Source organism: Pituophis catenifer, unplaced genomic scaffold, assembly GCF_029215685.1.
Source record: "Pituophis catenifer annectens isolate HBS135680 unplaced genomic scaffold, rPitCat1.0.hap2 SCAF_8, whole genome shotgun sequence".
Lineage (NCBI taxonomy): Eukaryota > Metazoa > Chordata > Lepidosauria > Squamata > Colubridae > Pituophis > Pituophis catenifer.
Window position 1 is genome coordinate 28841350 of NW_027256888.1, and position 61828 is coordinate 28903177.

A 61828-nucleotide genomic window follows, 5' to 3' on the forward strand; every position below is an offset into this window, starting at 1 on the left:
CCAGGCAACGGGACATCACAGAAAGGGCATCATTGGGGTGGTCTGGGGTGGAAATGTATAGCTGTGTGTCATCAGCATACTGATGAACACTCACCCCAAAACCACGGGTGATCTCGCCTAGCGGTTTTACATAAATGTTGAACAGAAGGGGTGAGAGGACTGACCCTTGCGGCACCCCACAAATAAGGTGCCTCGAGGTCGACCTCTGCCCCCCTGCCAACACAAACTGCGAACGGTTAGAGAGGAAGGAGGAGAACCACCGAAGCACGGTGCCCCCTATTCCTAACCCCTCCAGCCGGTGCAGTAAGATACCATGGTCGATGGTATCAAAAGCCGCTGAGAGATCTAATAGGACCAGGATAGAGGAGCAACCTCTGTCCCGAGCCCTCCAGAGATCATCCACCAATGCGATCAATGCCGTTTCCGTGCTGTATCATGACCACATTTTAAATGTGCCTTGCTTTCTTTCCAAATTATTTCACTAGAGAACAATGGTGCCTTCTGTAGAATGTTTGCACACAAACTGAAATATTTGCTTGGGAGACCAGAATTGAGAAAACTCTTGTTTTGAGGTGAAGTTGTTGTGGTTTTAATAAGACAAACACAACTTTTGGATTAATCAGAGACAATTTGTATATTGCGCAATAAGTTCAAAGCTCTGTACATGAAGCGTTGAACAAAGACAGAAATTAGGTACAATGGTTTTATACCCTTCTAGACAAAGGATTCTGTTAACTCAGCAATCCATATGGTCATATACATTTGTCATTTTTAATTGACATTTCCTAATTACTGAGTTTCTTTGCAAAACAGTTATAATTCTTTTTGTAGATTACTGAAGCATAGACTCAAATCATCTTCTGACGATAGACAACTTTTAACTCATGTGGATCCCCTTGACCTAACCAACCTTTAAGCTGTATGTCATTAGAATTTTCCTTTCTTCTGACAACTTAGAGGCCTCCTAGAAGTACCAAAAGGATTTTGGCTGAGTTTGTACTTTTTCCAACCGGATGCATTGCTTTTTAGAATAGAGTGAATAGAAAGTTATCCAGTGGTCATCTATCAGAGCCCGCTTCATTTACATTAAAGTAAACTATTAATCCAGAAATTTCAGAAATACAGCAATTGAGAGATGCATGGGAAGCTGTTAAGGGAACAATTTTGTTGTATGTTGGAAATGTTGCAGAAGTGGTGTATAACTTTTTACTTTATTAGTTAAGCAGGACATGATATAATGACAAAAAAGAAACCTTGTTTTGTTAACGGTGTTCATTATTTATTTATTTATTTACTTTTTTGCAGCATCCTCGATAGCAAAGCCGCTGGACATAGATTGTCTCGTACTTTTTCAAATTTGAAGTGAATAAAACTCAGTTCAATCCATCCGACAATGGAGTCCTCCGTGCTGAATGCCGAAATATCCGCTTTGAGGCATTTTCTGCCATAAAATAATGCATAATAGCCGCCGAAGCCTTTCTTGACGAAGTTTTACAAACTTTGAAAATGTACGAATTAGGACACTTTAACTGGAGTCACACTTCATGGCAACATAATTGGTTTGGCTCAATAGTTCAGTTCACAGCCCGGTCACCAGATTCCCGCCCACAGCCCCTGGCCTTTGCCATAACAGAGGAAGAATGATTTTAACCATGCAAAAATAACATTTTCAACCACGCATCTCTGCGCCCGTCCTTCCTCAACAACCGCGGCCGCGCCACGCGGGCGCGCTGTTGCAAAATCCAAAGGACCTCCGCCAACGGCAGCAGTTATTCCGCCCGGAACCTCCAGCCTCTCGCGAGACTCTCAGCTACAGTTGGGAACGCGCAAGATTTGAAGGCAGCCCGAGGGCGCGAGGAAGCTGGCGCGAGTGGCGGAAACAGAGATCCGTTGGCGCAGGTGAGACGGTTGGCTTTGTGGCGCTGCGCCTCCGCCGGGATCCAGCCTGCGCTGCGGTCTCTGGGCCTGAGGGTAGCAGGGGATCCTCTCCAGCCTTTCGTGGGAGCGCAGCAGGGTTCGGAGGGCGGGCGTATCCGCGGGCCTGCGGGGTTTTGGAAAGAGGCCAGAAGCGTCTCAGCAGTCCCCCCCCTCCAAACTGTCCATTAGGGGCCTCTCAGCTTAAGTAAAGGAAATACATTTCGATGCCCCTTCCATTAGTTTGTTGATGTTTCTCTGCTGCCATATTAGGATCTGGACCATTTTTAGACCCAAAACTACTGCTTTGGGTTTGGTTTCATGAAGGTCCTTTAAATTAGCTGCAACTGTTCCTGGGATCATGTGACTATCATTGGAAAGCAGTTCTGCGGCTTTGGCAGAACATGCCTATAGCCATGCCTTCTAAAACACTACCTTGGAATTAAATTTAAAGTAGTTTATAGCCTATAACAGAATTAAATCATTACTGAAGGTATTTTTCTGCCTGGGAGACTACAGATGGCCTTTGTTTTGATTTTAAGGAGTTTGACATAAGGTTAGACGTGGACCTTCTGCGATGCTTTTCTGAAAACTAGTCTCCATTATGGATTAATTTTGCTACGACTAAGCTGTCAAGATGAACTATTGTTTATTAGATAAACCAGCCATAATGGGATGAACTGTCTTCATGAAGGAAAGAATTGGAAGTAATGTCTTCCATATTTGTGTCACCTTTGGTCATTGTGTTTTCCAAATATTCACATCAAGGAAATGCACTGAACAAAGAAAACTTGCAAAAGGTGAAACACCACCAAGGCTGGGCACTGCAGAAGCAAGGAACTAGTTGATGGAATTGATACAATAGGTGTTCTTTGTTTTCCACATTTTTCCTTCTCGTTGCAGCTATGAAAGGGGAAAAGTTGTTTGATATTAGGAAGGCCTTTGAGGAAGCTCAAAAACTTCACCAAAATCAGGCCAAATTGGTGGCATCTTTAAAGCATACCTATAATGAGGTAAGTATTGTTTATCATTCCTTCTTGTGGGAGTTCCCACATTGGTTTGCAAAAGTCACTATACAATCATTCTGTTACTTATAATAAGACTTCAGATGTGAAAAACATGAAGCCTTTAAGAAAGCATGGAAAAACAAGGTGGCAAAAATGGGGAAAAATAATGAGGAAAATAGTAGTACTTGAGAACAAGAAGGTCAAAATCCTATGGGATTTTCATTTAGCCCATAATAAGTCAGACATATTTGCAATTCCAAAGAAACAGTATGGATATTTGACATTGCAGTAGCTAGAGAAAGATACCCATCAATAAGAAAGAACTAGAAAAAAAATATTGTTCAATCATGAAATTGTGTACAACTGTTTGCAATCCCATGGACCGTAGTACACCAGCCCCCCTGCCCTCCACTCTGTCCCAGAGTTTGCTCAAATTCATGTTCATTGCATCAATGACACTAACCATCTCATCTGCAATCAAGATAGCAAATGTGGAAAAACAAAGTGCTGGAATGTCTCCTAAAATTGTAGGATTATTTTGTGCTCCTCCAGTAATTGTGGAAGTAACTTCCCAGCATTCCTCATGCTGATCTATACTTCCTGGATTAGCAGAGTTATGTTGACATGTAGAAATGTCTGTTTAAAAGCCAGTTTAAGGAGAAATACTGTTGAGAAGAATATTTTGAATGGGATGTATCATTAAGAAGGTCTGCAAATGTCTTGACTGAATTCTTTGGAGTTTGACATTTGTTTGATGTATCTAGCCTTTTCTCCAAGAACTTATAATTTAATTCTTGCTCCTAGTTACAAGACAAGGACTATTTTCATGAAAAGTTTGTTCATTACCTGAAGTATGCCATGGTAATCTACAAACGAGAACCTGCAGTGGAACAAGTGATAAATTTTGTGGCCAAGTTTCTGGCTTCATTGTATAATTCGGAGAAAGAGGATGCTGAAGAGGAAGAAATGGAAAATCCCTTTCTAAATTACCTGTTCACCTTTCTCCTTGAGGTACTATATCTGCAAAGTAATAAGAAATAATTGGTACTACATAGATAAAAACTTTCATTAAAATGTGTATCCAACACCATCTGAAACTTTGAAAATAATGGCCCAATACATCTATGTGTATTAATATGATATTGTGTGTGGGGGGGAGAGCTTTATCTTTTTCTGCCTTTGTTAAGGAAAGCAGTACAAAGCAATTGATTAGTTTTTCTTAAGTTAGAGTTTCTGAAATTCATTTATACAGGAGATTCATTTGTATTCAATGTCTCTATGTTACGCTTAAATCTGTGGCTTCCACATATTTGTTCCATAAATGAAAATTGCTGTCTTTGCACAATAACCTTTGCTAAAATTGCTATCTTTAATGAAAGATTATTGTGCAGAGCATTTCTGGACAGGGGCAGATTTTCTGTGCTTAAGAAAGGGGACATAAATTAATATACATAAGGATCTGAGCATAAGGGTTGGATTTTTTGTCACTGTAAACAAAATAGTACAATTTGTACCTCAGTTACTATTGTGTGACCAGAGCTATATAAAAGCTGAAGCACAAATTTTAAAATCTATAATTGTGTATAATCATAGTAACACTGAATGCTTAAAAATATCTCTTTGTCTTTAAGTCCCACCCCGCTAACAGCAATGCAGTTAGATTTCGTGTGTGCCAACTTATTAATAAACTTTTGGGAAGTCTGCCAGAGAACGCCCAGATCGAAGATGAACTGTTTGATCAGATTAATACTGCTATGCAGCTCAGAGCAAGAGACAAAGTACCAAATGTGAGAATCCAAGCTGTGTTGGCTTTGTCTAGGCTTCAGGATCCCAAGGACGACCAGTGTCCAGTTGTTAATGGTACATTCCTTGCCAATTCGTGTGGTTTATTAAATTTATTTCTGCTGTTCTTTAAAAGAAAAAGCTGCAATATTTTAATTTTAGTATTTAATATGGCAGAAACTCATCAAACTCAGATTGTTTTTGATTTTTATTATTTTATTATATTTTGAAATTATTAATCATAGTTAACTCGGGAGGAAGGCTTTGTGGACTGGCAGTGTGAATTTATTTGTTAGATTTGTGTGCTGCCCATCTTATCTATATTCTATATGAATTAAGTGTTAAAATAGTTTCCTTAAATTTTGTTTTGTTCTCTTCATGTTGAAAGAGATGCCTAGTAGAACAAAATTGCTACCAAAAATCCTATGAATGTTGTGAATAAGTTTAAAAGGTTTTTAAAAATCTGGGGGTAAAATGTATGTTAAGATTCTCTTAACTTTTGTTATTATTTTTCTAGAAAAAGGACTTTTGTTTGTAAAGAAGGAGCTTAACTAGTAGCAAATCGGGCTCCAACAGTAGTTGGTAGTGAGCATTTCCTGTGGGAATCATCCAGCTTTACACAACGGTCAGAAGCTTTTGGCTGCAAAGAATTTATTAATAGCAATCCTATGAAGTGTGGAGCTCAAGACTGTCGTCCTGAGTTACTTAGATAGCTCCTGCTGAGCTTTAGCTAACCAAGCTTGTAAGGCTGAATGTTTTGGAGAATTTCTGCATTTCAGCTTCTCTGCACTCTGTTTTATTTATGTTGTCATAATACTTTTTTCTTCTCAGTTTACAACAGTTTAATTGAGACTGACTCCAACTCAGAAGTAAGGCGTGCTGTGTTGTCCTGCATTAGTCCATCAGTTAAAACTCTACCCAAAATTATTGGTCGTACCATGGATGTAAAAGAGACAGTCAGGAAATTAGCATATCAGGTGAATAAATATCTGGTAATGTCACTTGCTATTTATTCTCTGTGTTAAAATTATATAAACTGTTGGAGAATTTAGCTGGTAGAAGAATATGTCTTTATGTATGGATCACACTCTGTAAGAAAATACTTTAAATTTAAGAGAAATGTTTGTTTTTATCTATCAGTATCTGCAGAAAGAACTGTTCAGGTGAGCTGTGCTGAAGTGCTGAAAATCTCCTTTGGTTTTATTTGGAGATCTTTCTTTGAAATGGCCCCAAATAGATGGGGGCCAACCCCATTTTTGTACTGTTTTCTGTGGATGTAAACACATTAATATTATCATTGACTATTAAGTTAATTTCATATTGCTGAGAACTTACGAGTTGAAGTTGAGTACTGGCTATGTCACATAAATAGCCATGCTTCATCCACTGTGATTTTATATGACATTCTGGATTCTAGGTTCATCAGAAACATAAATGTTGGAATGTTATTTTATTACCTGTTTAATACGATTGCCAACCATCATACCATTCAGGTATGATATAGGTAGGAACTAGCAGAACACTCACATCAAAATATATGCCCAGTCTGTTTAAAAGAACAATCCTATCAGCCAAATCGGCTGAAGTGGTACAGCTAACAAATCTTCATTCCTGGGCTTGGATTTATGCACTGGTTAAAAAGATTCTCTATTAATAGCAACTTTTGAGCATCAACTTTTGAAGATCTTAGGGGTTCATTTTGAGGGCACAAAGTCACCATAAGAATACATGATTTATTTTTAAATGGCAGGATACAATAAAACAGCTATGGTCTTAAGTTGCATTTTAGTCAGTGTATTGGGATGTAGTTGTTTTTTTTTTTTCTCAAAAAAAGGCAGTTTTGCAGAATGTCTTATTCTACAGTTGTGTTAGCTTTGTGACTTGTCTGTTTACAGTTTCAGAGGCAATTGCCAGTTGTGTTGAGTATCCTTCAGTGTATTTGTCTTTATATGTTATTAATCCATATTATTCAAAGGAAAAATTATGTGAAAATATTTTTTTAAAGGTACTGGCAGAAAAAGTTCATGTCAAAGCTTTGACAATAGCCCAGAGAGTAAAACTTTTGCAGCAAGGACTTAATGATAGATCAGGTAAAATGTTTTCATTTTAATTTAAATGTTTTAAAGCAGTTTTCTTTTTTCCAATACATGCTTAATATATGTCTAGATACTGATGGGAGACAGGATTCCAATTTAAAACAACTTGGGATGTTCGTACCATGTTTCCCTGAAAATAAGATCCTGTCTTATATTTTATTTGGCCTTATTGCCATGCGCTCAAAAGCCTGATTGGGCTTATTATCAGGGGATGTGTTATTTTGGGGGAAACAGGGTAGGATTAATAATACTGTGTGTCCCTGAAAATAAGACCCGGTATTATATTTGCCACCAAAAAAGGCACCAGGTCTTATTTTGGGGGAATGTCTTCCACTGACTCACTTCATGGCAGTGGCACCGACAGCCCAGGCCAGCAGTAGCCTGCTGCCAGCTCACTTCTTCTGCTGCCGCTTGCCGCCAGTTGCAGAAGTTGCCCCCAACCTCCATTTTGCCTTCAGGAAAGGCCTCTGCACCTGAGAAACGGGCTCCGGATTGATGCACTCGGGTTTGTTTCACCATCAGAAGCCTTCAAGGAAAGGCCTCTGGAACAGATAAAAGAGCTCTGGATCAATCGGTTCACCTCTGACAGCGAAATGAGGCCGGGAGGACACTGCGCGTGTCAATCCGGAGCCTGTTTTGCCTGCAGAAACCTTTCCTGAAGGCCTTTGATGGCGAAACAAGGACGGGGGGGGGGGGGACACCACATGTGTCAATCCGGAGCCCCTTTCTCGGCTGCAGAGGCCTTTCTTGAAAGCCTCTGATGGCAAAAAAGAGGCTGGGGGCAACACATGCGAGCGATGGTAAGCGGCCGCAGAAGAAGTGGGCCGGCAAGGCGAGGCAGGTGTTGGGGTATGCGAGGCCTGGCTGCAACTGTCTGAAGGTAAGCAGCTCAACCCTCCCCTCCCCATCCTTGCTTGATTTTTACTTGTGCGCCTTGCCCCACCCCGTGCAACCAGGTGCAGGAGAGTGGGTGGGGTCTTAACTTTGGCTTATTTTGGGGGTATGACTTATATTGGGCGCACATGTAAAAATCAAGCTAGGGCTTATTTTTGAGATAGGGCTTATTTTCAGAGAAACACAGTAGTCAATTCAGAACTTACCATGTTTTCCCTGCAAATAAGACATCCTGAAAATAAACCCTAGCCTGATTTGTAAGTATGCCCCAATATAAGCCCTACCCCCAAAATAAGCCCTAGTGAAGATCGTCATCAGTTGGGTGTGTGTGTGTGTGTGTTGGGCATGGCCAGCACAGGAGGTGGTGAGTGTACGGGGGCCGACGGTGTCTGGCAGCAGCCATGGGCAAGCAGAGAGACAGTGGGAGAGAGTGGGCGGGTATGACAGATGTATGAACTTCCCAAACACTTAGACCTACGGGCAGAAAATAAAACAATGGGAAAAAAAGTAAGTAATGGGAGGATATTCTTGCTTCTGAGTATACCAATTCAGAAGCTCACATATATTGAACGCCTGAGTCAAACTGTAAACCCCCATCGGCTGAGAAGGGGCAATGAAGCTAGAGGAGAAAACCTATCCTCCTCCCTCCCCCACACGCCCTAAGGCCTGGGAACAGCCAACGACCACCTGCCCAACCACTTGTCATCTCACAAACAAGGGCAGCGATCCATGAGATGTTTAGCACGGCGGCTCCTTCCCTTCTCCGGTCACCTTATGGAGGCTTGGACCCTTCCCTCCCCACCAATATGACTCCAGTGGCCAGGTCTTGGTGCCTGTGCGTGAGAGGGTGCAGGATAGTGGCACTTAGTGGCAGCGTAGTGGCGGGATCAACAATGTGGGTAAAGTGCCACCCTGAGCTCAGCCTGGAGCTGACTCAGCCTCTTAATCACTGCCTTTTGTTCCATCTCTCTGGGTACCTGGAGGTGTTTCTGGCACACTCTCCCCAGTCCCGACCCTCCTGTGGCACCAAGCAACCTCACCACCAAGGCCCCTCTCCCCAGCCCATCCTGGGCTGCCTGGTGGGCTGCTCCTGCTCTCAGCTGCCCTGTTGGGCTGCTCCTGCCTGGCGCGGGGCCAGTCACCCAGATCTATGGCCTCCGGAGTGCCTTCCCCTGCTGCTGGCCTGCCAGGGTCCATTCACCAGTGGTGGCCAGTGGAGCCATGCCATTGATTGATTGATTGATTGATTGATTGATTGATTGATTGGTTCGATTTATATGCCGCCCTTCTCCGGAGACTCAGGGTGGCTTACAATGCATTAAGCAATAGCCTTCATACTTTTGTATATTCATGCTTAGTAGGGCTTTAGGCCCCCCCCTACGTGGTATTCTTTTTTATACAAAGTCAGCTTATTGCCCCCACAATCCGGGTCCTCATTTTACCTACCTCAAAAGGATGGAAGGCTGAGTCAACCTTGAGCCTGGTGAGATTTGAACTTGCAGTAATTGCAGGCAGTGGTGCTACTTAACAGCATGCCGCTTCGCCCACCATCACCTTCGGGCTGCACCCTTCCGCTGCCCTGCATTGATTCGGTGGGTGTCTGGCAGACGGAGGGAGGCAATTCCATCCCCCCCCCCAGCCTGGCCTCATCTCGTGGTGGCACTGCCCCTCCAGCCAGGCTGGGCTGGGTGAAAGACAAGGCAGTGGCAGCAGAGCAGCTGCAGGTGAGGTACAGGCTGAAGGGAGCCATGGGCAACCCTATGCACAACCAGCACAAGAGCATGGCTGTGGGCTGGACAGAGACAGCCAAAGGGCTAGATAGTACCTATTTCTGGTGTAGATGAATATAGGAGCCTTTAAGGCAGGAGAAACATGAATTTAGCCTTGGAAGAGAAAAAGACATAAGACTCAAAAGGACCCCACCTTGATTCTGTTGGGTATAAAAGGGGACAAAGAGAAACATATTCAGGCTTTAAAGATTCATTAACATCATCAAATGAACCACCATAGTCATTAAGAGAATCACATGGTGGTTAAGTTTATGTGGGCTCCCTCCCCATTAATTTTGTTGGAAGCTCTCTGGGAATGCTGCAAATCGTGATCATGTGACCACAGGACACTAACTGCTGTAAATTTGAGCCAGTTGCCAAGCACCCAAATTGCAATCATGTGGGAGTGGTGTGACAGTCGTAACCTCCAGGATGGTCTGTAAGTCACTTTTTAGCACCATCATAACTCTCTTTCTCTCCCTCCCTCCCCCCTCTCTCCCTCCTTCCCTCCTCTCTCTCTCTCCCTCCCTCTCTCTCTCTCATTTATGTATGTATGTGCATCTGATGTGGAATTCATTACTGTCTCTAATAGAAAGCGTGAAAGAAATGGTACAGAAACAACTTCTCCAAGCTTGGTTACATCTAGTTGAAGGAAATGTCTTAGAATTGCTCCATCATCTGGATGTGGAGAGTTGCCCTGAAGTGGGTGTTCTAGCTCTTAATGCTATGTTCCTGCTGTCTCCCCACCAGGATCTGATTAAAAATTTTTCCGAACTTGATGACAGGTAGGAATAATACAGCTGTGGCTGTCTTTTTACCTGGGTCAGAGTAATATATACTCTCTAGTAGGAACATAAGGTAGTCTTCTACTCTAAAATTGTATCCCATGATGCTTCAGTTGGATTTAGTAGCTGTTTGTTTTTAATGCACCCATAATTTCCTGCCCATATTCTTCATGAAATTTGTGCAACCATGTGTTTTGAGCATTCCTATGCCAAAGTTTCTGAACCTTAGCAACTGTAATATGTGTAGATTTCAACTCCCAGAATTCCCAGCCAGCAATGCTGATATTTGTCTTTTAAAAATGTATACAAAATTAATTCTCCCAACATGTTACCAAAATACTATTAGGTCTTCTTGTAGTGGTAGGTTCAGAACGCCCTCGAATAATCAACCATAACTTAAGGTTTAAACGTGTTGCATGAATCAACCAATTGTGATATGTTTATTTTTTAAAAAAGGTTAAGCTCATGAAACATGCATATAAAGGAAATGGACTGGGAAATGAGTTATAATTGGAGAATATGTTTCTAAATCTATACAGTGTCATATTTTACTTTTATTTGTTTTTATTAGTTCTTAGTTCAGCTCTTGTAGTGGGACTAAGTTTGTTTATTTATATAGCAATCAAACATAGGTTTATAGGCTCATTTTGTTGATTTTTTAATTTTGCTATATTATAGATTATATAAATCACCAAATCTTGCTAGTTTATAGTGGATATAAAAGAAACACAAAAATAAATAAACAGGCAAATATTAGAGAACAAAAACTTTTTTCTTTAATTTTTCATCAACAGTATACTCACATGACATTATTTCTTAAAGATAAATATCAAAACGTATTATGTTTCAGAAACTTATTTTAATGTAAATGTTTGGTTTTCATAGGTATATTAGCTTGCGGTAATTGCTTTCTGAAATTTCCTGGTTTATATAATTAACACAAGAAAAGAATTGGGGTTTTCTTTTTATGGAAACTTGATAGCGCTCAATGTGCTTCATTTGAAGGAAAACCATTCCAATAGAAAAACTGACTGCAGAGAGTGCCTTATATTGGAAAGCTCTTTGTGAGCACTTGAAATCCAAAGGAGAAGAATTCTTAGAAGAATTCTTGCCAGAGCCTGCTATCTATGCGGATTATCTGTTGAGGTAAATTAACATAATTAATTCAAAAATTGCAATGTCAGTTCAATATGCTTTAATCTTACAGTTATCATTCTTACTAGTATTGGTGTTAAGGTTCTCTGATGACATTTTAGAATAAGCATTTTGGAATAACTGATTTTTAGAAGATATGTTAATAATGAAGGTATCTGATGGGCAGGAGATGCTGCAGAAATAATAAGGGAATTAAAGCAGATTGGTTGAGTTGTGTAATCAGATTCACAGTACCATGCTGTGTAAAGGAGAAATTTTTTCAGATGTCTTGTGATTTTGCGTTGTCCATCTAAAAATTTCTAAATATTCAGCCATTGACAAAATTCAGGAGAAAATCCAACACCACATTGCTGTCTGTGGGAAGTGTGTTGAGCTGTAGTTTGAAAGGGCTGTGAATTAATACAACAGTCTGGGATTGGCAAGTAGATAAATCTTAGTCCCTTTTGACCAGTGGTGAAATCTAAAATTTGTTATTACTGGTTCTATGGGCGTGGCTTGGTGGTGGTGGGGTAATGTGACTGGGTGGGCGTGGCCAATTTTTTTTTCTTTTAAAACCATTTTTTCTGCAATCTCTTCGGCCAAAGAGGTTGTAGGAAAAAAAATGCCTTTAAAAGCCTCTGATGATCCCAGCTGAGTTGCCTGATCGGCAGAGGCTTTTTTTCTTTTAAAAGCCTTTGCTGATTAGGCAACTCAGCTTGGATCGTCAGAGGCATTTAAAAGAAAAAAAACCTCTGCCGATCAGGCAACTCAGCTTGGATTGTCAGAGGTTTTTAAAAGAAAAAAAGCCTCTGCCGATCACGCAACTCAGCTTGGATGGTCAGAGGCTTTAAAAAAAAAAGCCTCTGCCGATCAGGCAACTCAGCTGGGATCATCAGCTGACGATCCTTTTGATGATCCCAGCTGAGCTGCACAATCATCAGAGGCTGCTTTTTTTACTTTTAAAAGCATTTTTTCCGCCGAAGAGGTTGTAGAAAAAATGCTTTTAAAAATTAAAAGAAAAAGCCTCTGATGATTGTGCGGCTCAGCTGGGCATGGGGGGGGGCAGGGATTTTTGCTACCAGTTCTCCTAATCACCCACCTCCATCGCTACCGGATCAGGCAATCCGGTCCGAACCGGGAGCATTTCACCCTTGCTTTTGACAGAATAATCATTTTCTTATCCTTAAGCTACTTTCAAAGCATTCCAGTACTCAATCAGGAAGAAAAGGAAGATCTGGCCTGCATTGAGCAATTGATGACCAAGGAATTTATAGGTCAGCAGTTAATTCTAATAATCGGTTGCATGGATATCACCGAAGAAGGAGGCAGGTAAGACTCTGTAAAAAAACAACAACCCATGCAATTGTTCTATGCAATTGTGAGGGATAATTTTTTTTTTTACAAGATATATTTTAAAATGCGTATAGAAAGGAACAGGTTGACTTGGAGGGATATAATCTGATGATATCCATTTGAGCAAACCAAGTTAACATATTAACATGAATTCAAGTGGTTTGTAAATTTTCCACTCATAGTTGTTTTGAGCCAAAGGGGTAGAGTACTTCTTGCAATCACATGATATAAATGTTTTATAGTAAAAAATAAAGTAATGGTTGCATTAATTTTAAAAATGGGGGAGAATCTGGGAGACAGCAGGAATGAGTAGCATCTGGTCTGAGATGTCTATAGGTCAGTGGTGGGTTGCTCCCGTTTCGCACCAGATTGGGCGAACCGGTAGCGGCTGTGGCGGGTGGCTCCGCACACCTGCCCAGACGCTTCTGTGCATGTGCAGAAGCACGTGCACAAGCAAACCGGTAGCGATGGGATTTGGAATCCGCCCCTGCTATAGGTGGTCTAAAAACAGGTCTTCAGAACCTCAGTTGCATACCTCATCTACAGTGAAGAGGGTGATGTTGCTTTTTCCATGTAGAGAAAACATGCCTTAGGTTGTCAACAATACAATCTCCCAATACTTCTCTGCTTGTGTTCCTTGTCAGGACCCAGGGGTTCATATAATGACATTAACAATTCATGCTTGACATTTTTTTTCATTGGGATTTATATTTTTGAGGCCCATTCCCTAGTGTTATCCAGTCCTTTGGAAGGACAACAGGGAAAATTGCTGTTCAATTTAGATCCTCCTCTCTCAGAGAATCATCAGATGTTGAGGGAAAGGATCATCCAGAAAAAATGGATTCAAAAATATAAATGGAGCAGAGAGTAGGCGAACATCAAGAGAAATAGTTGAGATTTAAGAATAACCAGTTGACCATCTAGTCTGGGCATTTGTAGTCCAGCCGCAGAATATTTTGATTCTAAAATGTTTCCCTTTTCCCAGAATTTCAGGGAGTGAGAGCTGGAGTGTGTAGTAGAAGCAGATAGCATTGTAGCCAAATACTGTAAGCTTTCTTCTCTGTTTCAGTCTGAGCTTGTCTCTTAAGTCTTGCAGGGGAAGGGTTTTTCCATGTTTTACAATATTCCTAAACAGAGAAGAAACCACAATTGTAACATTTGGGATTTGAAAGTTTGTTCATTAGCAGGAAATAGTGATGTCCATATATCAGGAATACACGCACCAACCCACCCCCAATAATGATTCCTTGGATTTTAAACTCAAAAAAAGTATATATTTTTTAAAGGAAGAAAATGCTGAGTGTCCTACAAAAAATTCTTTTGATTCCAACTACGTCAGCATCTCTTGTATCCCATCTTATGGAAAAGTTGCTCTGCCTTTTGAAGGATGATGAGCGAAGAATCCAGATGGTATGTTCTTGTGGTATATATGCAACCGTACAAAAGTTCTTTCGTATGGTATTCAACTTTGAAAGTTTAATCCTTTAAGGAAGTCTTCAGAGCAATTGTGTTAACCGAAGTACCTGTTTTGAATCCATTTCTCCTTTGTAAATAGTTTACTTTCTTTGGATGTTAAAAAAAGTCAGTTGAATAGAATTGTCCCTGACAAGTTTTGAATGTAAATATTCATACATTTAGAAAAATTACAGAATACAGAATAACAGAGTTGGAAGGGACCTTGGATGTCTTCTAGACCAGCGGTCACCAACTGGTGGTCCGTGGACCACTGGTGATCCGTGAGAAAATTTTGGTATTCCACAGAAAAATTATTTGCATTTTTTTATATTGTACTAAATCAGAGGTCCTCAAACTACGGCCCCTGGGACAGATATGTGCAATGAACGTTTGTGTTGCTGCAGAGAGCCTCCCCCTTCTTGTGTGAGTCGGAGGGGGGCAGAAATTCCGACTTGGGGTCTGCTTCAGCCTCCTGATGAGGGTCTTTGGGTGAAGGCTGGAGGGAAGAGCTGCTGATGGCAAAGAACGGAGGGCCTTGTTCCAGTGGGACTGCATCATGGTCTGGAACTGGCTGACCATCTCAGCCTGCTGAGCCTCCAGGTGCTCAGCCTTGCATTCCTGCAGGTCTTCCCTCTGCTTGGAAAGCCTATGCTCCTAATCCTCAGTGAGGTGCTTCTGCTGAGCCTCCTTCTTGGTCAGATTCACTTTGAACTGAGCCAGCTGTTTTGCCAACTCTTTCCCGTGGTGGCTGCTTAGCTCCAAGAACTGTTTCCTGTTGGGGCCCTAAGGAGCCCGGGTAGGCAGGCAAGGCATGGCTTGGAGGGAAGGGGCGAGTAGAGGCCGGCGAGGCGCCCCTTGACGTGAGTGACATCAAGTTGGCCACACCCATCCAGTCACATGACTACCTAGCACACCCACTCAGCCAGTCATTAGGCCGATCATATTAGTGGTCCGCGGGATTTAAAATTATGAATTTAGTGGTCCCTGAGGTCTGAAAGGTTGAGGACCCCTGTTCTAGACCAACCGCTCGTTCAAGCAGGTGACTCTATACCCTGGGCCACGGATTGGCACTGGTCCACGGCTTGCTAGGAATTAGGCTGTGCAAGTAAGCAAAGTCCCATCTGTGCACGCATGGGACCTAGTCAACATGAAACCCCCAGCTCCACCCTAGTCCACAGAAAAACCGCCCTCCACAGAACCAGACCCTAGCACCCAAAAGGTTTGGAGCCGCTGTCTTATACCATTCCGGACAAGTGGTTGTCTAATTTTTTGAAAACCTCCAACAATTGCTTAACGGATTGTAAGCCGCCCTGAGTCTCCGGAGAAGGGCGGCATATAAATCAAATTAAAAAAAAAATAAATGGAGCACCCATGATTTCCGGTGACAAGCTGTTCTCACTGTCAGGAAATTTGTCTTTATTTCTATTTTGGTTCTCTCTTTGATTAGTTTCCATCCATTGCTTCTTGTTCTGCCTTTAGTTGCTTTGAAGAATAGGTTGATCCCTTCTTTTCTGTGACAACCCCTCAGATATTGGAAAATTGCTATCATGTCACCCCTTTTGAAAAGCTTGGCTAGTTTGCAAGTATGAGTGATCAACTAGATTTTTCTACACATAATCTCACCATATCATATTTGTTTGCCCCCTCAACAGATGAGAGACACTACTAGTTTTCCTCCCAGTACTAAAGGTTTATATTCCTGATTTGGAAATCAAACTAGATAGGCTCAAGACCACCATGCTTGTTCTTCCTCATTGAAAAGTCAACATGGGAGAGAATTTGGGGGCACAGAGGTCCAACATGGTTTTAGGATGCTCAAAATAAGTTTTACTAAACTTTTACTGATCCTTCTAAGGATCAAGGAATGCTATTTTCCTCAAAAGCACCAGCAATGAGAAGGCTTCACATGAACTTTTGTGGCTGTGTAAATATTAGGGAGATTTCTTTTAATTATATAAGTTTCTCCCAAAGGACCTCCAGAAATGAGTATTGTTTGTTTAGCTTTATGACAGGAATAAAATAAGTTTGCCAGACTTGTTTCAATTTCAAGTTGGTGCTTATTTACATTTTCAGGTTGCTGAAATAATTTCAGAGGCACGGGAAACCATTATGACAGTAGACAAGCAGCAAGATGCAAGTGAGATAAGAAAACAAGAGCTTAAGGTATGGAGAGATTGTGCCACTTCTTTAGTAATTTATTTTTTTTAAAAAAATGAAAGAACTATAACTGAATTATTGCATTTTTTCCTGCAGCTTCTGAAAAATCTGAATGTTATTTCTCAGAAATGCAGAGAATTAAATTAATAGGATTGGAGAGGGCAAATTTTCAAATTCTTTTTTATAAATCTTGATAAAGATGGCAGTTGATTTTGATTTCCTCTGGTGTATGTAAGTACAAGTTGAAATAGAAGAAAATAAAATAGAAAGATGGAGAGGGTGTTCAGGAGGCCTCCTTCGTTGAGGACACCTTCTAGCACATTGGGTTCATCTCCCAGCTGCAAGGAGAGCCTTGGCTATTGTTGTGTACATCCTGTTAACCTCAGTGTTAGTTTGAGTTCCCTTCACCAAGCCACCCTTGCACTCGCTTTGAAAAGGGCAGTTGATCCAGATCATGGTGACCAAGTTGTAGGGTGGATCACCTGGCCATGGACATGTGCCCTCCATTGAATCAATATTTGGCTGCTCATTAGCTGAGCCAAATTGAGATTTGCTTTTGCACAGGGAGTGCTCTAAAACTATATTAAATAAGATGTTACCATTAGTTTTCTTAGTCTTTTCAAAATGGTAAGCTCAACTGTTGTATTGTCCACTGAAATGGTTACTCTCTGAAATGGTTTTTTTTTTTTTTTATTACTTGAAGACTTCCTCATCCAGGTCTTTGCTGAGAAACCGGTGAACAGTTTTTGTATCTACTTTAGTTTCTTTTCCTCCCTTTTTTATATTGTTTTAAAACACCTTTATTATATACTTTACTGTGTTTTATTTTATTTGTATCCTACTTTATATATGCTATTGTATGCTACTTTATATCTTACAAAGTATTTCAAAGGACTATTTTCACTGAGAGAAGCACGAAGTCATATGAAATGATGGTATTTTTAATATTCATGTTGCATAGATTTCATACCAGTAGAGGTTCCTGATTCAGATTCTGATGAGGTAACAGTATTTATCCAATCTTAGTTGATTTCAGGAGCTGAGAAGCATTTAGTTCTTTTGATATGAGCATGGGAGACCAGAAAATTCCAAGCTTATGGACTAGATTGGAAAGACAAAAAATACTTTTTGCAAGTAGGCAGTGATAGAATTAATTAATTAATTAATTAATTAATTAATTAATTAATTAATAATTAATTTTTCAATTTATATACCGCCCTTCTCCCTAAGGACTCAGGGCGGTGCACAGCCAGAATTAAGAACATGAACTACAAATATTAAGAACAATTAAAATATATATAAATTTGGCCCAAAAATTTTAAAATCACAAACCAATTAAAACATTTAAAAAATTTAAACATTTCTTCTTAAGCCAGCCCGGCTTGCTGGAAAAAGTGGGTTTTAAGGGCACGGTGGAAGGCATTGAGGTCTTGGATTCTCCTTATCTCTGGGGGCAACTGATTCCAGAGGGTAGGTGCCCCCACAGAGAAGGCTCTCCCCCTGGGGGTCACCAGCCTACATTGTTTGGCTGATGGCACCCTGAGGAGGCCCTCTCTGTGGGAGCGCACGGGTCGATGGGAGGTCATTGGTAGCAGCAGGCGGTCTCGAAGATAGGCCCTATGCCATGGAGCGCTTTAAAGGTGATAACCAACACCAATTCATTGCCACTGTCAAGAAAATGGGATGCATGCAGGAATCAGCAGTCAGGGTGATTGAGATGTCTGCTTTTTGTAAAAGCCATAATATAATACCCAGTATCTCCAGGGCATAATTTCTGTTTTCTTTCCAGCTGGCAGAAATAAAAGTGAAACTCATGGAAGCAAAGGATATTCTGGAGAAGTGCATAGCCATGCAAGACTTCAGCCATGCTTCTGTGTTAAAGGAGAAGATTATAGAGCTGGAAGGTATAAAGAGTGGCTTGTTGAAAGAGGCGGAAGAATCCGAAACTAAAGAGATATGCATGGAAAAGGTTCTGTATTTTACACTTCTAGTCTTTTCAGTGTTTTCACATTTACATGTTAAGAACTGTGTATGTGATGAAATGTCTTTTTTCAAACTGTGTTTGAAATGGCTTTTTAGAAGAGGAAGAGAATATTTGTAGTTTGGACTTGAACTGTGAAGTCCTTGATGTGGAGTACTTCAGCACTGAAGATATTATTTAGTTAGGTAATGAAATGTCTTGAAGAAAACAATCAAGCTCAGAAAACAGCAAGGATTCCACAGGAAGAGAAACCTGAAAATCCTACTATGACCTCTGATGCTAATGATCCCTATTAAAAAAGAAATGACCCAGCATATTTCTGTATCTACCTATGTACAATACCTAGTTTTCTACACATGGGTTATTTCTCATGTACAAGGGCTAGGAAAAAAATCCAAACTCTGTATCATTGCAGAACAAAACTAGATGTGAAATATGGGAATTAGAGTAATTGTTGCTGGAAGGAGGCTCTTGCTTTGGAACAATCTGCAACTAGAAAGGATCTTAAGATGGCCCATAGATTGAGCAGACCATTTTCTTCAGTTGGAGTCAATGATAAATATAGGGTCAAATTTTGCTTGATTTCCTGTAGAAACAAATTGTTAATTCTGCTAAATGCTGCTCACTTTTGTTCTTGGTTACTAGAAAGCATCATAGATATTTGGACAGACCGAAATCCTGAACTAAACTATGATACTTTTATTTTAAAAGAGTGATCCAGAAACACTTCTGAAGTGTTTGATGATGTGCAACCAACTTCTGAAGCAGATCTCACTTTCCAAAGGGTTAGGACCTACACTGGATGGAATAATTGAATCCCTGGTATGTGGCAACCTTATGATATATATCACAATATAGAAGATCTGTGCTGAGCAGGAACAGGTATATGTGGTCTCGAGTACTTTTTTCTATCTCAGGTAGCTATTCTTGTTCTGCATTTTATTGTGCATGTATATCCACAAGAGACAGCTAAGGACCAAAAATGAATTAGCTTGAACTGGATAGAATTTCACCTTGCAGGCACTTCACACAGCTTTTCTACTTCAGCCCTCCATTGGATTACACATGGAATCAGTTTTAGTTTCTGAGCAGTTCCAGGTTTTATATCAGTTAGAGATTCACTATTTTTCCATTTATGAAGTTAGATCGTGTCCTTTTCTTATATAGTTCTTTCAAACAAATCTGAGCAAACCATCTGTCTACTTGACCACCAGTGTGAGCGTTTGTTAAAATCAGTTCATGCTTTTTTGTTTGCAAAAGCATCCTCAAGAGGAGGTTAAAGAAGTTTGCCCCTCCATCCTGGCTTTTTAAACATCCCCTGTGGTTATCCTGATCTCTTCAGTTACCAATATATCTTAGCTAGCAAGCAGCTCTCTTTTGATCAATATGTCTTACTATGTTTGTTCTTCTAGATAATCCCAGGAATTACTAATATCCATCCTGCTGTGCGAAACATGGCGGTGCTGTGCTTGGGCTGCTGTGGCCTGCAGAGCAAGGAGTTTGCAAGTCAGCGCCTCACTTTGCTGTTGCAAGTAAGTAGGTTTCAGTTCTCATGAAATGTCTGATAGACATTGGGAACCCTGAGGAAAAAGAGTTCCTGTTGCCACAGGTATTCTTGAGTCCAAAAGAGTAGTAAAATGTGTGAAGGGGGCCCAGAGAAACTCCACTTTGCTTTCAGTAGGCATAAATTGATTTGGTTGGCTTTCAAGTTCAGTGTCAGGTCCTGCAATGCTGGCGAACTAAGCAAAACATTAGTACCTTGGAAAGATCTTTGTTGCTAGGAGAGTCTGATGTACCAGACTCTTTAAAACCTATCAAGTAACACTCCAAATAACCTATTGTAATTAAAGGGAAGTTACTTAGAGTCTCTTTCTCACACTTCTTCCCTCCTGGGATTGAGAGATCTGTCTCGTGAGTAGATGGGAGCCACTACGTTGGCATCCTGGAATTTTAAAGAAGGACCAGTGTTGCTTTATACAGAGGCAAGTGGATGGGTGGGCTGCAGAAGAATAGTCAGCTTGTAGAAAACATTTGCCATTTACAATTGGCCACAAGTTCTATGTAATGATCTTGCTGGGAATTATAACTGGGAAGTGGAACTTCTAACTAAAAAGAAGGCAAACCTGGACCACCAAAATGCTGCAAACAGCTGTGGTCTTCATTTCCTACCTTCTCACTTTCACATTCTGTTTAAAATAAATCCTATGTAGGAAAACTCATACTTTTCAATTGTAGCATCAGCATCTATTCAAGGCCTGATGTTCTGAATGTTGGAATTGAAACATTGGAAACATTTCTTTCAATTGCCCTACATCAGGAGTCTCCAAATTTGGCAACTTTAAGACTTGTGGACTTCAACTCCCAGAATTGAATTTTGGGAGCTGAAGTCCACAAGTCTTAAAAGTTGTCAAGTTTGGAGATACCTGTCCTATATCCATGGTAGAACATATTCTGGAGGGTGTAATACAGGGTAGAGTAGTTTCCTAGGGTTGGGGCTGTGACTTGTTCCCTCAACCCAGGGGTGGGCAAATGTGGCTCTTTTACAACCTGTGGTCTTCAACTCCAGAATTCCTGAGCCAGTTTGGCTGTGTCAGGTTGAAGTCCACAGGTTGTAAAAGAGCCACATTTGCCCACCCCTGCCTCAACCAGTTTGAGGCTGCAGAGGCATTAGCAAAAGGGGTTGATTGGGAAACAACTGAAAAAGATTTGTGTGGGGGGCGGGCGCTAAGGATGGGAATAGAAGAAAAAAGATAAAACTCCAATTTCTATTCTGAAATAACTTTCCAGATAGCCAAACTGCTGGCAACATTTCTTGGCAGTATGACCAAATGCTGACTGCCCAGTTCTAGGCTACTTTGAGGGTCTGTGGTTGGAGTATTGAAACACATGGAAGCTCCTTGTGTATTGGAAGTCCCCTGCTTCAGTTTCTATCTTCAATTTTTACATTTCACTAGAAATTGGCTATTTTGCTTCTGTCTTGATTGCATGCTTGAAGGAACATGCAGGTTTTGAAAAGGCCATTCGTCAACTTCAGATTTATAGCCTAATTTGGAACTGCTTTAAAGAGTCTGAGAAGCGGGTCAAAGTGGCTTTTTTTTAATGGCTCAACCAATGAATTATAGTTTAAATTATATGAATTCATAGGTCCTGTTTGGTCTTTCTAATCCTATTCAGGTATTGCAAATTGATGAAATGAAGGTAAAATTGAGTGCTTTAAAGGCACTGTTTGACCAGGTAATGATATTTGGAATAGAACCATTCAAAGACAGAAAAGTTCAAACTGGAAATGAAGAAAATGAGGGTGAGAAAACTAAGGAAACAGAAGAAGAAACAGCTACCACTCACAACCTTCTTCAGCTTCTTTCTGGGTTTCTAGATAGTGAGGTATGATTGAAACTAGCAAATACGGATGTAAATTTTAATTTCATGTGTGGAAGAATATAAAGAGAAAATTTGAGCAAAGTATTTCCCTGACTGGTACTAGCAACATAAAAAATGCATGAAAAAACTAAGAATGCTAACAATGTCAGTTATACATCACTCATCTGATGAGAGACATGTTGAAATAATCATGAGAGCTTTTTTAATTGCTTCAGCTTAACAACTTCTAGTGACTGTTCAGAGGTATAACTGCACTGAAAAAAGTGACTTATAACTGATTTTCATACTTAAATTGCAACATCCCCATGGTCACATGATCAGAATTCGAGCACTTGGCAATTGGCATGTATTTATGACCATTGCAATGTCCTGGGGGCATGTGATTGCCATTTGTGACCTTCCCATCCAGCTTCCAACAAGCATTGTCAATGGGGAAAGCCAGATTTGCCTAATGACCACATGATTCACTTAACAACTGCAGTGATTTGCTTAATAACTGTGGCAAAAAAGGGTTGTAAAATGGAGCAAAACTCACTTAACAATTGCCTTGCTTAGCAATGGAAATTTTGGGCTCAGTTGTGATTGTAAATTGAGGACTATCTTTAAATGCAGTCTTGCAGAAAGAAACTTAGGGTAGGTGTTGCAGCTCCAATTTCCTGTGGAATAATTACTGGAATACACTTGTGTAAATCTCTTCTCCAGTTTTCAGAACTTAGAACTGAGGCTGCTGAGGGACTGGTGAAGCTCATATTTTCTGGCCGGCTAATCAGTGCTAAGCTTCTTTCTCGACTGGTTTTGTTGTGGTATAATCCAATGACAGAAGAGGATACACGTCTCCGACATGCCTTGGGAGTTTTTTTCCCTTTATTTGCATATTCAAATAGGTATAGTCTGTGTATTTGTATATATCTGTGTGTAGTTTCTTTTTCTATACAGGTAGTCCTCCACTTACAACAGTTCATTTAGTGACTGTTCGAAGTTACCATGGCACTAAAAAAAAATAACATGACCATTTTTCACACTTATGACCATTGCAGCATCCCCATAGTCATGTGATCAAAATTCAGACACTTGGTAACTGACTCATATTTATGACAGTTGCAGTGTCCTGGGGTCATGTGATCACCTTTTGCCACCTGACAAGCAAAGTCAATGGGAAAACCAGATTCACTTAACAATTGTGTTACTAACAACAACTGCAGTGATCTACTTAACTGTGGCAAGAAAGGTCGTAAAAGGAGCCTTGGTGGTGCAGCGGACTAAAGTGCTGTTAAGTAGCACTTAATTGCCAGCTGCTGCAATTACTGAGAGTTCAAATCTCACCAGGCTCAAGGTTGACTCAGCCTTCCATCCTTCCGAGGTAGGTAAAATGAGGACCCGGATTGTGGGGGCAATAAGCTGACTTTGTATAAAAAAGAACACCGCTGGGGGGGGGGGCAAAAGCCCTACTAAGCAGGTATATACAAAAGTATGACGGCTATTGCTTAACGCATTCTAAGCCGCCCTGAGTCTCCGGAGAAGGGCGGCATATAAATCGAACCAATAAATAAAATGGGCAAAATTCATTTAACTTGTCTGGGTTAGCAGCAAAAGTTTTGGGTTCAGTTGTGGTTGTAAGCAGAGATGGTATTCAGCAGGTTCTGATCAGTTCTGTAGCAGAAATTTTGAGTAGTTCGGAGAACCAGTAAATACCACCTCTGACTGGCCCCGCCCCCATCTATTCTCTGCCTCCTGAGTCCCAACTGATCGGGAGGAAATGGGGATTTTGCAGTAACCTTCCCCTTCCACGCCCACCAAGCCATGCCACGCCCACAGAACCAGTAGTAAAAAATTTCAAATCCCACCATTGGTTGTAAGGTGAGGACTACCTGTATTTTAAATAGCTCAAAGTGAATTTAATTGAAAAAAAAATACAATGAGGTTTTTTAATTTGAATAATAACAACTGCTTAACCATGTGATTTGCTATATGTTTTCTTAAAAACAATCTGTTGAATTTTTTACTGGGTGTACATCAATCTTATCGTCCAGATACTTCTAAATATTTTTTTACATGAGCAGCTTACTGTGGTTTAGTTTGTAAGGCTGTTGGGTATCTGTATACCATATGCTATATAAAAGCAGAAGGACCCACAGTAAGATTTATATTAATTACTGTTTTTAGAATATTAGACTATCTTTTTGCTGTTTGCTGTCATTTGCATCTGATGCCACTTTCACAAGAGACCTTATTCTTTCATCTGGACATAGAATTGGTTTCTCTTATGTTAGTTGGAAAATTGATGCAGTTGGGTGCATTTGATGTTGTGTTGTGTTGTGTTAAAGCCTCACCTGTTACATTTTAAAAATGCAGAACCAATCAGGAATGCTTTGAAGAAACTTTTCTTCCAACGTTGCAAATATTATTTAATGCTCCAGCTTCATCACCATTGTCAGAGGTTGATGTAGCTAACGTTGCTGAACTTCTGGTGGATCTAACAAGGCCTAGTGGATTGAATCAACACTTTCAGAACTGTCAGGTAGGGTAAATTGTATGTGAGGAGGCTGTTTTGTTTGATCTGAGATTAGAAAGCCCTCAAAATCTGGGTTAAAGCCTCCTACTCCTTGCAGTAATGCTTTTGTTGAAATTGTGGACAATTTATACTTGGACAATAACCATATTGTACTGGCTTTTTCAGGGTTTGACAGTTCATGATAATTTAGCGCTGAAAATATGCAATGAAATTTTGACGGATCCAAGTGCGCCAGATGTCCGGATATATGCAAAAGCTCTCTGTTCCTTAGAATTCAGTAAGGATTTCACAAATGATCTCATGGATTTATTTGAGGATATTCTTGTGGTAAGCCATAGCCTAATGATCCACAAACACAGATTTAGTGGGTTTCTTGTAAAATTTCTGAGACATGTCTTAGAGTGAGTGTGTGAGAAGAAACAATATTTGCCCTCTAAAATTTAATGTCTCCATTCTCCAAAAACTTTGGAGTTTGCAAAAACTAAGAATTAAAAATTATCCTTCTTTGGCCACCAGGTTTTCTTATCTTCTAACTTTCTCTGAGGAAAAACCCTGAAGCCAAAGTTTATCAAACATTCTGGTGCCATGATCCTGTAAAATAATAAATTTGTTTGAAATTCATTTATCAATATGCTAGACGTCACACTGGAAGTCACCAGCACACCCTGGGAAATTTAAAATTATCTCTCCCTCCCCTTAAAAATATGTTGATTTTTAAAAAAATCCAAAACAAATATCTTGTTCTCATTCCACATTTTATCAGCCTAGATTGCTGGTTTCCCAAAACTGTGCGGGTGTCACACTTAGAGAATCCATAGCACACTCTAGAAAAAAAATGAAAGTTCTCCCTGCCCTCAGAAACTTGAATAAGTGACAAAATGGAAAGTTTCACAAACTGGAAGGAAGTCAGCTTCGTGGTTCATGAAACAAGAGCAGGGAGGAAGCAAGTAGTCAGCAGGAAATGTACATAAGTGTTTCCTCAGATACAAAAATGCACAATACTTTTATCCAGAGCAAGCTGGGAGATACAGATATAATGCTAGCAGCCACAGAAATAAGAGGAAGACAAGTATAAAGTCAAATAATGTATCAATGTGAATAAATGATAAAATGGGAATGATAGGGGAAGAAAAAGTGCAGATTAATTTAGTCATTTTCTATAGGATGCATCCTCAATCTTTATGCAGCCTTAGGTAGACATTACCCTCCCCTCTTCCATGGTTCTAAATGAAGAAATAGGGGCACTCACTCCAGTGTCAGATCTCAGATTCTTTTGGCCTGATTCTTAAGAGCTGGGTGTTTTGCAGCAGGGTCTACCTTGACTCTTTTTGAGCCCTTCCCCAATCCGTATGGACCCTGGTGTAGTCTTGTTAGCCTTCTATGTTATCTTCTCATCCTCTTCCTCATCCTACTATCTCTTGGGGAATTTGTCAGAATGAGCGGAGGAGAACTTGAGTGAGCCTAAGTGCCAGGCACTCTGTTGAAAATTTCTCCGGTGCCTATCCTTTGGAGGCAATGGGGAGTGGTCCTTGGACTTAATAGTGTTGAGATCCCTGTCAAACTTTTGTGGGGCAAAGTTGAGAAAGAAACAGAAGTCATAGTTGCTGGATTCTTGACTCCATCTCTATGGGCCGAAGGGGTTGCTGTTGGCCAAGAGCCACTTCAACCCATTCCATTCAAATTTGCTTGCAACCCTCCCCTCCACAGTTCCTACTCTCAGTTTGAGAAGGCCATAAGTCAGGGAATCACATGAAAAAACTAAAAATCTTCAATGGGGAATCATATTTATTTCTTAACAGCCTCTGAGTGTATTTCACAGATTCAGTTTCCAAATATTAATAAAATTATCCCATGTTATTTGCAGTAATATACTATTCATAGAGAGAGATAATTTGCGTTTCTATTTGTTAATGAACTTCTTAGCCCAACATTCAATTCCAGCACCAACACATGTATAGGATCAACAAATGCTCATTATGTATACTTCTAAATAAGCTGTTCTTGACTTCTCTATTACAGACAGTAAAAGATAAAATGTCTTTAAAAATGGTTGAAAAAGTGAAGAACAACTTAAACAAAGGAAACCCTGTTGATGGACATGTTTCAAAAGAAAAGGACACTGCAGAAGTAACTGAAAACAATTTGGACTGCAATAAATCATGTATGTCCACTGATCAAAATAAGGAAGGTAACACAAAGAACATACTGTACTATATTTTTTGAATTCTTTAGAGGATAATCTCTAGATAGGGTGGGAAATGGGATATGGGAGAATTGTGTGCTATGGTTGTATTACAGGGGTGGAGGAATTGCTCAGTTTTTACATAATACCCTAATCATGTGAATTCATGGATGACTTTTATGTTGGCATTAATATGTTGCCCTGAATATTGGGACTGGAAGCCCTGGTCCAGGTATGTTTCACTTCTGTCCCTTCTTTAGTGGTTGTCCTGAAGCCCTGCCTTCCAGGATTGCTGAACACAGCACTGTTTATGGTCCTTTTAAGTGTGTGTGGGGAGGAGGGGAGGAAAAATGAGTCTGTCAGATCCCTATCGTGATACTGCCATTCAAGTAGGGAGGGAACCCCGGATTCTTTTACTCACTTATTCCTGTAATTCCCTAGTTTATAACTTTTACCCTGTCACATATTCTGCCCTGTGCTTTGATTTACCTTGGGGGATGTACAAGGGGGGAGGACCATCTGTTTTCTCTCAATTTGGAAGCCTCAAGAAGAAACGCATGGGAATCCACAATATCTTTGCACCTGTGGATTAGCTCATTCAACATCAAACTGAGAGGAGGGGTTTCTAACCACTTTATCCTAACAGAATTGCCTGGGGGGAACTCAGACCCTGCTTTGCATTGTCTTGCATTCATTTCCTTTTACAAAAAGTTTCTTTTGAAATGCTAAAGTTTTCAGAGTCCATGCTTTCTTGAACAGGAGGGAGAGGCAGGACCTTACAGAGTCATTGACTCATATGTTGCTTGGGAAATAGGTTGTTTAGATAGAATAGAATAGAATAGAATAGAATAGAATAGAATAGAATAGAATAGAATAGAATAGAATAGAATAGAATAGAATTTTTTATTGGCCAAATGTGATTGGACACATATGGAATTTGTCTTGGTGCATATGCTCTCAGTGTACATAAAGGAAAAGATACGTTCATCAAGAATCATGGTACAACACTTAATGATAGTCATAGGGTACAAATTAGCAATTGGGAAACAATATCAATATAAATTGTAAGGATACAAGCAACAAAATTACAGTCATACAGTCATAAATGGAAGGAGATGGGTGGTGGGAACAATGAGAAGATTAATAGTAGTGCAGACTTAGTAAATAGTTTGACAGTGTTGAGGGAATTATTTGTTTAGCAGAGTGATGGCATTTGGGAAAAAACTGTTCTTGTGTCTAGTTGTTCTGGTGTGCAGTGCTCTATAGCGTCATTTTGAGGGTAGGAGTTGAAACAGTTTATGTCCAGGATGTGAGGGGTCTGTAAATATTTTCACAGCCCTCTTTTTGACTTGTGCAGTATACAGGTCCTCAATGGAAGGCAGGTTGGTAGCAATTGTTTTTTCTGCAGTTCTAATCCTAAGAAATCGGTGTCTATCTTGTTGGGTTGCAGAGCCAAACCAGACAGTTATAGAGGTGCAGATGAGAGACTCAATAGTTCCTCTGTAAAACTGTATCAGCAGCTCCTTGAGCAGTTTGAGCTTTCTGAGTTGGTGCAGAAAGAACATTCTTTTTTTTTTAAGTTTTTTTTATTTTTTAGACAAACACACATACAAACATACAATGTATTTTCTTGGAACAGAGTATTTGGCTAGTTCACAAATTTAGACAGCATTTAATCATTTCAATTAAATTTACAATTTCTATATTTCCTTTTTGTCATATTTATTCCTCATCTATTTTTTTTAAAAAACAATATTACCCTTCATCCTCATCTCTAATCTTAATCAAATTCAATTTTTCCCTTCTATTCTATATTATATCCCTTCCCATTGTCATCTATTTTTATATCCATCCTCACATTGGTTAATTATGTAATATTACAATTTTTAATACAAATTCAACATTTTAATATAAATCAGTTAGTTATATAACTATCTTTTTTGTATATTAATCAATATGAACATGAATATTCCAATTATTTCCATGCAATCCAATTTCTTACAAATCAATTAACTATATTTACCAATAATAATAAATCAAATAATTTTCCCCATATTTTCCTCCAAACCACAACTTAATCATTTCTACTTTCATCACAATATACAATTAAAAATATTTCAATCGTTACTATTTCCCTAATTAAATTTAAAAATGTTCTAGCTGTTGGCTTCCGGTTTGGCTTCCGTCGTCGCCAGATGGTCTTTTGGGACCGCCAGCCTCGTCGCCCGTAAGAGCCGCCTCTACAGCTGAGAGACGGCTCGAAAAACTCCGTCTCATTGAGGAGACGTGAGAGAGAGCCGGCGAGAGCAGGTAGAGCCCTCTGCGAACTCCCCAGAGTTTTTTTTTTACTCTTGGGGAGGAAGCAGAATGTGGCTCCCTATCCAGCTCGCCGCTGCTCCGGGCTTCGGGGGAACTCTGCACTTTGCAGAGCCAGACGATGGAACCAATCCAATCAGCGAAAACTAACAGACTGTCTGAACAAGCAGGATGAAATCTGGATTTGGGACTCTAAATTGCAAGTATTTCTAACAACCCTATGATTGATTTTAAAAGTGAAGAAAGAGTGAAAGGGGGAAAAAAAAGAAAGTTTAAAATGGCGACTGGCTGAGGCTTGAGAAGAAAGCTGAAAGCGAAAGTCCTTCCGTTTGAACACTTTAATTTGTTACAAAGTATCTGAAACAATAGCGCTGGCTAGAAGTGAAGAGAAAAATTCCTATTTCATGCTTCTTCCTTCTTAGAGACTTGATATTGATATTGTCTGGAGAGAAGTCTTTTTCTTTAAAAAGAAAGAGCCTTGATAGTACAAGGGTTTAGTGCACCCTGTTATTAACACAGCTGCCTGCAATTTCTGCTGGTTCGAATCTCTCCAAGGCTCAAGGTTGACTCAGCCTTCCATCCTTTCTAAGGTAGGTGAAATGAGGACCCAGTTTGTGGGGGCAATAAGCTGACTTTGTATAAAATATACAAAAGAATGAAGGCTATTGCTTAAAGCATTGTAAGCCGCCCTGAGTCTCCGGAGAAGGGCGGCATATAAATCAAATTAAAAAAAAAAAAAAAAAGAGTCTGTTTGTGTGGCAGGATGGCGTTAAAACTGACAAAGCCAGACAACCAAGCTGGGGGGGGGCTCCCCCATTTATAAATCACATGAACAAGTTTTGAGCTTGCAGATGCAGAAGAATGGCTTTAAAGACCTAAAGGAATTTGTTTTGGAGGAGATGGCAAGACATGATGAGATTGTGAACCAGAATCTTGAAAAATTTAGACAGGAAATTAAAGAGTTGGTACAACAAAAGTATGATAACCTGAAACGATATATTGTAACAGCTTTGAAAAGCTTTTCAGAAATAATTATAAAGATGGATAAAGATATCAACTTAGAAATAGAGTCTAAAATGAAGGAAGCTGGTTATAAGATTCATAATCTGGATAATAAAATACAAAGAATTGAAAATGATTTGATAAATATTCAAGAAAATAGCTCAGAAGTAGAGTCTAAAATAAAGGAAGATGATCACAAGACTTACAATGCAGATAATATAAAACAAAGGATTGAAAATGAAGTCACAATGATGCAATTCAGATCTATGGAATTTGCGATCAGAATGAGGGGAATACAGGAAAACAACAGAGAGGACTTGAGAAAGATGTCTGCTGAAGTTCTGGCTGTGATTTTAAAGGTTAGTCCTGAAGAGGTATTCTGTAAGATTGATAAGGCCTACAGGGTAAATTCTTGGGTGGCAAAGCAAAGGCAGTTGCCCAGAGATGTGGTGATTTACTTTACTGATAAAGGAATAAGAAATGATATTGTGTAAAAGTCTTTTCACTCTACTCCAGAAATGAATGGAAGGAAGATCTGGATATATAAAGAGCTGCTGTCCAAGATGTTAAAAGATAGAAAGGACTTTGGATTTTTGGTGACTGAGCTAAAGAAACAAAACATCCCATTTAGGTGGGATGCTCCAGTTGGTATAATATTGAGATATCAAGGAGAAAGATATCAACTAAATACTGTTGAAAAAGCGGAAGAATTTTACTACAAGGTTTTTAAAATGGGCCCAACATCTCCACGTATGTTACCAGTGTCAGGAACACAGGAGGGGGATAAAGAAAAGCAAAATGAACAAGAAATTGAAACTCAGGATAAGCAGATGGAGATGGAGGTAATGGAAAAACAACAAGTTACAGAGGGCTTTTTGGATGAGCCGCTTTTGGATTCTCCTTCAGAGGCTATAGCTGGATCACCTATAAATATAAGAGAGGCGGCTTTGGACCTCGATTTGATGTTTTATCAAGCTATAGACGAGCATGTAACTCAATCAGCTGATATACAAGTCCTAGGAAAGCCACCAGGATGGAGATCTAAACCACAACAAGTTAAGAAAAGAAGAAGCAGGTCCTACAAAACTAAAAAAATTTAAACTAAACAAAAAAATTTTTTTTTTCTTTTTTAGCCAACAGATTAATGCCAGTTACTTAAGAGACGATTAAATATAATAAGCAGGATTTATAGAAGGCTGATACATGAAAATATAACTGAGGCAAATTATAGACTTATACTATTTTGAGAAGAATAACAGATCTCTGCAGTGCTGGTGTTTTTGGGATGTGGAAGATGGCCTTTGATTGAGTGGATTGGAACTTTCTATTTTGGACTCTTTGAAAAATGGATTACATATATGTTGAGTTATAAGGCAAGAGAACTATGGAATTGGGGCATGCAGAAGATCTGGTTGTTACCCTAACGTGGTGGTTGGAATTAATAATCTAGACAAAAGACACTACAGAAGATACTATATGGAATATAAATATAAAGTCACTCGGGTGGTTTTTTTATATACAGAAACATTTATTATTGATGGGGGCAGATGGTAACTGAAGATACTGAATACACTGTTGGAAGCAGAACTTGATGTTACCCTAACATGGGCGATGGAATTAATAAACTAGTTGAAAGACATTACAGAAGATACTATATGGATTACAAATTTAAAGTTATTTGAGGATTTTATTTATATATGGAAATATCTTTTAGTGGTGCGGGTAGAAGAACAAAGATATTAAAAATATTATGTATGGTAGACCTGTAGGATAGTGGGTGGAGATAGGTTAGGTTACTGATTGTTTAGTTTAGGAAAAGGGATGTTATGTTCAGATATTAATATACTTAAAAGATTTGAATTAAGAGATATATGTGTGGGGATGGAGGAAATGGGTAGATTTTGAATTGAATAAATGCTAAATTAGGATTTATTATATAGTTTTATAGCTGAATGTTGCTTTGAAATGTATAGTATAGGGGGATATAATAATGTTAGAAAGAAATGGTTAGCACATAGGGGGTGGTGTAAAAGGGTGGTAAAGTATTATATAATGTGATATCAATTTGGATTTTATCTTGGAGAAGCCATGGGGGGAGGGGAGGGTGAAGGGGGGTTACGGAGAGGGGGGAAAGGGGAAAAATTTGTATTTGAAAAACTTTTTCAATAAAAAAAATAAATGTTCTAGCTGTTATCCAAGCTACAACTTAATCCTTTTTACTTTCACCATCATATACCATTAAAGGTATTTCAATTGTTACAGTTTATACTTATTCATATTTCTAAAAAAAAATAAAAAACTTGTCTTTTGTCTAGATTTCAAAAATACAAAACAAATATTCCAATTATTATTCATTTCATTTTTACAATCATATAATTTCCCATTTATTTCTTACTATTATTCATATTTTTTTTCCCCAGGTGGCACAGACCCTCAGGCCCTGATGCTATGCAATGCCAGGTCCATGGTAAATAAAGCCCCCCTCATTTGTGATCTTGTTCAGGAGTGGGGAGCGGACCTTGCGGGTATTACGGAGACCTGGTTGGGCCAGGAGGGGGGGGTCCCTCTCGTAGAGATGTGCCCACCCGGTTTCCGGGCATTTCATCAGCCAAGGTCACAGGGGAGTGGCGGGGGTGTAGCAATTATCATTAAAGAGGGTCTTGGTCTGAGGGAGGCCACTGTTCCTCAGACGGCCGGATGTGAGTCCCTCCTTGTGAAGTGGGGTCATGGGGTGCAGATGGGCCTGCTGCTTACGTACCTGGCTCCCTGCCACGTGGCAGTGGCCTTGCCTGAACTACTCAACGTTATAGCCGTGGTGGCGGTTGATACCCCTAGGCTTATGGTCATGGGGGATTTCAACCTGCCATCCGTCGGTGAGGCGTCTGAGGTGGCTCAGGAGTTCATGGCTTCCATGACGGCCATGGATCTGACCCAATTAGTTTATGGCTCTACTCACACGGGGGGAAACACGCTGGACCTGGTTTTTGTCTCTGGTCAGTGGCTGAGTGGTCTCGAGATAGGGGATATAGCGATCGAGCCCTTGTCATGGTCAGATCACTCCCTCCTTCGCTTTGACCTTCGAACCGCCGCACCCCGCCACAGGGAGGCGGAACCGATGAGGTGGTTCCGCCCCAGGCACCTGATGGACCCGGATAGGTTCCAGACGGAGCTTGGGTCATTTCCTGAGGCTCTGGCACACGGCTCGACTGAAGACCTAGTGCCGCCTGGGATAGGGCGGCCGCTGGAGCTTTAGACTGGGTCGTGCCTTTGCGGCCTCTAACCCGGCGTCGATCTCACCTGGCTCTCTGGTTCACCGAGGAGCTGAGGGAGATAAAACGCCGGAAAAGACACCTGGAGAGCAGTTGGAGGGCCAGCCATTCTGAATCTGACCGAACACTGGTAAGGTCTCATATTAAGACCTACCTGATGGCAATAAAAGCGGCAAAATGTAACTATTTTACCGCTCTTATTGCGCCATCAGATAATCGCCTGGCCGCCCTGTTCAGGGTGACCCGCTCCCTGCTCCACCAGGAAGCGCGGGAGGACCCCTTGGAGGGTAGAGCCGAGGACTTTGTACAATATCTGTATGACAAAATTGCTCAGATTCGGGAAAATTTGGACTCTGACTGGGTAGATTCAGGAGGGAGGATGGAGGCAAGTCTTGAGAATATTACCTGGGAAGAGTTTGATTCTGTGACTCCGGAAAACGTGGACAAGATACTGGACAGACTGAGCGCGGCCACATGTTTATTGGACCCGTGTCCCTCCTGGCTGGTGCTGGCCTCTCGGGAGGTTACACGAGGCTGGCTCCAGGGGATTATAAATGCTTCCTTGAGGGAGGGTGCCTTCCCCGCCGCCTTGAAAGAGGCGGTGGTGAAGCCTCTCCTCAAGAAGCCTTCCCTGGACCCAGCAGTATTGGCTAATTACCGTCCAGTCTCCAACCTTCGCTTCGTTGCGAAGGTTGTTGAGAGTGTGGTAGTGCGACAGCTTCCTCAGTACTTGGATGAATCGGCTTATCTAGATCCGTTCCAGTCGGGCTTCAGGCCTGGATACAGCATGGAAATGGCATTGGTCGCATTGGTATATGATCTCTGGAGGGCCTGGGACAGGGGTTGCTCCTCTATCCTGGTCCTATTAGACCTCTCAGCGGCTTTTGATACTATCGACCATGGTATCATGCTGCACCGGTTGGAAGAGCTAGCGGTGGGGGGCACCGTGTTGCGGTGGTTCTCCTCCTTTCTCTCTGATCGATCGCAGTCCATGTTGACGGGGGCAGAGGTCGACCCCGAGGCCCCTTGTATGTGGGGTGCCACAGGGATCGGTTCTCTCGCCCCTTCTGTTCAACATTTATGTGAAACCGCTGGGTGAGATCATCCGTGGTTTTGGGGTGAAACAGCTATACATCTCCACCCCAGACCACCCCAATGATGCCTTTGAAGTGATGTCCCGGTGCCTGGAGGCTGTACGGATCTGGATGGGGAGGTACAGACTCAGGCTCAACCCATCCAAGACCGAGTGGCTGTGGTTTCCGACGTCCTGATATAGTCAGTTGGTGCCATCACTGACTATTGGGGACGAGTCATTGCCCCCCACGGAGAGGGTTCGCAACTTAGGCGTCCTCTTGGACTCACGGCTGTCTTTAGAAGAGCACTTGACGGCTGTGGCCGGGAGGTCTTTTTATCAAGTTCGCCTGATTCGCCAGTTGCGTCCCTTTCTGGATCGGGACTCGTTAAATACGGTCACTCATGCCCTCGTCACGCCTGGACTACTGTAATGCTCTCTACATGGGGCTCCCCTTGAGGAGCACCCGGAGGCTCCAGCTGGTCCAGAATGCGGCCGTGCGGGTAGTTATGGGAGCAGCATGGCGCTCCCATGTGGCTCCCCTCCTGCGCGAGCTGCACTGGCTCCCGATGGTCTTCTGGGTGCGCTTCAAGGTCTTGGTTACCACCTTTAAAGCGCTCCATGGCTTAGGACCGGGGTACTTACGAGACCGCCTTCTGCCACCAATAGCCTCTCACCGCCCAGTACGCTCCCATAGAGAGGGGCTTCTCAGGGTGCCGTCAGCCAAACAGTGTCGATTGGCGGCCCCCAGGGGGAGAGCCTTTTCTGTGAGGGCACCCACCATCTGGAACGAGCTCCCCCCAGAGATACAAAAGATCCTGGATCTGCGCACTTTCTGCCGTGCCCTCAAAACATTCCTGTTTCAGCAGGCCGGCCTGGCCTAACTTTCCCTTTATATTGCTTCTGATTTTGTTTTAAATTGGGATGTCTTGAATTATCTAGGAACAGAGTGTTTAGTATATTTTAATTGATTTTTTTAACGTTTGTATTACATGTATTTTTATCTTTTGCTGTTCATTGCCCTGAGTCCCTCGGGAATAGGGCGGTATATAAAATAAATAAATAAATAAATAAATAAATAAATAAATAAATAAATAAATAAATAAATAAATAAATAAATAAATAAATAATAAAATTTCAATTCTAAATATATATAACATCTTTCTCTCTCTTTTCTTTTTCTCCCTTCCCATTTTTATTTTTGCCTTTTTCTTCTTTTTTTCTTTTGTGTTTTAAAATCTTGAACTCCTCTTTTGCCCTAAATTTCCCATTGTTTCCCATCTCTTTTCTCCTTTTCTTATCTCTCCACTATTTATCCCACTGTTTATCCCAGTGTAATCATTCTGTGTTTCATAGATCTGGACTTTTCTATTTTGCCCTGCATTTCCTGTTGTTTTTCATCCTTTACCTCTCTTTTTTTTTCTTTTCACTGTTAATCCCAGTGTAATCATTTTAATTTTTTGAGTTCTTTATATGCCACCCTTCTTTCCTTCTTTGTCTCTTTCCGCCCTTCCTGTTTTTCCCATTGTTAATCCCAATGTAATCTCTAAAAACCTCCTTTTTATTATTACTATTTACATATTCAATTATTTTTTCAAAATTAATCTCATTGTCTTTCTCTTCTTTATTTTCAGTCTCTGTATCTTGCTTCTCCGTCTTTGTTTCCTTGTTAGCTTGAGCATGCTCTATCTCAATTTTTGAATCCTCAAGTTTCGATTCTCTATGTAACATTGTAATTATTACTCTTATTTCCGCTTTCCATGATGAGTACATCATTTCCATCATTTCTCTAATTTCCTGCACCATTATGTTGTTGCTGTGTTAATATTGTTCCAGTTTTAAAAGTTTCATTTTTTTTTCCAAAGTCAAGCCGCTTACAGACAAAGCAATCCTCCCCAAAAGTTCTCACGACTATTATCACTGATGTAGTTCAAAATTTTCCAAAACAAAGATTTCAAATTGCAATGAACTTTTTTCTCCTGAAGATGTCTCTCTACAATCCACAGTTCTCTTAATTGTTTAACAGTATCTATTTGGTATCAATCCACGTTTACAATCTAGCTTCTTTTTTCTTCTTTTTAACTTTGAAAATCCCAAGTCAATTTTATAGTCCAGTCCAAATTAAACAATACTTTCCCCCTCTTTTTCCCCCCCTCCTTTATTTATCTTTAGGTATACAGCACTTCTGTTGCAGGGCTTAATATCCAATTGTCTTTTATTTTTCTTAAAGGATCTATTTATTTTCTTTCCAATCCTTTAGCTAATTTTGGAGTTACTTCTAATTCTTAAAATTTTCCAGATAATTTTGTTCAAAAGTCAATTTTCTTTTCGGGTTTTTGTCCCTTTAAATTCCGCTTATTTCCTCTTTTCTTTCCCCGTGCCTGTTAGCCGCTATTTCTATGCTGGAGGTTTCAGGGTTAAAAATATTTTTGTTGTTGTTGTTCCGCCTGTGGGTTGGCTGTCACTCACCCAGCTTCAAAAACTCTGTTATGATCACCACTCCTGCTCAATACTCAATACTGGTTGCCCCAGCTTCTTGACAGCCGCAATGGCTGCCACCCGCGCTGCGGAGTCGGAGAGAGATTCGTCTGACTTTCGAGGAACTTGCCTGTTCCTCTTGGTCTTCTGAGGTGCCTCTCCTTCTTCTCCGTCCCTATAGGATGGTTCCGGTCCGAAAACCCCTCGGCAACGGTTCGTCAGTCCAGGTTTTAGCGGGGCTCATCAGAGCCCACTAATTTCCCGACTATCTCACCACGATGCTTCCGGTCGAATCAGAAAGAACAGAAAGACTTTCTCCTAAAGTCCACCACCATTTCTACGGGTTTGAGTGTGTTCAGTTCCAGATTGTTCCGGTCACACCATGAGGCTAGTTGTTCAACCTCCAGTCTGTATGCAGATTCATCATTGTCTCGAATGAGACCCTGTTGTGTCATCTGCGAACTTCAGTAGTTTAACAGATGGATCGTTAGAGATGCAGTCATTGGTATACAGAGAGAAGTGGGGAGAGCACACAGCCTTGGGGAGCCCCTGTGCTAATTGTACAGGTATCTGATGCGATTCTGCTTAGCTTTACCTGCTGCTTCCTGTTTGTTAGGAAGCTTATGATCCACTTGCAAGTGTGTTCAGGTACCTGTAGCTGGTTTAGCTTAGTTAGAAGTGTGTCTGGAATGATGGTATTGAATGCTGAATTAAAGTCTACAAAGGACCCTTGCATAGGTCTTTGGAGATTCAAGATGTTGTAGGATGTAGTGCAGAGCCATATTAACAGCATCATCTGTCGATCTATTTGCTCGGTTATGAACCTGTTGTGGCCCGCCAGCGGCCTGCGTGGATTGTTTCTGATCCCGACGACGAGGAGGCTAGTGTGGTGCTGCGCCAGCAGTCTGTGCAGCCGGCGCTCGAGTCAGACAGCGAGGAGGCTGAAGAGGATGTGGTGCCAGAGGCAGGGATTCAGTCAGGGCCTTCAGAACCTCCAGAGGCTCCTTTAAGTGAAGAGGATGAAGAGGAGGAGCCACTTCTCAATGCACAGCACGCAGAACTGCCAAAAGGCAGGAGTGGTTCCTCAGGCACAGGTCTCCTCGAGAGTAAGGCTTGGGGCTAATTGGCCACTCCCTTAGCCTATTTAAGAAAGTACGCAGCTGGTAACAAGATGCAGGAAATAACTTTCGTTCGCTAATCATCGCGTTGGGATGTCTCTGCAATCTTGCTTCTGGGCTTTCTGCTAACTCCAGTAAGACTCTGAATATCTTATCTGTGGAATTCTGGCAGGCTGTTAAGAATGCTTTATTAACAGCCAGCATTTGCTAAAACTGAGTTATTTAAGTAAACTAAGTTTTGTTCAGAGTTTGTGTGTGCTGTGTTCTTTGAGATCCGTAGCTGGGGCAGAACAGAACCCAATGGGGTGGGATCAGTTGTAGTAGGCTTGGCTGTTGTTGGTGTGTCTGAGATGGGGGTTGTGGAGATAGGTGGCTGTGGTTTCCTTTCAAACCTGCAGTAAAACACATTCAGGTCATCTGTCAGTTGCTGATTTCCTTCAGCCTGGGAAGGAGGTTTGCCATAGCCGGTGATATTTTTAAGAGTTTTCCACATGTTTGCTGGTTCGTTTGTTGAGAACTGATTACTTAGCTTTTCAGAGTAGCTTCTTTTTGCTGGAGGTGGAATAAATTATGTCATTCATTCATATATTTGTGTGCCCCTCCACCAATCACCCTGGGTCAACACATAGTGATGAACTCAGTGGGGTTGTTCTAAAGTTGCTGACTAGGAATATGGTTGCTATTCCTTTAATTAACAGAATAACTTGTGCAGACTGCAAATGTTATGTTTTTCTTGATATTAGAAGAGGTACAGTACTCTGAATAACTTCAAATGACTCACTTAGCCTTGACTGGTACCCTTGTCTCAAGCTAGTGAAAGAGAGAAACTTCCTTTTATTTACATTCCCAAAATCAGGAGCTATGTTCTGCATTATAATTAGCATGAGATGCTCTGATTAGAATAGCAACATAGGCATTAACTTTGTCCAAGTTGTTTGATGATATGTTGTCCTAAATAGGTGATAAAGTAATCACTCCTACTGAAGACACAGAGAACACACCTCTAAAGCCAAGATCTACAAGAAACAGAACAACAAAAGGTAATAATCCTCTGAAACAAATATACTTTTGCTTTGTAAAGCTTTCTCACAAGTGTTTGCAGGCTAAAGAAAGGGCATATGTGACTGTATGCATACGCTGAACTAAAAAAATGGACACTCAGTTTTGGAACTACTTTGACTTTACTGAAGTGACATGTGTTATGTTGGCTTTCTCAAGTGCAGTGCCTTGCATTTTGTTGCAATAAGGGCTCCTTGACCAAGAGTATCAACTTACAACAATAATTCCAGTACCAATTGTGTTCATAAATTGAGGACTACCTGCATTTTCAGGACATACATCCAATAACACTGGACACTTAGGAGATTCATTGGGGGTAGAGGGAACTGTAATCAGAATCAAGTTGGAACGTACCTTGCAGGACTTCTAGTCCAACTCCCTGCTCAAGCAGGAGATCCTATACCATTTCAGACAAGTGACTGTCCAGTGTTTCCTTAAAACCTCCAGTGATGAAGCACCCACAACTTATGACGGCAAGCTGTTCCACTGGTTAATTGTCCTCACTGTTAGTGCCCTTCTCCTTAATTCCAGGTTGCTTCTCTCCTTGATTAGTTTCCATCCATTGTTTCTTGTCTTGCCCTCTGGTGCTTTGGAAAATAAATTGACCGCATCCTCTTTGTGGCAACCTCTCAAATACTGGAATACTATCATGTCTCCCCTAGTCCTTCTTTTCTCTAGACTAGCCAAACTCAAATCCTGCAACCGTTCTTCATAATCTCCAGGCCTTTAACTATCTCCAGGCCTTTAACTATCTTAGTGCTCTTCTTTGCACTTTTTCCAAATTCTCAACATCTTTTTTGTAATGTGACCAAAACTGGATGCAGTATTCCAGCTGTGGCCTTACTAAGGCTTATAAAGTGGTAGTGATACTTTATGTGATTTTGATTCTATGCCTGGTTATACAACTAAGGATTGTATTAGCTTTTTTTTTTTTGCTGCTGCCGCACATTGCTGATTCATGTTTAAGTGATTGTTCACTAGGACTCCAAGGTTCCTCACAGTTACTGTTTTGGAGCCATGTTTCGCCTAATCTGTACTTGTAACTTTGGTTTTTTCCTGCCCAGGTGGAAAACTCTGCTTTTCTTCACATTAAATTCCATTTTGTTGGATAGGGCCCATTGTTCAAGTTTGTCAAGATCTTTTTGGATCCTGAGCTTGTCTCCTGGGGTGTTGGCTATTCCTGTCAACTTGGTGTCATCTGCAAAGTTAATAAGTTGCCCTTCTATTCCCTTATCTAAATTATTTATGAAGATATTGAAGAATACCAGGCCTAAGATGGAGCCTTGTGGTACACCACTGCTTACTTCCATGTAGATGTAGTAACATTAAGGACTATTTGTTGAGTATGGTTTGTCAGCCACTTACAAACTCATCAAGTGTTGATGCTGTCTAAGCAATGGGATATCACAAGGTTCCGTCTTAGGCCCAGAACTCTTCAATATCTTCATAAATGACTTAGATGAGGGAATAGAGGGGGAACTTACCAAATTTGTGGATGATACTAAGCTGGCAGGAATAGCTAACACCCTAGATCAGGGGTGAAATCCAGCAGGTTCTGACAGGTTCTGGAGAACCGGTAGAGGAAATTTTGAGTAGTTCAGAGAACCGGCAAATACCACCTCTGGCTGGCTCCAGAGTAGGGTGGGAATAGAGATTTTGCAGTATTTTTCCCCTGGAGTGGGGTGGGAATGGGGATTTTGCAAGGAGTGGGGAGAGAATGGGGATTTTGCAGTATCCTTCCCCTGCCATGCCCACCAAGCCACACCTACCATGCCACACCATGCTCACCAAGCCACGCCCACAGAACTGGTAGTAAAAAAATTTGGATTTCACCACTGCCCTAGATCAGTGATCAGCAAACCACATGCGGCTCTTTGGCCCTTTGAGTGTGGCTCTTCCATAAAACACTGAAAAGTCCACAAAGTGCCGAAAAGTCCTTCAGCCGGTGAGAAGAAAGCTGCGCATGCACGAAGATAGCGGCAGTGACCAGAGGTCTTTTCGGTGCTGTGCGCCAGTGGCTGGGTAGAAAAGAAGCCTCTCGGCTTCTTCAGCAGCAGCAGGCTCAGTCCCTTCACACAGGGTCGCTTTTCTCCGTGTCCGAGAAAGATCAAAAGGCGCGGAGCAGCCTTTAATTAGGTAAAAGAAAACAAACCACTGAGGGAAGGAGCCCACTGAAGCTGCCCGCGGTGCAGCCGCCCCCCCCTCCCCGCAGCTTGGAGCTCCAAGCGGAAGAAGTCCTCGGCTGTTGCAAAGAAGTGGCAGTTCTGGGTGAGCCATGCCCGCTTCTTTCTCTTTGAGAGCTGCTTTGCAAACAAGATGCAAAGCAGCTCTCAAAGAGAACGAAGCGGGCGTGGCGCACCCAGAGTTGCTGCTTCTTTGCAACAGCCGAGGACAGAAGAATTTGCTCAGGAGCGATGCCAACAAGGAAGGCGGCTGGGTCGGAGGGAGGCGTAGCCCGAGCTCTCTGGGATGGGTAAACAAGTGTGGGGAGGTGAACAGGAGCGGACTTGGCCCTCCACGTGTTGCATCCCCTCCCACTACTTTTTAATTGTAGTCAATTCAACATACATATTCAACATACCTATAGTTTAACTAAGACTTAAAACTTTGAGTAAAGTTTATTAAGTTAATTTTAGGGAACGTTGAGTGAAAGAAGATGTAATGTTGAGGATTGAGAAAGGTATGTTGAGATGGCTTGGACATATAGAGAGGATGAACGAAAGGAGATAAATGAAACAAGTATACAAGATGAGTGTGGATGGGAGAATTGGAAGGGGTCGGCCTCAGTGAACGTACCTCAATCAGATTGAGCAAAGGCCAGCATAGGAGTACCCTAATTAAGTTAATAACAATGTACCTACCTATATAGTTTAAGTTTAAAAAATTTGGCTCTCAAAAGAAATTTCAATCATTGTACTGTTGATATTTGGCTCTGTTGACTAATGAGTTTGCCGACCACTGCCCTAGATGATAGGCTCAAGATCCAGATGGATCTTGACAGACTTGAACACTGGGCCCTGTCTAATAAAATGAAATTCTATATAGAGAAAAATAAAGTCATTTTGCTGCTCTTATTGCATCATCAGATAATTGCCTGGCCGCCCTGTTTAGGGTGACCCGCTCCCTGCTCCACCAGGAAGCGCGGGAGGACCCCTTGGAGGGAAGAGCCGAGGATTTTGTTCAGTATCTCCATGACAAAATCACTCAGATTCGGGAAGGTCTGTACTTCGACTGGGTAGGTCCAGTGAGGGTGACGGAGGCAGGTCTTGAGAATGTTATCTGGGATGAATTTGATCATGTAACCCCAGATGACGTGGACAGGATTCTGGGTAGATTGAACGCGACCCCAGATGACGAGGACAGGATTCTGGGTAGATTGTTGGACCCGTGTCCCTCCTGGTTAGTGCTGGCTTCCCGGGAGGTGACGCGAGGCTGGCTCCAAGGGATTATAAATGCTTCATCGGGTGAGGGTGCCTTCCCTGCCGCCTTGAAGGAGGCGATGGTGAGGCCTCTCCTCAAGAAGCCCTCCCTGGACCCGGCAGTATTGGCTAATTATCGTCCAGTCTCCAACCTTCGCTTTGTGGCGAAGGATGTTGAGAGTGTGGTTGCGCGACAGCTTCCCCAGTACCTGGATGAAAAGTCGTATCTGGATCCGTTCCAGTCGGGTTTCAGGCCTGGGTACAGCACGGAAACGGCATTGGTCGCGTTGGTTGATGATCTCTGGAGGGCTCGGGACAGGGGATGCTCCTCTGTACTGGTCCTGTTAGATCTCTCAGCGGCTTTTGATACCATCGACCATGGTATCATGCTGCACTGGTTGGAAGAGTTGGGGGTGGGAGGCACCGTATTACAGTGGTTCTCCTCCTTTCTCTCCGACCGGTCGCAGTCTGTGTTGACGGGGGCAGAGGTCGACCCCAAGGCTCCTCATATGTGGGGTGCCACAGGGATCGGTCCTCTCACCCCTTTTGTTCAACATTTATGTGAAGCCGCTGGGCGAGATCATCCGTGGTTTCGGGGTGAAGTACCATCAGTATGCTGACGATACCCAGCTGTACATCTCCACCCCAGACCACCCCAACGATGCCCTTGAAGTGATGTCCCGGTGCCTGGAGGCTGTACGGATCTGGATGGGGAGAAACAGGCTCAGGCTCAACCCATCCAAAACTGAGTGGCTGTGGTTTCCGACGTCCCGATATAGTCAGCTGGTGCCATCACTGACTATTGGGGGCGAATCATTGGCCCCCACGGAAAGGGCTCGCAACTTGGGCATCCTCCTGGATTCACGGCTGTCTTTAGAAGAGCACTTGACGGCCGTGACCGGGAGGATTTTTCATCAGGTTCGCTTGATCCGCCAGTTGCATCCCTTTCTAGATCGGGACTCTCTACACACAGTCACTCATGCCCTCGTCACCTCTCGTCTGGACTATTGTAACGCTCTCTACATGGGGCTCCCCTTGAGGTGCACTCGGAGGCTCAAACTGGCGCAGAGTGCGGCCGCGCAGGTGGTTATGGGAGCGACGTGGAGTTCCCATGTCACACCTTTCCTGCGCGAGCTGCATTGGCTCCCGGTGGTCTTCCAAGTGCGCTTCAAGGTTTTGGTTACCACCTTTAAAGTGCTCCATGGCTTAGGACCTGGTTATCTACAGGACCGCCTGCTACCACCAATAGCCTCCCACTGGCCAATACACTCCCATAGAGAGGGGCTCCTCCGGGTGCCGTCGGCCAAACAATGTCGACTGGCAGCCCCTAGGGGGAGAGCCTTCTCTGTGGGGGCACCTACGATCTGGAACGAGGTCCCCCCAGAGATATGGAGGATCCCGGATCTGCGCACCTTCCGTCCCGCGCTTAAGACTTTTTTATTTCATCAAGCTGGCCTGGCCTAAATCTCCCCTTTTTAAATGTAAATTTTAATTTGTTTTTAAATTATGGGGTATTTTAAATTTGTTCAGCCAAATTATTTAATTCGTTTTTATTCTATTTTACATTTTTTATTTATGTGTTTTATCCTGTGGCTGTTCACTGCCCTGAGTCCTTCGGGAGTAGGGCGGTATAGAAATTTAATAATAATAAAAAAAGTCTTACTACGGACACGGAGGCTCAGTTGCTAAGATGCTAAGGTTGTTGATTGAAAGGTCGGCAGTTCAACAGTTCGAATCCCTAGTGCCGTGTAATAGGGTGAGCCCCCGTTACTTGTCCCAGCTTTTGCCAACCTAGCAGTTCGAAAGCACATAAAAAATGCCAGTAGAAAAATAGAGACCACCTTTGGTGGGAATGTAACAGCGTTCCATTCACCTTTGGCATTTAGTCATGCTGGCCACATGACCACGGAGACATCTTCGGACAGCGCTGGCTCTTTGGCTTTGAAATGGAAATGAGCACCGCCCCCTAGAATGACTAGCACATATGTGCAAGGGGAACCTTTACCTTTAAAGTCTTACACTTAGGCAAGAAAAACCAAAAGTACACATATAGACTGGGTGAAACCAGGCATAATAGCAGTAACTGTGAAAGGGATCTTGGAGTCTTAGTGGACAATCAATTAAATATGAGCCAACAGTGTGCAGCAGCAGCAGCCAAAAAAGCCAATGCAATCCTAAATTGCATTAAAAAGGGATATAATTAAGACCAAGTGAGGTACTAATACCACTCTATAAAACCTTAGTAAGACCACACCTAGAATACTGCATTCAGTTTTGGTCGCCACACTATAAATAAGATGTTGAGCCTCTAGAAAGAGTGCAGAGAAGAGCAACCAAGATGATTAGGGGACTGGAGGCTAAAACATGATGAATGGTTGCAGGAACTGGGCGATGGCTAGTCTAGTAAAGAGAATGGACGTTGGTCTTACCTGATACGTCCGTTCTCTATGAGGAGGAAACGGCAGTCAGGCATGGCATGGGAATAGACTCCTCTGTGCAGGATAGGACCGAGTCTGCAGATTTGAATAGCTCCGCCCTCTGCGAGTGATTCCCAGTGTTTTGGCAAAGGCGCTGACGCAGACTGGCGTGTCTTCCTGGAATGAGAGAGAATTAAAACACCACCCACCCCACCATGAAAAAACAGGGCCTTCTAGAGAGGGTGGGGCTGACTGCTGTTTCCTCCTCATAGAGAACGGACGTATCAGGTAAGACCAACGTCCATTCTCCTCATCGGAAGGAAACGGCAGTCAGGCATGGGACGTACCACAGCTGAATGTCCGTTGGGTGGGAAGAACCGAGGCCCTGTTGTGTCAGACTGCATGCACTGCCTGGAGAACCCAACGGCCAAAAACCGCCTCCACTGATGCAAATGTGTCCACCTGATAGTGCTGTATGAATGGAGAGATGCTCGTCCAGGTTGCGGCTCGGCACATTTCCTCCAATGAGGCTTGGGTTGCCCACGCTGCTGAGGTGGCAGCGCTCCTGGTTGAGTGCGCCGTGATGTGTCGCGGGATCGGTAATGATTGCCTCTGGTAAGCTGTGGAGATAGTAGCCTGGATCCATCTACCCAGCATAGGGGCTGTGGCCTTGGCGCTGATGGAAACAGGTTGATACGAAACAAATAAGGCTTCTGTCTTCCGAAAGGAAGAAGTACGGGAGATGTCGATCTTAAGGGCACGGCGTACGTCGAGGGTATGCCACGAGCGTTCCAAGCGGTGGTTCGGAGAGGGACAGAAATTGGGAGGACCAGCTCCTGCGACCGGTGGAAAAGGGAATTAACTTTCGGAACGAAGGCTGGATCTAAGCGGAGGACAACCCTATCCTGATGAAAAAGGCATAGGTCGCGTCTGATCGACAGGGCAGCTAGTTCCGATATGCGTCAAGCCAATGTGATGGCAACTAAAAAGGCAACTTTGATCGATAGGAACCGAAGAGAGACAACACGGAGGGGCTCGAAAGGAGAGACCATCAGAGCGGAGAGGACTTTGTTGAGATCCCACGTGGGGAAGCGATGGACCGTCGGAGGACGCAGGTTAGTGGCCCCGCGCAAGAAATGGCGGATGACGGGATACCATTGAAGAAGAACCACAGGTTAAAACCGACGAGATGGCTGCCACCTGGCGATGAAAGGTATTGGGGGCTAACCCCGCGTCGATCCCCTCCTGTAGGAATCGCAATACGTCGACAACTGATGCTGAGAGTGGTTGGACGTTGGACCGCTGGCACCATGAGACGAAGGATGACCATGTAGCGTTGTAGATCCTATTGGTGGAAGCTCTACGGGATGCTAAGATGGTGGCAATGACTGGAGTGGGAACATTGGCCTCCGTCAGGAGGCGCTGCTCAACCTCCACACGGTCAAGTGGTACCACGTTGGGTCCGGGTGGCGTAGAACCTCCTCGGTAAGGGCAATCCGATCGTCGGGGATGCTCCAAGGTTGAGAGACAGATAGGGACACCAGGTCCGTGAACTAGTGCCTCTAGGGCCAGCGGGGGGCCAGGAGGATGAGCTCCGCTCGTTCCTGTAGCACCTTCCTGAGGACCCTAGAGATCAGGGGAAAGGGCGGAAAGGCATATAGGAAGCCCGAAGGCCAAGAGCTGCGGAGGGCATCAGTGGCCTCCACCCCGGGGTCCCGGTACCTGGAAAAATACCTCAGGACCTGATGATTGGCAGGCAAGGCAAATAGATCCACCAAGGGAAGGCCGAATCGAGCCGTGATTTCCCGGAAAAGAGGGGCAGGAATGCTCCATTCTGCGTGGTCCAGCTGTTGTCTGCTGAGGGCGTCCGCCTGAGAATTCGCTACCCCCGAGATGTGATCTGTGCGGATGGAACGGAGGTGAGTTTCGGCCCAGAGCCCAAGGAGTAGAGCCTCATCCATGAGAGCTCTGGAATGCGTGCCCCCCATTCTGTTGATATGGGCCTTTGCCGTCACGTTGTCAGTGAGGACGAGGATGTCCTGAGCCTCTTTCTTGTCTTGGAAGTTGAGCAACGCTAGGCGGATGGCCCGCAATTCCAGGAGGTTGATATTAAGGCGTTGCTCTGAGGCTGACCACTGACCTTGTGCCAGATGATGGTCGAGGTGGGCTCCCCAGCCCAGGAGACTGGCATCCATGGTGACAATCAGGTGTACTGGTTCCCGGAAGGAGCAAGCCCTGGAGATAGCTGATGAGGTCCACCACCAGAGGGAGTTGATCAGTACTGGCGGGAGGGGCACTCTGAGAAGCAAAGTGCTGGAGCGGGCCTTCTGATGAGGAAGCAGGAACCATTGCAACTCCCTGCTGTGGAGGCGAGACCAAGGCACAATGTCGTATGTGGAGATCATTTTGCCCAAGAGACAGGAGAGGCCAAGGACCGAAGAAGTCCGATCCGAGATGCATCATTGAGCCAGGGATCGCAGGCTGGATTGGCGGTCCCGGGAGAGGGAGACCGTGGAATCCACAGTATCAATGACCTCCCCTAAATGTTGTAGACTGGTGGAAGGAGTTAAGTGGCTTTTGGCCCAATTTATGGAGAAGCCATGGCTCTGGAGTACCTGGATGGTAGTGGCCAAGTCCTGATGGGCAGCCTGCAAGGATGAAGATTGGATTAAAATGTCGTCCAAATAAAATTGGATTCTAATGGGGAGAGAACGAATGTGGGCGACAAGGACCGCCATAATTTTGGTAAAGACCCAGGGGGCAGAGGAAAGACCGAAGGGTAGGGCTGAATACTGGTAATGCCCCCCGCGGTAATGGAAATGGAGGTACTTACGGTAATCAGGGTGGATAGGGACGTGGAGGTAAGCCTCTGTCAAATCAATCGAAAATTCCCTGGTCTGAGAGTCTCGAGGATGGTATGGAGGGTATGCATCTTGAACCGGTGATAAATTATGTACCGGTTCAGAGCCTTCAAGTCAAGAATGGCCCTCCACCCCCCCCCCGAGGACTTTTGTACTATGAATAACCGAGAATAGAACCCCTGACCCTGTTGATCAGGGGGCACATGCTGAATAGCCTTAATGGCAACCAAGTGTGCAATGGCCTCGGAAACTAAGATTCACTTAACCTGGTCCCTGGAAACGGGGCAAGAGAGAAAAATTGTCGGGGGAGGGGAACGGAATTCGAGTGACAGACCGGCCTGAATAGTACGGTTAACCCACGAATCTGATGTAGAAAACCCCCATTGGTCGGCAAATAGGGCTAAACGGCCTCCAATGCGGACATCGGGGATGGTATCACTTGGCCCGACGCAAAGATCTACCCCTGCCTCCTCGAAAGGAATGCCTTGGGGAGGGGCTATTGCCCTGCCTGACCTGGGAGTCCGGTTGAGAGCAGGTTTGAAAGGAATGCTGGAATCGTGGTTGATAGAAGCTGGAATCTGGTGGACGAAAGGACTGAGTCCAGTCATAAGGAGTGAATCGCGACTTGCTGCACCGGGAGACAGATGGCAGAACCTTGCGGCGGTCCCTGGTTTCCACCAAAAGAGGTTCCAAGGGAGGGCCAAATAAGGCTTCGGATGAGTAGGGTGATGAGGCAAGTTGCCACTTGCTTCTGGCATCAGCCTGCCAACGGCGGAGCCATAGAAGGTGGCAAGACGTGACAGTCGATCCGATGGTTTTGGCCGCGAACCGGGCTGAGTTCAGGGTGGCATTTGCTGAATACTCCAAGGCAGTAACAATTTTATTTAAGTCATGAGTGCATGTATCAGAAGGGGGCAGCCTATCTTGCAGCTGTTTTAGCCAGAGGAGTGATGCCCGGTTGAAGAAGGATGCCAATGTGGCAGTTCGGATGGCCCAGGCCGCAGATTGATGAGCTATGATGAGGGTCTTTTCGGCCCGCTTGTCTTCTGGGCACAGATACTCCTCCGGTGAGCCCGTAACCCGAGAAGACGATGTCAAAGCTGCAGTAGGGCTATCCACTGGTGGCACCTGCAATAAGTTGGAAAGAGCCAGAGCTGTTTGGTAAATGCGCTTGTCCAAGCCATTGGGCGCCGGGCCAGATCCAGGCAGAGACCATTGTCGTTGAATGCTATCAGTGAAAAGTTTTGGAGCCGGGATAAGATCAGGCTCAACCGCTGGCTCAACAAATAAGGATGTAGCCGGATCTGAACTCCCAGATGGACCCATCCCAGGTGGAGAGGGGCTCCCCATTCGCATGACAGCTAGGGCCTTGTAAAGCAAAGACCTGAAAAGTTGGGGCTAAAATGTCCAATGAAAGCGGGTTGGTCTGGGGCCAGACCCTCGTCGTCTGAAAGGGTCAACTCCCTGGATTCTTCCTCTTCAGACATGGACCCCTGCTCGGAATGCTCTGGTGAATAGTGTTGTTCTTCAGACAGTTCCTCCTGAGCCTGATAATGCTGAGGATGGGTGACCTGAGGAATGGGTTGGAGAAAGCCATGCTGCAAACCCTGTGCCAGACCTTGCTGGATGGCTCTGGCAATGTGGCCTGAAGATCCTTGGCCTGTGGACCCCCTTGAGGGCGAGGAGGGATCTGGGGCTCAGGATCCGGACTTGCAGGATCAGGACCATTGGGGTCCCTGGGATCTGGCATGGTTTGAAAAAGAGGCTCTGCACCAGGGGGGGGGAGGAGGACCGCATGGGGCAGGATGGTCAGGAGATAGCTCACTCCTATGGTGAGGAGCAGTGCCCTGAGGAGAATTGGAGGCTGATGACGTAGTTAAAATGGCGACCGGCTGTTGCTGGGCCTTGAGAACTGAAGTAGCCAAAATGGCAGCCGGCTGTTGTTGTTTGGCCTTAAGAACTGCCTTCTCTAGTGCCTTGTGGCGCCTGGGTTCCTCTCTGGAAGGCTTGGGGGGCTTAGAGGTGGTAGAGGCTGGAGCCTTAGCCGGTGCCCTGCCCTGGCAACATGGCCGTCCTGAAGGACCCTCCCCCAGGTCGCTAGAATGCCTGTGGTGCGATGCTGAGGCAGCCGAGGTTGAGTGGTTGTGTCTCATGGCATCCGCCATTTTAGAGAAACTGCCTCGGGCGTTAGGGACCAAAAGGGCAGGAAAATAGTAATTTGAAGCACTTATCTTGGAACGAATCAGCAAGGAACTCCTCTGTAGTCATCTTGGAGTGTTCGAAGGCAAGTGCCAGCAACGAGGAGAAAACACTCCCACACGTGTTGTTAATGAAGCCGCTAGCCGCCGGCAGTAAAAGCGGCAGGGAAGGCGCGTTTTGAAAAGGTGCATTCAGCACCGAGGAAGCTGCTGGGCAAATGCCTTAGAAACTCAGCAGATTGAGATGACAAGGGGAGGCTGAGGGGAGCCTGCGCTCTGACCCTGTAAGGGATCTGCCGGCTGGCAGTCCCACGCCGCTCCGCGGCCTTCGGCTGAAGTCTAAATATACTATGTGCACAGCATTTTGCTGATCTACTAATTGAGTCACTTTGTCAAAGAATTAAATAAGATTGGTCTGGCATGATAATGCTAGGGTGCATCTTTCTGTGGAACACCTCTGAAGAATTTACAGGTTCATGGTTTTAAACATTGACATCTGTGTTGTGTATCCCTTTTAGGTCTGAGGAAAATAGAAATGCAGACTGAGCACCAAAGTGGGTGCTCTAGAACTAAAGGATCTGAAAGTGACAGGTAATTTCCTTGAGTTATCTGATAATTCCTGCTGTTCGGACTAGACATATGCTTTCAATTTTCTTCTTTCTTTGTGATTAAAAATTATTCAGTGTAGATGATGAGACTGAACTCGAGGGTGGGGGTCAAACACATCATCAGCCTGAGTCCCTACGACCCCAAAAGAGAACCTGGTGTCTTGAAGACCTTGAAGTCCATTGACTGTTACCTGGCACCAATTTCTCATGTTCATTAGTAGATCAGATTCTTGTGTATAGGTTGCATGGAATAAACACAGTGCTTTCTGAACTCTAAACTGGCTCCTGGTTTCTTGTGCCTGACATCAAGTACTATTCTGTAGTAAACTGGATGATCATTTGCACATTATACATATTTATATCTATACATTTTTTTTCTGTAGAATGATGGCAAAGTGCAATTGGCTAATTTATTGAAGAACATTAGATAGTGTCAAATAGGACTATTTAATTGGATATTGTTTCTTCCCCTCAGTATCATCTGGATGCAGGACTAAATTTGACTGCCTATGGCTGTTCCTTTGGCTGATCAGCCATGATAAAAATCTCGGGCAGGGGACAACATAAGACTTTAGTTCATCCATGGTAAAGGAGGCTTTTGGAAGAGACTCACTGTCAACATTGCCAGTTCATGGACTAGTGTAGTCTTATTTCCATCCTTCCTATAGTAACATGGACTCCCTGGACACTAATGTCCAAAGCAGCTGAAGGAGAGGGGGCAGGAGTGGGAACTGTGTTGATGGGAAGAATGGGGGAGAAGGTGGTGGTGTTGGCAACTTCTCATGGAGGAAAAGTAAAAGAAAGTGTGCTCAGGTGAAAATTAAAATAAATAGTGGAAAGATCTGGAGTTCTTTCCACTTTATCTATTTTGATATTCCTTTTTTTTTTTTTTTTTTTTTTTGAGAAGGAACTAGCTCCCACAAAACCCAATCTGGTAACTATCAAGCACATTCTCTTACGGTTTTAAAGGTTTGTCAGAAAATGTCAATTTATTAATGAGACTTGACAGAAATGTAGTTATAAAAATGTATGTATAATTTTGAGTAAATTAGGGAAAAGAAAGGTTTGAATGTTGCTTGAGCAAGCTGATTTATTTACCCGGTTGCACTTTAATCTTAAAACAAATTCTAAGAATTACATCCAGGCAGGTGATTATCAATATACTTAAACCGCCTTTAGATCTGTATGTACCTTCCCCAGCTACAGAATTTATGGAGTAAGCTGTATATCTGTCAAGTCACTTGAGAGCCAAGTTTCTTGCAGAAAGATGACACTGAATGTAACTAATTAGACTTCATGCATCCTCCTCTTGCAGCTCTAGATATGGGGTTCTCCTCAGAGTTATAGAGAGGATTGGCATTAAGTCTACCAGAATAAAGCTACTCTAATTAATTGGAACATGAGTAGTTCATTCTCAAAATGCAGAGATAACCACTTTGTAGGTTTCATAACTACATTTATGTCATCTTGCTATAAGAAACCTAAGAAAAATCCAATATAAGCTTGTCCTTCATTAGAATTGGATACCAACATAATCAGAGTAACTGCTTTTAGATCTGGCCCTTAAGCAATCAATAAATTGCCAAAAGCATCTACAGCAAATTGTCTGTAATTATTTACTGGAAAAGCAATGAAAAGCATGTCCACCTAGACAGAATTTACTGCTATAAACCAATTTAGGACTTGATTTCCTGTGTGTACACACACACACACACACACACACACACACACACACACACACACATATTAACTCAGGCACTGATGGAGGGTGGCTTCTAATTAAGAAAAATACTGCTTGTGTCCTATTGAAACCATTACATCTCAAACATCTTTCTTTCCTGGCAGAAAAATTCAGCAACCTGTTTCCATAACATATTCGAAATCATCCCACCGAATCAAAACAACAGCTCTTGCAAAAACGAAAATGGATCTCTCCAAGCTTCTAGATAAAGAATAGGTTAACCAAATCTGATGGTCACTAAAACTTGCTTTATGTGCTGCATAATATAGATAAAACCTTTTTAATGTGGTATATTTCATACAATGATGTCTCTATTTTTTTATAGTGCCCATTAAGTATGCTTGAGAATTATACTTAATTACAACCAATTGCATATACAGTTCAAACTAAAGTTCAAACTCTAAAAGCTGTCTTGGATGGTTAAATCAGTTTTGTTTTTCAAAATGTAAATGTATTTTGAAATTTGTCCTTTGAAATGTAATAAAATGACATTTCATTTGTCCATAGTATTTATTAATATGGCAGATAAATTATTTTTACTTCAACAAAAGAGTGACTGCTATACAAATTCCATCCTCCAACTTCTCAATTAAAAGTTTGGAAGCTTTTAGCCTTAAGAATTTAAAAATGAAAATCATTCTAATGCAGAACTGCATCAATAAAACAGCCATATGTATTATTATGAATTATCAGAAGTACATTGCAAAGTGCATGCTAACTTTTTGAACTATAAAAGTAAGCATTTTAGTGTCTTCCCACCAAAGACTAGTAGTATTAGTAATGCGAAGAGGGTTTAGAAGGATGCAGACTGCCCAAAGCTGAATGTATTTAATCATAAAAATATTGATTTTTTGCGCTGAGCAAATGAATATTCATTATAGCTCTTCAAACTTGATAGGGGTTTCTTCTCTTAATAGCACCTCAGAACCAAAACCATGGATCCTAACATGTCTTGCAGTGCCAGTAGTTTTACAAACATGCAGCATCCATGTATGAAAATGTAAAGGGGGTTGAATTAGACGACCTTCAAGGTCCCTTCAACTCTTATTCTATGTACTAAACTACCGTATTTTTGCTTCATAAGACGCATACCTGCTCCCAAAGTGGGTGGAAATGTCTGTGCGTCTTATGGAGCGAAAAATACCGGCCGTGGCGATGGGATCCTTTTACAGTCCTGAATCCCGCCTCTTCTGTCTGTCATTGCCTGTTTTCCTCCTCTAAACGTAGGTGCATCTTATGGTCAGATGCATCTTATAGTGCGAAAAATATGGTACGTTCATTGATAGAATATACCTACCTGCTATGAGATATTCTTGGGTATCTCTTGCATATGAGTCACATTCATATACAATGTGCACCAGGAGAAATTGTGTTACCCATTGCACTTGATTATAGTCACTAACAGCATCCCACGGTCACATGACCAATTTCTGAGATTTATCTTTGATTTCCAGCAAAAAACACTAAGTATAATGCATTCATTAAGGACCATGGTGTTTACTTAATAACCACTGCATTTGCTTAATGACTGTGGTGTTGAACCACCACCACAAAAATGATAAAATTGGTCATGGTCAAATCATGACTGCCTTAATGACTGCCACGACTAATTCTGGGCTTGATTATAGTTATAAGTCAAGGACTAACTGTATTCTTCATTAGCTGATTATCATGAATCAAATACATCCAAATTTTTCTTCAGTTGGAAATTTAATCTACCAAAAGTGATCAAAGCGGAACTTAACAAGAAGTGCAACCTAACAAGAAGTGCAAATTAGGATGAATCCAATTAGTGTTCAACTGAACTTTTTTCTCCATTGCCATTCTGATGTCTTTCAAAGCATTTTGATAAGTGATATATAGGATTAGATGCAGATCCTAGATGGCTTATTTTTAAAGCAAACTGGACAACTGGAATAGTAAACAACAAATTCAGAAAAGAAAAAGCAGGAGATAGGTTGCAACCATTTTAATCTGAGTGTAGTGTAACTTCCCACAAAATGTCACCCCACTTCCCAATATTTAATAAAATGTTGATAAAGTGAAGGCTGGTTAAGTGACTCAAAGGGTCTCCTTTACAATCAGTGGCCTTTCAGCATTATTTTTTTAAAAAGACATTTCATACAATAAATGAAAATTATGATTTAGAAAGCATAGCATACATTCTGATCATTATCATCTGAAAGATTTTACAAACCCTTTGCATTTTTATACAGCTCTGCACCAAGATAAAACTATTCAATTTCTGAATAATTTTTACACATCACGTTACATAAATATATTAACATCTGTGCGCAAAATTAAACTAGAGAATATATAATTAGCGGCAAAAAGATGGGAAAAAATACAACATACTGTTAAAAAGATAGCCTCTGCTTCATACAGGTCTTAGAATGAAGATATTTTTTGTATTTACATGCAAAGAATACAGCGAGTGATCAATATTCACGGTTATGGAACTATAGTATGTTATTTCATGATCAAAATGCTTATTTAGCAGGAAAAAAAATCCACATAATGTACAAAACAATAGTGCAGGAAGAGCTTCAAACAACTGTTCTCTTCGTTTTTGAGTTTTTGGTTTAAAAACTATACATCTGACCAAAGATGCTGCTGTGAAACTTAGTTTTTACTCCACAGGTAGATTTAAGGCACATAATCATTTTCAAAGGTTGGTTCTTTATGTCAAATATGTTCCAGTTTTCACATTTTTAGGGCCAGGAATACTATTTTAATAAATTATTTTGTAAAGACATAGTAGATGCATCTTCTGACTGCTAGTGTACTATTAATAAAAATGTCGTTGGCTTATACAAATGTTAGCCTTGTTGGAACATAGTTCTATTGGAGTAAACCATATCTAGTACACAGATGCCATTTAATTATATTACAAATATTTTCTGATTGAAAAAAGTGTAGCCTCTTTCTATACCTATTTAAACAGCAGACACGATTTTGCTTAAATTTTTAATTTTGAAGCAGAAAAAGCTAAAGCTTGATATGTCTAGAGATAATGTTACAGTCAATCCCTGATACAGGAATGCTCTTCATTAGCCAAAAGTTGATTCCTTTATTTTCAGTAAACTTAGATGCTCACCTTTAAAGTGACCTCTAAATTTTGGGATTCTTATTACACGTTCCAATAGTTTTCATGTCTACACATTCTTGCATGATGGTATTCAGGCTGGATGCCCCCAAGTCTTTTAGTTTCAACAAGATGAATGCACCATGTACCTTCTAATCAAGGTTTTGGCCTTATGTATATATCCTGAATGTGAATTTCTTCACAAGTTCAGATTCTCAAACCTTTTAAGGTACAGAAGAAAAGGACAAGATTTATAGCAAGGGACAGGTTTGTATGTTTATACGGTATATCTTTGTCTCCCAGCAAACTGAACAATTCACTGGAGCTAGAGAATCACAAATGAGAGTGCTTGTGATAACTTTCCCAACCTCTCTTTCCCTGTTCTCCAAATGCTCCAAAATACACCAAGTGCACAGGGATGAAATAATAAGTTGGACAAAACCAGTCTAAGATCTGAATTTTACTTCCTCAAAGGAGTCTTTCTAATGCAGCTTTATAGGTAAAGGGGAAAGAAATTTGTCAACAATAGGAGCTAAGCAATCTTTTGTTAAGCATAAATACTAAATATATTTTGTTCTCAGCTAAATTTTAAAATCTGACTAAATTGCTGTACAGATGACCAGGCGGAGCTCTTCGTGCCCACAAGAGATCCAAGTCCAGCCCACCTTGGATTCCTGTGACTTATCAACCGCCAATTTGGATGGGCATTAGTAATTCAGATTCTTGTAGAGATGTTTAGGCTTGCAATAAATCTTTACACCCATTTGAACTGCCTAGATCTCCTGATTTTACTGGTGCTTGACAATTGCTCAATTTGCAATTCTATTAATTATATCTCAAAAATAACTAGCCTCATATCTGAACTTTTGTAGGAGAGATCAAGTGAGCAGTAAGTTGGTTTTTGCTCATTTGTTTGGGTGCCTCATCTATAAATAAATCAACTATATATAGACAGTTATTCAAGTGCTAATTCGGGGCTATCAGATAGTATGCTATACAACTGTACAACTGAAGCCCATGATAGAACCTAAGAAATAGAAAATGTATTACATTGACTGCCATGGAATGAGTTTCCTTTTTATTAGAAAACAGACAAAGCCAGAACTTATTCAATAGAGCAGGGGTCCCCAACCTGTGAGCTGCAGCCCATTACCGAGCTGTGGCTTATTTGCAATTGGGCCGTGTGAGTGGTGGGCTGGTGCACACACGCACAGCCCAATTTGTGTGATTGACAGGCACTGGCACTTGCAGTCCAACTTGCGAGAGCAGTGGACACTAGCACTCGCAGCCACACTCACATGTGCGGCAGGCACCGTGCTCACAGCTCCACTTGCACAAGCAGCACCCACACCCACCCACTGCTCACACAAATGAAGCTGTGTGGCTTCCGCCGACGTTGCTGGACGCTCTTTTTTGGAGCGCCAGCCCTGTGATCTTGTTAGCCGTTCCGACAGCGCAAATCAGCTGTCCGACGGCTGGAAAACCTTTCCCTCGGGAGAAGAAGGAAAGGAGAGCAATCGGATGGGGGTAGAGTTCCCCAAAAGCCCCTGAAATAGCTTTGGGGGCTAGGAGGGTGAGAGCTCCCCAGGAAATCCGGTGAAACTCCGAGATCCAGGGTGCTTCTGCTTTAAGCAGAAAAAAACATCGCAACCGTCTCTGCAATCTTTATTGAGATTTAAATTGTTTATCTATGCAGACGGAGTGAAGACAGGAGAGCAGACAATTGCAAGTAACAACCCCTTAATTCCATGCTTAAATTGTTACTTTTGGAAGTTGATTGAAGGAAGGGAGAAAATGGTGCTTGTGCTTAATAGGGCGTGAAACTGAAACTTAACTCTCGTTAAAGCTGTTAACATCCAGCATTCTTCAAGGTGGTTGGAGAAAAAGAAAAAGAGAAATGGCTGGCTTTATTGAAAGTCTTGAAGGTTCACTGTTACAAACATAATTAAAGACACAAATACTGATTGGGGATCTCTTTAAAGAAATATTAGAATCATTTACCTCTGTGATAGTGGAGAGAATTGAAGGACTTTTTAAAAAGGATTTTATTCAAGTTCGAAACAAAAAGTCAAGCGAAGATATTGTACCGGAATTTCAATTGCTAAATAACAGTGATTTGCTGAATGAAGAAATTCAGTCTAATATGCCTCCAGGAAATGGAATGGATGTTTCTCAAATTAAGAAGGAAAGGCTGAGAGGCTTGAAGGAGCGTAATCAGGAAATACTGAGTGAGATTTCCCCAAAGGCTTTGTTACAGTCAATTGGAAAATTGTCAGGAGGTGTTGGGATTCCTAATATAAGAAAGAAGATTCGAAGTGGAACTTTACAATTTCTTTACAAAAATGGATTCTTAATTGCAGTTAAGGAGATGTGTTTACTGAGAGGAACTACTTTGCGAAGAGAACAAGATGAAGGTGGAGGAATAAGACTGAAAAAGAAAGTTCGCAAAAAAGTTAGGAAAAAATGGAGATGGAAAAATTACAACCTTTTTGTTGGGGGAGGATAGTAATAGTGAAAATGAATGATTATACCTGCATTTAGGGATATGATTTGTTTTGAAAAGTTATACTATAGTGAAAATGAATGATTTACTTATATTTAGGGATATGATTTGTCTAGAAAAGTTATATTAAATAATGTTATGTTTGTATTGATATGGATTACTGACCAAATCTTTACCATTGTTTTGAAGCATATTAATACTAAAGTTGTATGTCAAGGAATGTTTTGTTGAAGAATCTATATAAGCTTATGGGTTAAAAATGGTGCAAGGGTTGAGGGAAGGTTTTTATAATATTTTTTATAGACTTTAAATAGTGAAGATGTTATTTGATTATATGTAATGGATTTGTAGAGAACAAGATGAATAAGTTTGTATAAAGTTATTAAGCAAGGAATGTTTCTAGGCAGAATCAATATAAGTTTGTGGGGTAAAAAGTAAAAATAAGGTTTTTTACAATATATTTTATTTGAGATTGGTTAAAATATTTTGCTAATGTGTTAATATATGTAAGGGTTGGAGATGTGATGGTTAATCGTAACTGGGTTCTGATTGTGTAATGCTGGAAGTTAAGGGTTTTTTTTTTCTCTTTCTTTTTTTTTTTATATATGTTTGTTAGATGCTATATCCTGTATTTGCTATGGGAAGTCCGGGGAGGGGGGAGGGTTGGGGTAGGAGGGGGGAAGGGAAAATATGTGTAAAGAATCTGGAGAGGTTCTTGGAGTTTACGTTTCTTTTTAAAGAGGTTGTTAAATTGCAAATGTGATCGTATAATCCATATATGGAAAGATGGCAAAGGGTTTATGTTTTTCTTGTAAAAATGTTTTTTTGCCTTGTAAAACTCTTTAATAAAAAAAAAAAAAAGTAGCTCAAGGCTCACAGACAAATGAAGCTGTGCATGGGCACTTGTGCAAACCTGCCCCTCACAAACCCTTCCCCTCTTCACCCCCTCTCCATGCCAGGCTGCCAACCCGGAAAGGTTGGGGAACACTGCAGTAGAGTTCAAACCTTCTACAGATAATTGAACTCAATGACTTTTGCACTTTAGATGATTGCATATAATCCATCAGTTTGGAATTAGAACATAGAATTTAGGATAACAGTTGGAAGAGACCTTGAAGGTATTCTAGTCCAACTCCCTGTTCTAGCAGGAAAACCCATCCCATTCCAGACAAATGGCTGTCTCGTTTCTTCCTGAAAACCTCCAGTGATGAAGCATTCACAACTTCTGGAGGTAAGCCACTCCACTGATTAACTGTTTCCATTGTTAGGAATTTTCTTAGTTCTAGGTTGGATTTCAATTTGATAAATTTCCATCTGTTGTTTCTTGTCCTGCTTTGGAGAATAGGTCAACCCACTTCTATGACAGCCCCTCAAATACTGGAAGACAGCTATCATGTCACCACTAGTACTTCTCTTAGTTAGACTAGTTATACCTAGTTCCCTCAATCATTCATCATATGATTTAGCCTCCAAACCCTCTTATCATCCAGGTTCTGCTGCTTAGCAGTGTGAGATATATAGATACTATCAAAATGATATATAGTATTTACTATATGATAAAGGGTTTGAACCCTATAATAATTGGGCTCCATAGGTCTGATGATTCCCAAGGAGGATGAAAATGGTCATATATCGCTTCCTGGTGGTCAGTGTAACCTAATGAAGCACACAATGTAACCCATAGGATATGGATTGTGTAACCATGGGAGAAATGCCTCCTCCCCGCCAAGAGACGGGTGTTGGAAATTAAAGGTAATCATTAACTTTCAACCACAATTGAGCCCAACATTTCTATTGCTAAGCAAGACAGTTGTTTTGCCTCATTTTATGACCTTTTTGGTCACAATTGTTAAGTGAATCACTGCAGTTGGTAAGTTAATAATATGGCTGTTAAGTGAATCTGGCTTTCCCATTGAATTTGCTTGTCAGAAGGTTGCAAAAGATGATCATATAACTCTGGGACACTGCAACAGTCATGAATACATGCCAGTTGTCAAGAGGGTGAATTTTGGTCACATGACCACAGAGCTGCTGCAATGGTTCTAATATATGTATTAGAACCATATATATATATATATATATATATATATATATATATATATATATTTCTTACTTCTTCGTAGGGTCTCTGTGTGTTTTTCTTCTAGCCAGGTTTTCCCTACGTAGCCAAGGTTTTACAAAAAACGTAGCCAAGGTTTACAAAAAAACCTTGGCTACGTAGGGAAAACCTGGCTAGAAGAAAAAAACATATATATATATATATATATATATATATATATATATATATATATATATATATATATATATATAGTTCTATATATGTATGTATATATCAGTTCACACCCCCACTGGCAGTTAAAAGGAAGAAACAGCTGCGATCACACACATTGCTCCTAGAAGCACGAAGCCGAGAACACCAGCCTGAAGATGACGAATGAGACTTCGTCGAAACGTTGCCAAGAAACCTCCAATTTTACGCGGGAGAAAACCTGAATAACCAAAGACCTACATACAAACACCCGCGAAAACCTCAGAAATATATATATATATATTCTGATAGATACAGGTAGTCCTTGACATACAACATTTCATTTAGTGTCGATTTGAAATTACAACAGCATTGAAAAAAGTGACTTGACCGTTTTTCTTACTTATGTCTGTCACAGCATCCCCATGTTCACATGATCAAAATTTGGACGCTTGACAACTGATTATTTATGACAGTTGCGGTGTTTCAGGCTTGTGTGATCACTTTTTGTGACCTAAGAAGCAAAGTCAATGGGGAGAACTGGAAGTGTCGCAGTGAAAGTGGCTGGAAAAATAGGGGTTCTGATGAGCTCCATGAAAATCCAGCCGGACAAACCACTGTTGGGGGGGTCTTTGGATCGAAAATGTCCTCTAGGGACAGTGAAGAAGGAGAGGCATCTCGGAAGACCAAGAGGAACAGGCAAGTTCCTCGAAAGGTCAGAGGCAGCTCTTCGGACCAGCAGCGGGGGCGGCGGCCATTGTAAAATGACCGCTCTGAAGCTGGGGCAACCAGATTAAGTTTTTGTGCAGGAGCAGTGTTTGAACGGAGTGCTGGTACTGGGTGAATGATTGGCCAACTCACAGGTAAAAGATAATTTCGAATTGGATTAAAAGGTGTCCCGGAGCTGAAATGACCGGCTAATTGGCACTTGGGAAATTCTATGGAGGGAGAAGAACAAAGAGGAGGCTAAAATACTAAAGCCCAAGAAAGTTTTTGTATCTATAATTGTATTTGGAGAAACTAAAAATAATAAAGGAACCCGAGGAAAAGTATTTTTTACATGGATTTAAATATTTTTGACAGCTTTGACATTTAGTTGGTTTGAAAATATTGTGGATTTGAGAGAGACATCTGCTGGCTGAAAGAGAGTACTGCAATATTTACTGGAAGGAAGAAGGGAAAGTACAGCTGTGACCTAAAAGATAATTTGGAAACTCTGAGAACTTTTAAGGAGTATCTGTCTTTCTACATTGCTTGGTCTCGATTCTCAATGGCTATGGAAGATACAAATATTTCACTTGAAGTGGACTGGATAAATATTTAAATTGGACATTATTTGAAAACAAAAAAAGACTATATGGATTTTAAATTTTAATTAAATGTGACATTTAAAAGTTTTAACACTTTCTTCAATTGGCAATATGAAGTCTTGGATGTATGAGGAATTAATTGAGATGTTTAAAAATATGCATGAAAGGGTAATAAAGGGTAATAAAAAGTCAGAAATTTTGCTGGAACACACAGAACAAGAAATAGGGGAGAAGGTGGCAGAAGAGAGCATAAATGAGGAGCAAGAAAATAATATTGAAGGAAAAGGAATTGAATGCAAAAAGCAGTTAGATGATTTCATTGGGATTTACAGTGGCAAAAAAAGAGTGGATGGGGGGAACATCTCCCAAAAAAGAATCAATCAAAGGGTAAAGAGGGAAAGAGTGGAAAGAGATTAGGAGAAAACTTGGGGAGAACTATTCGAATAATATAACTAAAAGTGAGAAAAAGGAGTCAGAAGAAAAGATATAATAAATATAAAAAAAAAGAAAAAAGAAAAAGAAGAAGTTAAGAGAGTGGGAAAAAAGAAGAAAATTATTAAGAAGTGGAATTTTGGAGAGACCAAGAGAAAATGGTTAAAGAAGGGAAGATTAGTGGAAAGGAGGAAGGGAAATAAGATAAATACTAGTAGATTTAAGGGAACTGTATTAATATTATTAATTGTGGATGGTCAACTAAGTTAAAGGGTTTTAATGTAAGATTT

The 61828-nt window shown here is 41.8% G+C and overlaps 1 protein-coding gene across 3 annotated transcripts; it reads left to right on the top strand.

Annotated features, from left to right (window-relative positions):
• Positions 1–1493: 1493 nt before the first annotated feature.
• On the top strand, positions 1494–52462 carry NCAPG (non-SMC condensin I complex subunit G). 3 transcript variants are annotated; one of them, XM_070948771.1, is made up of 22 exons: positions 1494–1899; positions 2818–2927; positions 3726–3932; positions 4553–4781; positions 5535–5680; positions 6709–6793; positions 10055–10247; positions 11253–11393; positions 12570–12710; positions 14021–14144; positions 16263–16352; positions 18136–18315; positions 19039–19149; positions 19740–19859; positions 21502–21711; positions 22411–22592; positions 24061–24226; positions 24386–24547; positions 26240–26408; positions 38617–38697; positions 50130–50202; positions 52065–52462. In XM_070948771.1, exons 2-22 carry the CDS (start codon positions 2820–2822, stop codon positions 52174–52176), a joined length of 3030 nt encoding a protein of 1009 aa, XP_070804872.1. In that variant the 5' UTR covers positions 1494–1899; positions 2818–2819; the 3' UTR covers positions 52177–52462. The 3 variants fall into 3 exon arrangements, with proteins under 3 accessions (XP_070804872.1, XP_070804874.1, XP_070804873.1); XM_070948773.1 differs by having other exon boundaries at positions 26240–26381; XM_070948772.1 differs by lacking the exon at positions 52065–52462 and adding an exon at positions 50295–50497.
• Positions 52463–61828: the final 9366 nt, after the last annotated feature.

What these genes read in the sequence shown, in the direction of transcription:
- NCAPG (XM_070948771.1), top strand. Translation starts at nt 2,820, where the DNA reads ATGAAAGGGGAAAAGTTGTTTGATATTAGGAAGGCCTTTGAGGAAGCT. An exon ending in ATCACCGAAGAAGGAGGCAG is followed by an intron (nt 12,711 to 14,020) that starts GTAAGACTCTGT and finishes TATTTTTTAAAG; the next exon opens with GAAGAAAATGCTGAGTGTCC. An exon ending in CACTGATCAAAATAAGGAAG is followed by an intron (nt 26,409 to 38,616) that starts GTAACACAAAGA and finishes TGTCCTAAATAG; the next exon opens with GTGATAAAGTAATCACTCCT.